The 72089-nt window shown below is 38.3% G+C and overlaps 2 long non-coding RNA genes across 3 annotated transcripts; both read left to right on the top strand.

Annotated features, from left to right (window-relative positions):
- The first annotated feature begins 32303 nt into the window (after window positions 1-32303).
- LOC118157421 lies at window positions 32304-52018 on the top strand. 2 transcript variants are annotated; one of them, XR_004746635.1, is made up of 3 exons: window positions 32304-32446; window positions 39216-39353; window positions 51644-52018. It is a non-coding gene; the product is annotated as an uncharacterized LOC118157421 (long non-coding RNA). The 2 variants fall into 2 exon arrangements; XR_004746636.1 differs by lacking the exon at window positions 32304-32446 and adding an exon at window positions 32484-32620.
- Window positions 52019-56828: 4810 nt separating this feature from the next.
- Window positions 56829-64376, top strand: LOC118157420. Its single transcript, XR_004746634.1, has 4 exons — window positions 56829-57636; window positions 58236-58318; window positions 60303-60360; window positions 62296-64376. It is a non-coding gene; the product is annotated as an uncharacterized LOC118157420 (long non-coding RNA).
- Window positions 64377-72089: the final 7713 nt, after the last annotated feature.

Genomic DNA, 72089 nt, shown 5'->3' with positions numbered 1-72089 from the left:
CACTAAAGTTATGGTCATTTCAAATGGAATTTCCTTTATGAGACCCAATTTCTACAGAATTTATACCTGCTATATATATCTTCTGCTGGTGAAAGCTTGACATTCAGTCCCAGATACTAATCAGAATAGGAAATCTGCAGAAGTTGAGATGTTTTCAGGAATTTTACAGGCACTTTGCATGAGGTTTTAGTCCCCCATCAGAACTGTCTGAGCTGGCCTGGACATTCCCCGGGAGTTCAGAATTGTCCCTTCCTGCAATAGTTATTTGATAGTGTTGTGAGGACCAAGAAGGATGACAGCAAGGGTGACAGCAGTCCCTACATTTCTGCCCATTTGGTATCATTTTGGGGTAACAATGGGTGGTTTGTAGAACCAGCCAGACTCCAGCCTAGTCTTGGCAGTAGCCCTCTCTTGCTCTGTTGCAAAATTGCCATGGGCAATATGGTACAAATTCTTCCTCAGGATGTTACTGCATTACTCAAGTGTTGTTCCATGCCACTGGCAAAAGAGCTCCCATACATCAGCAGAGTTTGATGCTCTTCATACCTTCTATGGAGCCTAGCAACCATGGTGTTCCCAAAGAGCTTTATGCGTTCATCCTACCGGTTTGATCCCAGAAGTCTTCATTCAAATGAAAAGATGTTCATAGTATTTATACAGCCTCAAAGGGGATATTGAAACCTTATTGACAATACTTCTCATAATTGATCAATAATAGGATCTTGTTTCTTTTAGTGCCTGTCCTTTTCCCTTTTAAGTGATGCTTTCCTGAAAATGACTTCATTATGTAATACACATATTTGCATGGTTGTGATAATTTAGAGAAATCCTGCTTATAGTACAAGCACCAGCTTGTACTGTATTTAGTGCAAATCCCGTGATTTCTGAGTTCACACCAACATGGTTCTACATAGGAAATACTTTCTAAAAGTCAAATTAAAGTTCTTTTCAATACTTTTGTCCAACTCCTAGAATTGACTCAGGCACTAAAACATCAAAAAAGTTATACTCTATACTTCCTCTGCTGCCTACCTCACAGTGCAACTCTGTCATGGGTTTTAATGTAACCAGGCAGCAGGGGATGCGGATGGAGTTTTAGCACAGCAGAGCAAGAGATGTATGCTTCTGTGTGGATTTCAAAAGGGAAATAATAGTTATGGCAATAGTCAAATAGTCAAACTGTTAATAGATTAGAAAGGACAATGACTTCAATTGGGCTACATTCATGGTCTGGAATTCCTATAGATTATGGACATGTACTTGTAGGAGAGCTTTAAGTGGCTGATAGAGATATCTGCAAAGACAGACATCAGTCAGAACTGCCTCATTTAGAATGAAACATCCCCAAAGGAAATTACCATTACAAAAACTATTATTTAATGTTAAAGGTAATTGTAACACAAGGGCATGACTCATATCCTTGTGTTACAATTACCTGAATATTAAATGATAGTTTTCTGAAAGGTAATGAGGGGAACTTAAACCTGACTCTCTGTCCTTAACCCTTGCTACTGTGCCTCAGTGTTAATATTTCCAGGAGCATGCCTGTACCTACTTATTTCCCCCATTAGTCATGACAGGGTGTGGAAGGTAATGTAGGTAGATGTATAATATCAGCTTTTGCAGTAAATTGGACAATGCTCATGTTGTGTTCTGTTATACAGGATAACTGACCTTTACAATCATCAGAGTATGGAACTGATGCATTATACTGATACCAAAAGAGCTTCAGTATGTTAGGCCATGACAGACATACAAAATATTCATATCCTTACCTTTCTGTGCTTCATGCTGTCTTAATATGTTTTTATTTTTTATTTATTTTTTAAATCAAGATGCAATTGCTGCACAGCTCTAGCTTATCCTAATAGTGTGTTCGCAGGAAAACACAAACCTGATTGAACCTAAAATCTTTTAACATTGGATTTTCTATTCTGCAGAGAGTTGCCTGAATAGTTCCCAACACAGAAGCGGGGCCTTAGTTTAGAAACAGCCTTAGCATCACCTGAACATGACAGTTATGTTCTTGCTTAACTGTATGTGGTGTGGCTACTGATACTGCAAAGACATCGTTTGTATATACCTGGTACCTACATAGAATTAACCAGTTAGCAGTAAGATGGAGTGTGTGACTTAAGAATAATAATAATAGAAATATCTGACATGCTTAGTCAGAATGAATCATTTTGTGTTTGGTTATGCTGTGCTGGGTCATCTTAACGGTTACATCATGTCATGTTTCATTATGTCACAACCTATGATAGAATATGACCGGAGAATTGCTGCATGCTGTTTATTAAAAATAAAAAAAATTACTGTTTGCTTATCTATTTCAAGCTGTGATTTCAGCTAGAGAACTCCTATTGTGAATTCAGGTTATTAATTATCAGGTTGGGGTAGTTGCAAAAAGCAGATAATTCTGCAGATAAATACCAGCACATAGTGCATTAAAGCAGATATCTCAGGATGAACTCAACTCTAAGAATGGGGTCTATATTTGAAAACAAGATAAAATCGGGAAGTAGGATTGAATATACCATCCTGCTCTGTGATGGACACTGTTGCCAGGGTGTAGTACTACTGCTTTAATGTTTTCCCTTATTAAGGGAAGAGGAATTTTGTTCTCTCCATTTCAAAAACCAGACTAGAGCACATGAACTTGGCTACAACGATGTAGTCTGCTCGCTAACACAAAAGCAAAGGGGTTTCCACAGGATGGTAAAGAACCTCACTAAGAAGTCCAAATGCCTGTTAAAATCTAGTGAAGGTGGGGAAATCCTTGTAACTTGTTGTCTTTTATAACTGGTGGAAGGAAAACGGTGCAGCAACAAGATACCTTTCTGTCTGTTTGCTGTTAGTAGTAGCAGAAGTAGGTTGGAAGAGAAAAGCATGTGTGTTTCGCTGCTGGACTTGCAGCGAGGTGACTAACTCAGAGTTAAAACAGCGCTTTGTCAGCCCTTGATGGCCAGCCAGGTCTGGCTGCTGTGCATGGGTGCTAAGGGAGTTTTGTTTGTTTGTTTGTTTTTCTGCAGCAGGCAAACAATGCCAGTCAAAAGCAAAAGGTATTTTCCGGGAGATGCAGTAGTCTTTTCTCCTAAGCAAAGGTCCTTCTGCATCAGGAAGGAACCTCGTCCTGTTTATAAACCTGCATCATTCGTAAGGCTTGGTGTGGTTATGCTTGAGCCAAGGGAAAGGGAAAATGCACAGAAGCCATAGCGATAATGAGATATAGTGTAACAGCTCAGGTCAATGCTCTGTTTTTTAAAGTCTTTAAATATATATTCAGATGATAGTGAGCTGTCTGTACAGCAGCGATCCCAGCTCTGAAAACCCCATAAATACATATTTACATGACAGATTTACATGATTTACTCTGGAGATGTTGCACAGTTTTCAGGTGGGGTCTTCCACTGCCTGCAATATAGTGCAGAGAAATGGCATTTCCACTGCACATCATGTTCATCCTTCAGGCCAACAAAGAAGCTGTTCTAGGTCAGGCAGACGCAAGTGTGGACAGCTTCGCTGGGATTTCTGGTAATATACTAGTAGCTGGAGATGATAGAGAAACTCAACAGAAGGCCTTTAGAGTGCTGAATATAGTTTCAGCAGATCATAGCCTGCCCACAGAAATGTTCCTGGGGATTTTGAAATAGTTTGGTTGTGACATTCAGGATATAATAAACTATTTTTAGGTTACCAATGCTCTCAAACTGGCTGAAATACTCTTGCAACTTGACTGGTGATACACTTACACCTAGATTAAGCAGCTTAATGAGTTACATGTTAATAAGGTCATACCACATACAGGAACAATGTTAATGTAACATGGGTTACCCCAAAAATAGCTCTGCACAGAAAAAAAAAGTCATAACTGAAAGTTTATTTCATCTTGCTTTTTACAGGGTATTGCTCACCTGTCAAAGAATCCAGCTGCACATCTTACATCTGTATGACAATGCACAAAGTCAGAAAGGAACATCCCTTTATTCATTCCTTATTTAATCTTTATTCAGCCCCTCAGAGGGTTCAGGGGCTTGTAGATGATGTGCATTAGGTACCCCAGAAAGATGCACTACTGAGTTGAAGGCAGAAGCCAGGTTTCCACAATACCTTGGTTAGCAGTTGCTGTATCTACATGTCAGGAGGGATAATCACACCAGACCAGCAAAATACTTCAGGATCTGCTTACCTTTGAGCATGCAGGCAGCCTAATTGACTTAACTGAGATTACATACAGGCTTAAAGTTAGTCATATGCTTTGCTAGATTTGGGCATTAATCCTCTGGCCTGAAATCTATGGAAACTTTGAAGTTAGCTTGAAGGCCTCTGAAATGAACTTCCTTGGAAGACTACTTCTGCAGCAAGGGCTTTTTATTTTTTATTTTTTGTTTTTATTTTTTTATTTTATAAAATAAAACTTCCTGCTCCAGTTCCTGAGGGGCTGGATCTCCTGATGGAGGAATGGCTGACCTGCAATTTTAACTGGCCCTGGCCAACTTGATCCTGAGCATTTCCCACCTTGTCCAGCTGATCCCAGGTGGCTTCTTGAATTTGCTCAGCATCAAACTTCAGGATTATATTAATCAATTTAATTGGGATTGGTTCTCTATCAATGATGCTTATTCAGAAGCTGAAATGTTGTGATTTAATACCAGTTTACAGCTTGAAAGAGGAGTAGATCATTGTCAGTATAAGGTTTGCAATTTGATTGCTGAAGCATTATTCTAACAGATAGCAAAAAAGTAAGGTAGGGAAACAATGAGAAATTAAATCTTTTCATTTTTAGACACCATTGTGAAATTGAAATTAATTATAATTATTATTTTTTAGGACTAAAAGCAGTTTCAGGTATTCCACCTGCTTGAGTCCATTGCCAACATTTGTTGCATAATGATCTCATCTTCCTATTTGTAAAGCAGAACTATTTCTTCCATTTTGCATATTTCTGAGGTTTGTTGCATACGTTCTTTTTTCATTGAATATTTTACATTGTCATCTTATGCTACATTGCTGGCTCAGAAAACATATCTTGCTTTTCCCTTTAGGGGAAAAAAAAAGTAAAGAAAAAGTGAATGAAACAATTACACCTAAATTTTTAAAGTTGTGGAAGTTGTGATGGCATTATTCCTAGAAGGAACATAAACATAAAGTTTGTTATTAGTTCAGCATTGCTTCTACATCCCTTAGTATAGTATTCTGTTTTTGCTGATATGCCCACAGTGAACCAGCATTAAATAGAAGCAGTGGGATTTTGGGGATCCATACAAATATAAGATAATTGGGCCATGAGATACCTAAAACCACAGCTCATCCGAGCAATTGCACTTGAGGTAGTGATCATGGCTGACTCTCATATAAATAATGCTTAATTTGCTTTGGCAATATGTAGGATGTTGCTCCAAATTATGAATGTTTAATTTGGTTTTGAGAAACAAGTCTAAAAATTTTGGCTCTTCATTCTTTACCAGGATGCTGAAATAGTGCAGCTTCCCTCAAGATTCCACCTTATCTCACTCTGCTAATTCACCTGTCACTACTTTCAGGATCTCTACTCCTTATTTTCCAAAAGTTTTCCCATAAGGACATCCAGAAATCTACATGGCTTGAAAACCAAACAAATTTTGATGTATTTCTGCTCTTTGGTTAGGAGCAGATCTATGACAAAATAAATGGAGGAGGGAACGAACCTTCTGCTACAGAAATTGTGCTGTTTCTTAGGTCAGGTCCACACCTTTCAGGAAATCACACACCATCATTTGATGTCTTAAGGAAAACCTACCTAGATTGTGTTCATTTTAGAGACTGTTTTAAAACAAAATCTGTTCCTTCCTTTTCCCTTTCCTTCTTTTTCCTTTTTTCTTCCCTTTCCTGGTAAGGCAGCTCACCAGTTTGCCCAGTTCTGGACTGTTCTGCAGACAGTTTACTCTTAATTGGAAAGGTATAATTAGAGCAATTACTTGGAGGACACTTGAATTCTTAGTTAGGCTGTTTTTATCATCTCAGAAGAGAATGAAAGGCCCATGTTTTTCTTCTTCGGTTGATGGTTTAGCCAACCCAGTGTACAAGAAATTGTGGGTAGCTTTTCAATTGATACTACATTGAAACTGATACTGAATAAGCTCCATATTTTGAAGTTTATAGCACAGTCATGTGAGATTATGTGAAGAATTAAAAAATATAGACCAGTGTGTTAAGAAGTCAATAGTTACGGTTAAGAGTCCCATTTTTCTTTCTAGTGGACTGACACACAGCGAGTATCTCGGTGGCAGTGTTCTGCTTCATCCGCTACCTAGCAATATCCCTCTTGCTGGAGTTCCCATTTATTTGAGTGCTTCCTTTTTGCCTTCCACCTGGTGGTATCCAAGCAACTGGGGCAGTGCCAGAGCAGGTCCTGTTAGGAATGCAGTCTGCAACTTCATTTGTGTCATTCATAGAGGTTTACTGGAAAATATAATCTAACTGCAAATTAAGTATTTCTGCTTACTTTAGAGCAATCCTTACTGCGGCAGGCTGGGAAAGTGTTGAGATGGATGCAAGCCAATAAGACTGTAGCAGTTCTCTCATAGTTGGTTTAATTTGATCAATATAAGATGTTCCGTTTTTAGTTAAATAATTATAAAACCAAAAATAAACCCCAAACATACCCTACATCATTTATACATTGGTCAATGAGACAAGGTAACTGATGTAATCGCTGCACATTCTTGCCACTTCTTTGTGTGTCTCGTGGAAGGCTCTCTGGGTACGAGTTGAGCATGTCTGGATGGTTGCAGTTCCCATTCACGGCAATTGCCACGCTATAAATGCTGCTGCCATCTGTGGGTGACCTGTCTGACCTCTGAGAAACTTTGTTTGCATTTGAGGTTTAGTCATTTGTGCCAACAGCAGTGCAAAGCCAGCATGGAGATGGGGAAAAAAAAAATGTAAGTTGCCGTTGTCTCTCTGAAGCCAGTAGTATTTTATTTATTTATTTATTTATTTGTTTTTCTCTGAGGAAAGGTATGTCACTACATAAATGGTAAAGTGTCCAGCCTTCAGCTCCTGCTGCTTTCTGACATGCTCCTGAGTATGATATTATTAAGGCATATAGACATGCAAGAGTACAACCCTTAATGTAATGCTGGCTTTTTACAGAGGCTGTGGCTCTGGTCTAACATCAGCACACAGAGCACGGTTTAACTGGATGGGTACAGCAGGCTGTCTGCAAGCTGTGCCGTGGCTCCAATCAGGGCAAAGCTGCTGGATCTTTGGGGTGAGGGGGAGTGCTGGGGGTCTCGAGTGCTCCTTGCCTTTGCCTGCTTGTTCCCTGCCCACCGCAAGACAGGGAGAGTGGGTGCATAAGCTCCTGCAATACTGGCAACTAATGCAATATACATCTGCTGTCTAGGGTGAGGGAGCAGAACAGCTCTCCATAAAGCCGAATGAGGCTGTGCGATCGCTGGTATCTGCCAGTGTAAACATTTAAAAGACCTCTAAGTTACAGCACCACTCCAGGCAGCCAACAATATGGAAACATTAGTGACCATCGCTCTCACCAGTAGCTGGTGGAAGGAAAGATTTGTCCTTCTGCGTTACCACAGAAAGCTTCTCCTCTTAGCTAGCTTGCTCATTTATAACCGGGGTTGGAAAGTACAAGCCAAAATGAAACCTGTATTAAAAGAATTTTGTGGGCTGTACAAATCATAAGGGTAACTACTTCACAAAATACTGTCAACTGAGGCATATATTTAAAAGGTTAGATAAAATATCTCCTAGCCATTTTTTTCCAGTTCTTTTCTTTTTATAGTCCACTGCAAAACAACAATAGATAAAAAGGCCGTATATAATGCATGTATTTTTTTTTTTTTTTTTTTTTTTACCTTTCCCAAAGGAGTCTCTGTGCTTCCCACACTAATTGTAGGTTTTTCTGAAAATGCAGCATGAATCATTTATAAATAAAGAGACTTTAAAATCCCTAAAAGACTCCCTGAGGTATTCAGTATTTCAGCATAAAATAACTGTTAAATGGAGTTATTCTGAATTAGCTTTTACTGGAAAGTGGTGAAAATAAAGTTTTCTTTTCACTGTGAATGTGCAATAATTCTTTTACACAGCTACCCAGGGTAATTGACAAGCGATTTTCATAATTCAGGTTTTAGCAAAGAAATCATCTGAAGTGGCTAACATTAAATGAACGGAGCTGCTATTAAAACATAGCTTTCAAGAAAAACTGCGTGAGATGTCAGAACCAGGGGCTCTGTGTTGAGACCTTAAAACATAATTCGGGCTATAAAATAAAAACACAGACATTCAAGCTCCACAACAAATTTATACATACACCCTCCACATGCATGCACATACTTAAAAGTAATAAAGAAGGGTTTTTTCATCTTTCTCTTGAAATCTGGTGATTATTTTAGCATACAAATAACCCTGGAAAGACAAGGCACTCAGAAGAGGTAACCGATTTGCGTGACTCCTTTGGACTTCATAACCTTGAGTGTCCATACCCACTGTACAATCAGAGGTCACATTTGATCTGTGTGTGTAAAATTATGCAGAGGAAGCTTCCTCAACACTTTGTGGTTGATTGACAAATTGGTCTGTCACTCAAATGCTCCTTCAACTTATCGTGAACAGTAAAGAAAATTATCTGTTCTGTGCATATGTGAGAAAAAGCCTGTTCATTAACCTCTAGACTTCTGAAGCTGTGGAACATATAATGCTTCAAGGAATAAGTACTCTATATGAAAAGTATGCAAAAGATACAGGTATATACATATTTATGTACATACATTTGTGTGTAACATATATAGAAATGTACATCCATAGGAGACCAGCCGGTATGATACATATATATTTCTGTATATATTACACTAGTTTGTACAGCAAACTTGAGGCACCCTTTTGTAGGAGTTTTGTATGTGTGCAACAGCTACTGATAGGTAAACACCTCTAAGAAGCTTCCTACAAACATTTGGTGCAGCTTGCTTCATAATCTAAGATGCCTCTGACTGCTATCCCTCAGCTATTCTGCCTATGGTGTTTCTCTCGGGTGCTAGGTTATTTATTTAGCTAAATATTGATGTATCACAAGTGCAAGGATGTAAGAACAGCTGACGATAAAGGTAGGGCCTAATTCACTTCAAGTGTTGAGCAGAGGCAGCGTGGATAGGTTCTGTGGAGCTGCACCTGCTTATGTCAGCAGCAAATTTAGTTTTACGTGCCATGGGATACTCACCCAGCATCCATTTGATTCAGCTTGGAGAAATTTTTGCAAGTTCTGTATATGTATGAGTCTTTTTGTCCCCCTTGCTAACTGCCAGCCTGTGTACTGTTATTTATCTATCTAATCTGGGTGAGACTTAATCTCTCTGGGTGTTTCTCTCCAAATGCTCCACATGTAGCTGAACCTTAACTATGAGATCTATGTAAAAATCTGAAGCTACAGGATGATGACACTCGTGTGTTGTTTGTTGATCATATTTTTTATTTTTTTTTCCCCTAAGCCCTGCATGCTGGTACCAGAGCAGTGCCAAAGCAAGTTTTCCAATTTCCAACGCGTGGAAGTTCTTGCTACCCCAACTTGCTGGCTTCTGACCCAGCCCTGGCAATCAGGTATCATGCGAGACCAGACCTGGAGAGCATCTGCTCCCTTGACAGGATCTGAGAACCTCTGGTTTTATGTAATATGTTTCTTCAAATCTAGATTGTTAAGTGGCATAGGCTTGGGGGTGGGGGTAGGGGCAGAAGGCAATTGGTCTCAACGTAATTTTTTATTCCAATATAAAACTTTTTGCTTTTACTATTTTAGATTTTTCTTTGCCAGTGGCTGACTAGCTTGAAGTCTTTGAAACACTGAGCTTTCTATAAAATCCAAATAATTCTCTGTAAATCAAAGTACTTGGCATGCTTGCTGCAAAGCCTGAAGGTTTTTTTTTTTTTTTTTTTTTTTTTTTTTTTAAGGTAATCTCTAGAAAGTAGTTTGTACTCATGTTTTCACAGTGATTAAATATGCAAAGTAATTTTCATGATTATCACCCCGTTCTGAACCAAATCAGATGCGGCTATGCTTCTCTTTGTACAAAGCCAGTTATTGGATCAGATTCCAAAACAAATCCCCTGAATTTGGCGGATCATCATTTTAAAAGGGGGCTTGTTAAGGTAATGATTAAATTAAACCACCCCTTTAAGAATATTTAGATCTGGTCCGCCAAGCGGAACGGTCTAATGGTTTTTAAATTAGAAGCTGCGAATGCTAGTGAATTTCTTTTGTGGGTCAAGTGGGTATTAACAAATGCTAAGACTGTTCTCTCTTTTGTCATCACCTTGAAATCTGCAAAGAAAAGCAAAGAGTGAGAAAGACACAAGGAGAGAAGCAGTGTTAGTATTTAACATCAGTGCTTTTTAACCAAGGGCAGCTTCAGATTTACAAGGTTGGATAGGAGAAGGTATGAGGTGCTGCTGCTAGTAATCTCTTTATACCTCACTCTTGAGAGAGAGACTGAAGCTCGAATATTCAAGGAAGTGGAGAACCCAAGTGCATTCGATTCTGGCAGTCTTAAGCTATTGCAGAGGTGTAATAGCCTGCTAACCACAGAAGCGTGGATAACAACCCATACCTGTGGCTTCCAGATTTCTTAACCCTGTCAATTGTAAACGTGCTTTAGCTTCAGATGCTGCTGGGAGTTTGTGGTGGGGAGAGAGACAGTTGTTTGCTTTTGTGGAGAGGATGGCTGGGTTCCTTCCAACACAAAGATTTCAGTTTCTCTTTTGGATACCCTAGGCAAACTGTATTTGTCACTAGTATTTTTCATCCCACAGTCCTAGTTGATACTGGAGTTCTGTGAATATTGGATTTATGGGGCATAACAATCTCCCTGGTGGGAGGAAATTCACATTAAAATATAAATCTGTCAAGTCAGGTCAAGTCACAGATAACAAAATACCAACACTGTTCTTCTGTTTTTAGTCCCTGTTCCTTTTTAGTCATACATAAGTTTCTGAAATGGCACCTCTTGGGCCAAATTTTTTCTGTACTAAGATGGTTTAAAAACAACATCAAAAAAAAAAAAAAACCAAAAAATAAAAAAAAAAACTGTTGCAGAGGGAGTCAGAGGTAAAATCTGAGCTACTCTGAGGAAAGTAGGGAGAGAAATAGAATTCTGCTTATTGAAACAAAAATCCTTGTGACCATTTTGTATATGAATAGCCTTCTAAGCAAAGCGGTTAAGCGTGGAAAGCTGGCTCAGGCTACAGAAATAACCACAACTGGCAAAGTGCATTTCTGCAGGTGAAAATGTCAGTTTTCAGTTGACTGAACCATGACCCTTTAGAAATTGCATGCTTTGGACACACGGTTCTGTACAGTTTGTGTAGGGCTTTTTGCTAAGCTTGTAAAACTTAAGGAGAGGCATGCTCTGTGTGCGTGTGTGCACGTGGAGGGAGGGAGAAAGGCTAGGCTAACTTCGCTGTGAAATTAATATTTTCTAACCTGACAAATGGGTTAGGGAAGATGGCTTACTGTGCTGAGCCCTTGTTTTACTCATTGCAGAAAATTAAGTAAAGTGATCTGGCAGAGATAGGTTTGCATCATGTAAGATTTACAGAAACAGCATCACTCTGATGCTCCTAACATACTGGCTTCATTTTGGTGCCTGTGCTCATCTTACCAACCCTAAAAATGTTCAGTAAGATGCTGCTAAAAACTTTTGAATTATGAAAAAAAAAAAAAAAATCATTAGGGGAATATTACTGTTTAACACCTGAGAATCAATAATAATAATAATAATAATAATAATAATTCAGGCTCAATAAAGAACCTTAACTTTGTTCCTTTGTACTTAGACATGGTAATACAATATCTTCTATTCACCATGCTGGTTTTAGATTTGATTACATTCTTGTGGACAGTTCTATATGACCTTCCATACCCTGTGCAATAATAGTATGCAACAAAGCAAACCAAAAGTTTTGATGTGTGTGGCACTCTTTCTCCCAACAAACAAAGAAAAAGTAGTAATTTCAAAAAAAAAAAATAATTTACATTACACAAAACTGAAAACTAAAGACTAGTTTAGAAAGGAACAAAAGGGTGATTCTGATAGAACTACATGAACAAGAGCTACATATGTTAAACTTGTTTCTCTTTGTTACCCTTTATAATAAAGGGTAAGCAACCAGTAAGACTGATCAGATTCTGGTTTGCATATGAGATTGTATAATACACAGTAAAATAATACACAGTAAGCATCTGGTTCACGTTGCCATATGATTTTGGTCAAGAAATCATGACACCACAAAATATTAGATGGAAATACTTGTTGTTAAACATGTTAAATTCCCCATACTTTTTTTGGAAGTGAGAAAGTTCTTTCCCTTTCACTGTTTTTTTTTTTTTTTTTTTTTTTTTTAATTTATTTTTTTTATTATTGCTTTTTTTTTTTTTTTTTTTTTTTCTTTGCTATTATCTCCTCAAAATTGTACTTGGGAAGAATACCCTCAATAACAATAGAAAGGCTGTAATAACAGCACAGTGACCAGGTTATAAAATTTCTCCACAAGCAGGCCCAATTCATAATTAATGCGTAATCACAGCAGGTTTTTTGTTCTTTCCTTGAAAGCACAGTATGTTTGTGATTTTCTGGTCTCTTGGACCATTCACATATTCCCAACTATATTTTTCCTAAAATAAGAGTTATATCAAAATAATCTCTCAATATGTTTGGTGTGTAAAACCCTGAAGCAGTTCTGCTTTCTACAAGATCATCATGGGCTCAGTTAATTGGAGGGAGAATCTGCAGCAAAGTTCATTTTCAGATAACTTCTTCCAGAGTCTGTGTCCACCTTGATCCCTTCTCCTTTTCAACATGTAGTTTATTGTAGAGACTATCTGTGAGCAATCACCAAGCCTGTGTCCTCATCCCTGCCTTCACCAAGGATGTGATTGAATCCTGGATTTTGGCTGGGGCTGACAGTTTAAAATTAACTCATCAGCAGGTCTCCATTTTCTAACGGCAGAGAAGACAGTGCATTTCTTTACTACGTCTTGCAAATTCCCTGGGACAAAGGCCGTATGTTCTGTCAGGTGGAACTGAGTACTTTCTACCCTGAGTCTTAGATCACTAGCATAAGATGGAAACTAGGTTGGTAGCCTGTTTTAAATTCACCTAGTTTATATCTTTAACAGGTTTTAGTAGGAAATTAAAATTTGCATGATAGCACAAGGAAATAAAATGAATATAAACCCTGTGTAAGGTGTTGTTAGTTTTTTTTTTTTTTTTTTTTTTTTTAATTCTATATTTCAAACGTTTGTGGTCTGAAGGTGAATATTTTTAGGCCACCTATATCTCACCTGTCATCTTACTTTCTCTGCTGAGTTGTAAGGTCAAAACCCTGCTTTTGGGTTATCTGAAGGGGAGATCTTGACTGCACAGTGTGCCCTTGATCCTTGCACAAAACAGCCATTGACGTCAGTATGTTTCATGTGCAGATTAGAGCTGTGTAAGCTCTTCACAACAAAATCTGAAGTTATGCAAAAACCTCTAGTAGTTTGGAGTTTCAATGTGGAAATAAACCCAGAAGAGTTTTTATGTAGAATTTGCATAACAAACTTTGCAAAGAAAAACCTAAATTATTTCTCCAAAGTGGCAAGATTTTTTTTTATTGCTCAGTGCCATGCTTGTGTCATCTGGTTTTATCTGGTATCATGGAAAGCACGTGGATTAAATAACTCTTGGTCAATCAGAAGCAAAGCCTATGATTTTGAACTTCACAAGTAAATCTTTAGATGTGCAATAGATATAACCTGAATGTTTTGGATCCAAACTTTGAACCCCAGAAAACTGAGGGAGTAGAAGAAAAAGAAAGGACAGGGACGTAACGATCAGTTTGAGTCGTGGATTGCAAGCATCTTCCACCTCCAACATAACTAGCTGGAGTCGATGTGTGTGTGTGCGTGTGTCCCCTGAGCAGCCCCCTACACAGAGAAGAACCTGGGGAGTAGAAAGCATATGATTATAAATTGCAAATTAGTCTAAGAACTGAAACCAGTAGGAGTTGCAGTGCTGAGTCAAAGAATTAAAGCTAAAGGTACAGATATGTTGTGACAGATGAGAAAAGGAGCTTTCCTCCTAAATCTTTACAGATTAGGGGCTCTATGTGTGGAACATTTTTAGTGACTCTTGGGATGTGTACATTTTACATAAAGTGACAAATTCCTGATATCTGTGGGTGAATTCTGTGAGCAAGAGAGGCAAAGGCGAGACTGTGGTCTCCTATCAGAAGAGCTGTTCTTCACCATCACTGAAATAACATGACTTAATTAAAATTTGTAGAGGCATATTTACCTGCTCAGACAGAAGTGGATATCTTTAGAACAGTTTTAGTCTTTTAGTAAATATTGTACATTTAAAAAAGTTTTATAAATATGTATCTAACCAAAGCAGTCATTCTGGTCTCTTAGATAATTAATATGCATTGGAGAACTTTCCATTAAAGACTTTTGACTCTCTTTTTTCACTTTAAAAAGCAAAGGAGTTGAAAAAAAAAAAAAAAAAAAGGAATTCAGCCCCCTTAATAATGATAGGCTTGGGACATAAACCATAAAAAAACAGGACATAGAAACTTCATTAAAACTTAAGGCTGGAGAACTTGTTCTGTGAAGCTGATTTACTTTTTTCTTCTTCTTCTCCTTGACAGCTGGAATTAAAGGACAAAGTGTCAGTTTAATTTTAAACTTCCTGGCTTTGGTCCATTTGTGTTGCAGCCTTAATCAGGAAGAAATAGTTCTGCTAAGGGTCATATTATTTTTGGCCCATGGGAGGGATCCTGAAGGTGAACGAAAGGTCACAAAGCTTTAGGCAGTAAGGTACCAGGAACGAGCTGGGGACCACGTCTGTCCCCTCAAAAAGGTTATCAGCACAGGGATAGGGTCACTGAATGGAGCCACGGCTCTTCTAGGAGCTGCTGTTAGTGGCACCTGTGCTTCTATGAGGGCAACTCAGCTTACTGTTTGCCACCAGTCAATTTCTAACTCTCCTTTTAGCCCCAAATATCTGCTTTGCTTTGCTGCAGGTCAGCATTTTCTTAGTGAGCATCGGAAGGTAAGGCGTTGTGCTCTTGGGCAGAGAACCAACAGTGCAAAGGAGCTCTGGTCCTGAGCAGCACTTAATTCCATAACAGTACTTAATTCTTAAACTTAATTCTTAAACTTAATTCTTAAACTTAATTCTTAAACTTAATTCTGTAAGCAGTACTCCACAAATGAATGTTTAGTGACTGTACTTCTTGATGGAGGTGGTACTTTAAAGTCTGGCAAGGGCTTTGGATGAGATATTTCTCAAACACTTGGCTTGAAACAGACATGTTTATGCTTATAGTAAAGAAAAAATGGGGAAAATAGATAATACAATGAAAAGAGATTTGGTTGCGGCTATAAATACTAGCATATGTCTTGTTTTTCTGTTCTGTCCTGGATCAGATCTATCCAATTTGTTGAGTAAATTATGGAGAGATTTGGAGCAATGCTAAGTCCATCACAACCATCCAGAGGTTTATAAACTCCATAGGCTTCCTGGCAGACTTTGCTCTGCAAAGTCTGTTGCTGGGGCAGAACTGCAAATGTTGCAGGAACTGGAAAATCACACAACTACAGTGATTCATACAGCTTGTGGCTTCCCTGGTTGGAGGCTAAGACCCAGTGTCTTCTCTACATCTGTGGTGTATACCTGCTTCACTGGAGGGTAGGAACAAGAGTGGAAAGAACTTATACATTCATCATCTATTCTGATAAGATAGTTCAAAATTATTTTTTCTCAAAAAAAAAAAAAGTATAAAAAAGAGGCATTTCAATGATATTTTTCCTTAAGTTTTCCAGACTTCTGTAGCTTCAGAGATTGGGAATTGTTAGAAAATTGGAATTTAAAAACTCTTTGGCAACTTTCCATATGAAGTGTTTCAGTGTTTGATAACAAACTCAGGACAATGCTTCACAGACATCTTCATACCACAGGGCGTGTTTGAAAGCTTTCTGAAATCTGTAGAAAGGATCTCACTGATTTCAACAGATTTTGCATTGTGCTCTTGCTAAATAGTAAAATTCACTCAGAATTTAACCTGCTTACTGAAAAAAGAGATGCCTTTTTTATTTCCCTAGGCAGAGAATGGTGATATGATTTTATTCTGTTATACTACTGAGAGAGTGATACACTCACTGAAAGATGAATTCTGATCTCCTAAAGTAGCATTAAGCCAGGATGTCTCTCACATTTTCAGACTGATGTGTGGGGAAGTACTTTCTGCTTCATAGGAAATGTTAGCATGATGGCACTGAAATTTGGAATGAATATAATTCCTGTTGTACCAAGGCCCTTATGAAAACAAGATTGTTTATCTTTTGAGGGTGTCCTGGCAAACCAAGGCTTAAATATGAGAAATAAATGCTCTTCAGTTTTATGAGAGCACTGTGCCTCTGAGCTTTGCATTTTTGTATAACCCAGGATAGTGTGAAAGGAACTAGTAACAGGGAGGTAAGCTTTCATAGCATTATATCAGAGAACAAATGCACTCAGCTTTTAATAAAGGGCAAGGACGTTCTGTTGACTTTTTAGTTTGTTTTATTATAGGGATGCCATTCATGCTTCTATAATTAAACTTGTTTCAGCGCCTCCATTAGGAACTCTTTTTTTTTTTTTTTTTTTTTTTTTCCCACTGAAGTAAATGATGGCATGCTCCATCTGTTTCTGTGTCCTGGAGTGCCTTGTTTTCATTTTCATTTTTGTTTTGTTTGGTTTTCCAGGGGAGCTGCTTGATTGGGGTTTCTTTCTTCATTTTGGAGGAATTTAGGCTTAACTCTAAGCATTAAAACTGTGTATACTGCTTGTTGTCTCCTAAACTCTGTCTGGTCTTGAGGAATTTTAGCTGAATCTTTGGGGATGTCACCATACATCATTATTCTTCCCATTCGTGTACTGAAAGGTGAGGATTTCTGATAGGATCCTTGATTTGCAATTAGAAAACCGAGCATCTGTTCTTAGTTCTGCCAGAGTTTGTCTAGGTGCTCTTTGCCCCTGTTGAGCACTTCAGGTATTTCTTCAGTGACTTATTTCTGTGCCTTGATGTACCATTGAGCTCTGATGGTATCTGCTGGGGGCCTGACGATGTCCCCAGAGCTGTATCAGACCAACGGAATGGGCAGTGTACCTACTCCACAACCACCATAGCTCCTGGTCTGGTGTACTCATCTAAAGCAGTTTGTGAGGCTCCATGAAACAGTGAGAATAGATGAAGAATAGATGCTTTACCTGGTGTACTGGGTCTGGCTGGGATGTTACCTTTCCCCGCAGCAGCCCATACAGTGCTGCGCTCTGCACTTGTAGCTAGAACAGCAGTGATATCACACCAGTGCTGTGTCTGCTGCTGAGAAGTGCTGGCACAGCATCAGGACTCTCTCTAACCCTCTTAGGGGGTGGGCAAAAAAAATGAGAAAGAAACACCACCAGGGCAGCAGACCTAAACCAACCAAAGGGATATTCCATACCATATGATGTCACACTCAGCAATAGAAGGTGGAAAAAGGAAGAAGAGGGGAGGGGTGGGCTCTCGTTGTGAGAACGTCTGTCCTCCTCCTGAACACCGGCTACGTGTGTTGAGGCCCTGCTTCAAGGACGTGGTCAAGCATTGCTCATTTGTGGGAAGTAGAGAGTAATTTCTTCCCTCTGCACTTTCACATAACCTTTACTTGTTTTGTTTTGTTATTCCCTTTCCCCCTCCCTCTTCCCCTTTCCCTTTTTTCCCTTTAGTTGATTTGTTTAATTAATAATTCCTTAATAATATTTTTTTTTTCTCTTTAATTAAATTATCCTTATCTCAACCCGTGAGTTGTTCTTTCCTTTACTTCTTCCCCTCCTCATCTGAGGAGGGGGAGTGAGAGAGCGGTTGTGGTGTTCAGCTGCCTAGCACTGTAAAACCACCACACCTGGTGAGGACAGTAGGCAGTTGGGAATCATAACTTCTTTGGCTCTTGGCATGTATTACCAGAGCTTGTCAGGCAGTGCCCTTAGTATACTAGCCTGTAAAATGCTGTTTGCAACATTTCTTTTTGGCACATTTCTTTTTGTTCATCCTTTCTCCCTAGATGTATTTTTGTTTAAGGCAGAAACCTGGATTATGCACGTGTGTGAATGAGTGGAGAAGGGATGTCTTTGGTTTACCTTGTGTCTCTTACCAAAGGAAAAGAAGACTGTCAAGCTTAGAGAGACTACATCCTTTCTACGAGTTGTTTACCTGAGCCACAAACATTTAGCATGGAAGTCTGGCCCTAAGGCTTTTCATGTATGTAAACCCTGTTCTTAACTATATAAACACTTTTGAGCTCCTTTTCCCAAGCCTGAAAATTAGTCCTTGGACTACACCAATATATTTTCTTTGTGTCACTCCCCTGAGTCTTGAAGGCTTGTAGGCCTGGTGTACAGATGCAGGCAGGCACTCCATGTGCATTGGGGAGGATCAATAGACAGACAGTGCCTATTCAGGCATGCACACCCACCTCAGGTCCATGTCTAGGAGTCAAATTGTACTGTTACATTACTGTGTTCAGAAGTGTGTGTTTAATATTTTTAAAATGAGAGAAGAGCAAGGAATAAGATGCAGAGACTGATGATTCATTTGTATGGATCCCAGAGCTTTTACCTACTCAAACATGTTTAGAAAAAGAAGATTCAGAGTCATTCTAATATGCCATTTTATCATAAAACTAGAATATTTTAAGAATTTTTTCTTGCATTTGATGGTTTGGAGGAATGACAATACATGGTGTTACTGTGCTGTTAAAACTTACATTGAATAAATGTCTTTACCAAAAAACATATTGCAACTTCTGCTGCAGAAACAAACCACAATGAACCTTTTGTATAGCAGTGCTTTGTGATACCGTGTTTTAGATATGATGAAAATTTCAGATTATCTTGTACTGAGTAAGCAGACTGTGCCACTAACAGTCTAGGCTAGTTTTCTCTCTAGCATGTTTTTTATCATTTCATCGGATGCTATTTTTATAGATTTCCCTCTTCGATAAAAGTCCTTGCTTTCACTAATATAACATTAATTTGTGATTGATCTTTTCCGAGGTGGAGGAATAAGGTCAAAGCATATATTGGCATCCTGATGGCTTGAGCTGGTCAGTGCCAGCTCTTGATCAGCAGCCAACTTTTCAATTAGGAGGTGAGAGCGAGTGATCTGTGCTGTTTTTGCCATTTATCTCATCTCTAAGGAGAGACACATTTTGCCTTTCTGAAAACAGCTTGGAAGACTCTGCAGTTTGAGTGCATTTTGATCAGTGGCTGATCTCCGCCTCACATCTGAAAAGTTCACTGGGGTTCTCAGCACCATTCAAAATGCTTGGAGGTGAAGGTATGAAATGCAGAAAATGATCAGAGTAGTGATGATGATAATACCAGAAAAAAGAGACTGATGAAGCAGCTAAGATATTATAATCCAAAAAAATGTTATGGGTAATTTTCTTCTCATAACCTGAGGACAAAAACTTTATTACTCTTTATACTCCAATATTGCACCAATTAAATTCCAGCTTAAGAACTAAGGTTTCCAGTCCACTTTTCATTTGAAAATGTATCTCTTATTCTTGTTCCCAGACGTCCCATAAGAACAACTTTTTATTCTTCTGTTTTTTCATCTTCATATTTCCTATAATTAAAAAGCATGAAGGAATATTAAATTACAGAAACTTTGGCAATGTGCTTTCAGTTTTGCAAAAGTGCATTCTTGAAATAATGCTATTTTCTCATACAAGAAATAATATATATTAAAAAAAGAAAGAAAAGAAACTTCAAGCTCTTTTTCTTTTTTCCTGCTGCATTAAACTTTTCTACCTCACAGCTCAGATTGCTTTTTTTAATCAAAGCAGTAATGGAAGAACAGTCCTTACACTCAAATGCAATCACATTTAATCATATTTAATATCCTTATTTCTCAGCTGATCAGACTCTAAAAATTTGATTGCTTTAGTTTGATTTAAAACTTAAGGTAAGTCAAACCCAATGAAGAAGTGTATTTTTGTTGTTAGTGTGCTCCAATTATATGGTTTCTTAAGTTGCTTTTGAGCTTTTGTATACTGCATTGTGGAACAAAATTCTTCTGAAAAATATCTTCCCATACATCTCCCTCTCAGTGGAGATGGGCATATATTAAAATGGCATAATTTTAGCCAAATATATATACTTATATATATTTGCATAAGAAAAAAATAATTGATTTGATGATTCATTAGTCTTTCTTTACAAGAGCCAGCGTCTGATTTGATGTGAATGTATTGTATTGTTGAATTATGCTTTTCTGTTGTTTTCCCTGGAGTTTTTTCCCAGTGATGTTCAGTGGGACCATATTCTGAGTTCTTTTACTCCCTGATAAATCCAAAGTAATTCCATTTGACACTGAAGTCTCCCATCTCTGTCTGTAGTCGTCATTTTCAGGCTGTAAACAAAGGGCTGTAGCTGTAGTGATGACACTTATCAGGTCTTTTGACTACATTAAAGTCCATTATAATTGCTGTAATTACCTTCTAAGTTCCAGAACATAATCTCTTTATAACATACAAAATGCTTGCTTCCTGCTTGTATTAATGTAAAGGAACTATGTGTTCAACACATCAGACTTTCTTTTGATGAACAGTGTGTGGGTTCCTTCATTCTCAAACTGGATTATGCACTTTATATGGGAACACAGTAGTTAAAAGTCTAAAGCATGATTAGCACGGCTGATGATGGTGAAATGTGCCCGAAGAACAAAACTTCAGAGGCCCATTTGCTCAGTGGTGAGCTGGCTGTAGGTAAGCACTTCCTTGAAATCTCCTGTGTGCCTATATTACTTGCATCCTTACCACTTTGTGCCAAAGTTCAGGGTCGAGGCACTATGGAGTCTTAGGGAAATCTCAGAGATTGATCTTTGGATTTCTGGAGCTGTTTGACCATGAGGGTTTGACAGGCGTATGTAAACTGTAGGAAAGTTCCTTTAGAGATATAGCTTAACACCAATGAGAGGTAGTCATTTTGACTGCATGTTGTCTGTGTTGGCATCATGGATCAGGGTCATGTATGGAAAGATGATAATTTCATTAAATTAGCATGAAGGAGAATTTATAAAATGGTGGACACTGCTGGATAATCTGGTATGCCTCAGACTTGTTAATGTGGCCTTGAAACTATATAGCTTTCTGGTTACTTTCTCGAATGCAGACTTGTCTTCTGGAGATCAGCTGTTACCTTCTGTGAAATTCATTACACATGCACCATCAATAAACAACAAAAAAGAGGGAGTGTAGCTCCAGCTGGCAGGGTATATCATCTTTATAATGTATTCCTGGTTGCTGCTGGTATATGTCTACCCAGTCATGTCACAACAATTGTGAGACCAGGAAGAAAATGTACAGTGCAAGAGAGAAGAAATGTACTGTTAGCTTGTAACATGGCTGTCCTGTACTGACTTTCCTTAAGTCCTCTCTGTTCATAGTTTGGCAGTTGGGGGGCATTACAGATAGTGTAATTTTAAAAAAATGTTTTAGGGGAAAAACAATACTAATACATAAGCTCATGTCTTGGTTATATTCCAGTTGGCTAGCGGTACTCTGCCTTCCATTGTTCAGCCTGTTGTTTCACTCTGATCTGGTGTTTTAGTTCATTTTAGTAGCCAAAATTATTGTGCTAGGCTGCTGCATAGTCACTGTATTTCTCTCAAGAGGTGGATGAGTTTTGAAGGTAATGTAAAATAATTCTCTCATAGCTTGCAATGTAGTTTGGGACAGAAGGCCCTGCATTGATATAAGATGATGATTTAAGGTTTGGCAGACGTTGTGTAACAGTTACCATGCATTTTTCCTCCAAATTCTCCTAATTCAACTTAATAGGCAAATCATGTTTTCTCTCTGCTTTCCTGATCATCCTCCATTAACCTGCAGTCTTTGATAAATATGCATTGCCTCATAATATTGCATAAACATTTTTTAGATGGCAAATAGAGAGTAAACAAAACCCAAGTTAAAATGATATTAAAGACTTTGATGGCTTATTAATCATTTATACAAAGCTTATTAATCAAATGGATACTTTAAAACAAAATGCTTCCAAAATCAGAAAACAGAGGCGATGCTGGCCTTATCTCTCTTTGGATGTGAAAGCTGGTGGGAGCCAGTTCTCCATCATTCTTAATTTGCTTTTAAAAGTTCAGACACCAAGAACAGGCAAAACCCTTGAGTCAAAGACCCATGTCTAGACAGAGCCAGTGAGTCAGTACTGGGATGTATTCCTGTTCTTGGAGTAAAAGGTTACTCTACACAAAAGTCTACCTGTCTACTGCATCACAGTTTTCTTCCATTTTCCTTGCTCCATCATTTACTGTTAAGTGAATGGTTTTCCCATCCCTCTGTTCAAAGCCCAGTGAATAAATGTGTGCTGTTTACTTAGCTTTGTATGACCAAGAACTAATAGATTTGGGAAACACAACCAACCTCCTCCCTCTCAGATTAGCTCTCCTCTGCTAGAGGCTTCAGCACTCCAAGTGTGAGCATGGAATACTCATGGCAGCTGAGGAAATGCCAGGCTGGGATGCAAAAATGAGCTCTGGAGGCTGGGGAGTAGCAGGAACCACTGACAGTAGGACTACTGGTGGAGAAAACTACAAAACTGAATGGAAATCTATGGAGAAAGGTAGAAATAAGCAGCCAGGAGTATAAGGAGAATAAATTAGTAGACCTTCTGCAATTAATCTTAAAGGGTAATTTGGCTACCAGCTGTGAACCAATGTTTGCTAGGCAGGTTATTGTTTTGCTTCTGATCTTCTGTACCCAGAAGTTCTGATTCAAAAGTGCTGGGCAGTTGGGTCACCATGGTAAAGGAGTTGGGCCCCCACAAGATATGGAGACCCAGCGTAATTTTTCCTAGATCCTAAATCACAGCTGTAGTAAGAAGTCAGCTCTCTTACTCAACTTGTTCTGATTAATGTATTCTTAAAGTTACGGGGGAAATTCTGGGTCACTTGAAGTCAATAGCAAATTTATGTTGAATTTGTATGGGCCAAGATTTTGCTTGTAATTTAAACGAGAAAGAACATCTTTTGGCACATTCTAAACTTGTCATGCTGAAGCATAATTTCTTCCTAAGTGTTCAACTTGCCTGGTTGAACATGAGTTAAAGGATACATGGCCTGGTCCACATTTAACATGTTAGCTGGACCATATTAAAATTCACCCTTTAATTCCTAGTCTAGACAAAGTCACACTACATAAGACAGGAGAGAAGCTGTCTACAGTCTGGGTGATTAATGGGCTGAAAGCAGATGTGAGATATAAAAGAGTATGTAAGCCTTCTTTACTACCTGGAGGTAAAGTTTGGCTGTCACAGGCAAGAGAAAAGGGATAAATTTCAAAGGAGGCTGAAACTGCAGCCAAAATGCATTAAATGATTACACGGTCAGGACTTACTTTGATCACACCTCAAAAGTAAAACAAACACAAGCATAAAGCGGAAAGTTTTTTTTTTTTTTTTTTCTCCTTTTTCCCCCAATATATCCTACAAGAATGAATTCATTAAGGAACAAGCATTCTAGGGCACTCTAACACCAAACATGACTTGGTGTTTTAAATCCTTCATCCCCATTGTAATGGGGATGGCCTCAAGACTGAGGCCTTGAATGGGACTCTGCTTAGGACACTGGTGTAACCCTGCAGTTTCACATCATCCCCAGGGAGAGAAGGGGGCTGCTGTCAACCTTTGCATACCTGTAATGTATCTGGAAGCAACTGGGGTCTAGCTAGTGCACTTTGTGCAGTCCTATGCATGTAACGTAACACAGAAGTCATCAAATAGCTGGAGATCAACACCAGTGGAAAAAAAGAGCCAGTGTACCAAAAACAGAAAATGAAATAATACCAACTTGTGTGGAGAATGTCTGTGGATTGCAGAACTGCAGAACTGGTGTTGTCAGTTCCATTTTAGACAGGGAACAGGAGAAGGGAGATATGAAATGGCTTATCCCAGCTATCCAGGCTGTGAAAGGTAAAAATCCCAGATCTCTGTTTCAATCTAGTGCTGTCTTATGAACACCTACTGGGAAAGAAAGAGGGCAAGTATATTCATATATGTTCTGGTTTGGACTCAGAGAAGCAGGCAGCTTGATGAACACAGTATGTTCTCTCTGTGTGACTGGAGTTTAGTCAAGATAATTTTGTGATTCAGGAAGGCAAAACAGCGTGGCAGCTTGTTTAAGTAGTTTAATTCCTCAGAGTAGAGAATGGCCTGTCCAGAAACCAGGTCAGATCTGAACTTCACTTCAGTTTTAAAATTGTGCCGTGCATACTTTGCTATATGAAGCAGTCAAACTTCTTGGGTATATAGTTTAGAACTGATGTTTTTGTTCAACCCCACATCTGATAATATTTGGAACTTAACTATTTCAAACCTTTGCAGGTGTTAAGTAACTCTATAATACAATTTTGAGACACACAGAAGACTGCAGATCCACTTCTCTGCCACGTTTTCCTGAGTGTGTGGGAAAGAATCCAATTAAAGCTTAGGGGCAGCATCACTGTGTTTTCTGATAGCCTGCATATGAGAGACTGAGGCCTTGAATTTGTAGTTTTTTGTCCTGTGTAATTTTACACACCTACCTGTAAGTTGAACAAATGTCTACCAAGAGAGAACGTGGGATATCCAGGTTGTTTTATGCTTTTCTTTGTTGTCTGTAGATTATTTGGTGTATCATGTACAGTTTTGGGGCCTCAATTTACTGATGTTCAAAAAGGTGGGGTGATGTATTTGCTCTTTCTAAAATTCTTTGAAAATTAAGTCTGCAAAGATTTATTATTATTATTATTATTTTAAGATGCCCAGTATTACGTATGTCTGGTTTACAATTTATAGTAGGTATCCTCAGGTGACAGAGGTCCTCTGAAATCTTAGGAAAAGTATAAACATGTCTATGCCAGTGATTTCCTGGAAAGCTGTGGTAGTTAAGATTATTATTTATTTATTTGGTTGTTTCTAATATTTCTAGCAAAAGCTCTAACAAAAAAAATGCACCAGTAAAATAAATTCTATCTGGATATTTCACTGAACATACAACAATTTTTCTACTGCAGACTAGGTCTACAAACACATTTCAAGCAATTCCAAGCAATTCCAACAGCTGTAAGTGTATCTAATTTGAAAAAGATTGCTCTGATAATGTTAACAAATAAACATAAATCAAACTGAACCTGGAAAAGTAGAAACATTTTCTTTTTTTGTTACTTAAAAATTCTTATAACAAAAATAACAGTAGAGAATGGCTTCAAGAAACAATGCAAACATTACTTTTTTTTTTTTTTTTTTTTTTTTCATTTTTACATTTTAAGTCTTTACACGGTTCTTAAGAGGAAAAATACCATATAGTTAGTATCACGCTTTTACAAGTGCCTTGTGCAACTTTGATGGTAATAACTAATACAATAGCCTCAGTTCCTCTGACAAGGGAAAGGGTGAAGTCTTCATTTACTTCTACTATAATAGATTAGACTGGAGAATCCATTTTAGTCAGGGAAGAGTGGATGTTGGTGAAGTTATGAGCTTACTGCACCTTTTAAAATGAAATATTTAAACAAGTGGAACCTTACATTGTTGATGCATTAAGCTGACATAGGATGTAAATCAAACAACACCTAAATGTCCTTTAACTAAGTCAATTACATTATATAAGCATAACAGAGATGGAACTCCTTTATCCCATGCATCTGCCATTTTTTTTCTGTTGAGATAAAAACCTTTCCATAGATGAAGAATATCATTTATAACTGCTCAGCATTGTGCTATAAACTTAAAAGAAATTAAACAAAAACGTATTCTTTATTAATGTTGTTGAAAAATGGTGTTCCACAGTCTAAACATCTACTGGAAACATCTACTCAGTTCCTGAAATCATCTCTATTAGATTATGTAGATACCATCTATGAAAATACTTCTAAACTTAATCTGTCAAGACTTCAAAGAGTCTATAAGCAAATACTTAGATTTGCATTAGATTTTTGACTTTGAAATCCATTATTGTAAGTTTCTTGCTGACTTTGATGTGCTGCCTTTACACCTCCTCTCTGAGAAAGGAGGTGTAAAGGCAGCACATTAGTTTATAGATGTTCACAGACTGTTTTTCGGATAAGGCCATTTAAATCTCTTTTGAAGGTCAATCCCAGCTCTTATCATTCAAGAAGTAATAATAACAGAGAGAGTCTGCCTAGAGTAAGGACTGCTTTAAAACACAAAATAGCAGGGGTGGAATGAACTTACTTAACTCTTGACCTAGCACAATATCAGCATTCTAGTGTTTTGCTGTGACAATGCCCTGCTAAGGCATACTGTGAAATTTCAATATAGATGTATGGAATTAAATGATTAGGAAGAACAAGAGGTTGTAGCTGTTTACAGCTGGCTTTTTTTTTTTTTTTTTTCTTTTGTTTTTTTTTTTTTTTGGTACAATTAATAATGTATTGATGAACCATTAAAATACTGCTTGAAACACGCAGTAAGGCAGCCCGTGTTCAAACACAGGACAAGAATTTCCTTTGTGCATGTGCCAACATTTTCAAACCTGGCTGATTAAAGTGAGACTTTGAAAATAATCTGGAAGCAACTTTCTTGCTTTTTCTGGGCCTGATTTTTCTCTTTACTAGACCCCTCTAATTACTATGGAAGTAGATGCTGGAGTTTTGGATGTTTTTGACCTTCTGGTATGAGAGTTAGGTCATTATAAATCATAAAATTAATTTTGAATGATTTTGGAATGTTATTGCCTTATTTATCACTCTCCTCCCCAATCAAGAAAAATGAGAAATACCTATTTTTGTTCTTCTAAGAAGGAGTATGTGTCCAAAGTCTGTTTCTAGTCACTTAGCCTTGGATCATTTTGATTTCAGTGATTATTTGTTATATGTCGCAGTCTTGCATAGAAAAAAGATTTTGGAAGCTGTTGGAAGTGTTCTTATTCTCTGAGGATGGTTCCTTACTTTTGAATGAGAAGTTTGGCAAAGAAAGCAATAGAGAACAAAAAGATTATTACATTTATTAGGGACCAATATTAGGGACTAATGCTTGGCTTTTTTTTTTTTTTTTTTTTTTCTTTTTTTGGGGGGGAGGGGGATTGGATAAAGTTTGCTAGTGATTGTGGTGTCACATGTTCTGCTACCTGAGTGCTAACAACTTTTCAATAACTAGATTATTTACATTTGTTTTATGAGTAGCATTAATTAGTTTTTGAAACTAATCTTGACCAGACGGAGTTCTGTGTGGTTTCAGTAGCATTTTCTGTCCCATTAATAGGTAGAGAGGAGCTACAAAATATCAATGCAGTGCAGTCATTTTTTAAGAAACCTTGTCTCTGCTATTTAAACAGGGCATAAAACTAATTCTCTGAAGAAAACAGTAGCATCATACGTAATGCCATCCAAGAAACAACAGAAACGACCAATATCCAAGAGTTGTAATATGGAAATCTACAGGGATCCAGAAAAGGACCTCTAAAAAGAACAGGACCAGACTGATTTCAGAAATTTTATACTGGCGTGTTTGCTATTGCATTTTGAGATGTTATGCATGCTTCTGAGTCAGTTTTCCCAGTGATCAGGAAAGTACAACTAACATTTTGTGCTTTACAAGTTATTTGGGGAAAGTAACTAGAAGTGGTCTTATTTGAAAAGAGATCTTCTTGCCCAAATTATTTGCAAAATATCACAAAGTTTTCTGAGAAAACTGGACATTTAAAAGGTTATGTTTAAACAAAGAATAACGAGAAAAAAGTCAGATATGTCTTCCATTAACCTACTTAAATGCAAGCAGCACCTAAAAGTGCTGTTTCAGCATTTGTGCTACAATCCCATATATGTTTTCTCACATAAACAGTCTCAGACCACAGCTTTGCTTCTGCTGATTTTAGGTGCTTATGAAGTCCACATTTTGAATGATTTTTGTGCTTCTCCCCAGATCAGCAGAGGCATGGAATATTTGTCACTCACTTTTCTGCAGATGGGAAGTGATGCATAGAGATAAAATGATTTAGTGTTTCACACTCTGTCAGAGCAAGTACTTGTGCTCACCATTCCTAAGGTCTAGGCAAGTTTGGATCACTGAAGAAGCCTTAACTTCTGGATCTAGAGCCTGCTTCATGGTTTTTGCAGCAAGAGGAGGAAAAATCACATGTATGAGCCACTCTTCAGCATGTAGATGTAAGGAGTGTTGAACAATTTAACACCAGCTATGGACTGCGTTGAAAGAATGTTCTTTAGAGGTAGTGCTCTTGTGATTTTTTTGTCGGTACAATAAGCGTATTGCTCTGACTGCTCTAACTTCACAGGCAGGTTGGAGCATTTGTGCCACAATCTGTACTGTGGAAGGCTGGAGGAAAGCAACAGCTTGTGGGTAGAAAGGCTACTAAGCCCTCTGCACACCGGGAAACTGTTTTTTATCCTGAACTTTCCAATCTGGCCTAGAAATAAAAGCTATCCTAATGTAGGTCAGGAGGAAAAGAAGTCGTTTAGGCCTCTTACCCTAAGCTTACATACTGTACCAGGGATCATTCACGTCATTGATGTCAAACACTAGATTTAGATAGCTAAAACTTTAACTCCTGTAGCGATGGTGAGGAATATCCAGGATCTCCTTAGATAAATGTAAGCTTATATTTCTTAAATGCAAATGAAAAGGAAGTATGCCTCAAATTCTTAAGATACTAGTCGAATCTTACTCAGGAACATCAGTGTGTATATATAGGAGGATCAAAGTGAAACTTCTTTTCTAAATACTTTTCTAACGCTTCATAATTTTATGACCTCAGGTTATTTCTTTAAAACCTTCACATGTATCATATTCCTTCTTTTGTTAGTTAAAACAAATTAACAAACAAGACAAACACCACCACTACCATCACCACCAAAAAAAAACCAAACAACAACAATAAAAGAAAACAAAAACAAAACCCTGCCCAGCAGAATCATTGCAGGGTATTTCAAATTTCAACTACACTATGTGTAGTTCTGCTTGGGGTCCAGCTTTCCCCTTTTCCTGCTGACTTGAGAACAGCAATGTATTTCCTGTCTGACTGCAGATCACTGGAGAAGTGCCAGTCATAATCTTTCCCTTATTGATTCTGGTCAGCAGCTATTGACAGCTTTAAAAAGATTATGTTTTAATTGGGGATCAGATAGATGACATTTTAAGGTATTTAATTTCACTTTGTAACTCACTATAGATTATCTGAGTGGTTGCACAACTCAAGGAGGATAAAGATAAATGTGTTGTCCTTTTCTTTAGGTGACCCTGAGTGCAAATGTAGCTCAGGCTAAAGTGACTGAAAATCTTTTTCTATCACTGGGCTGAAAAGGTTGAATGTGAATTCATTAAAGTTATCTTTGTTTAAGGCATAATATCTACACCTCACCAAGCCTGCATCTTCAATGGTCACACTTGTTCTTCATGTGGTTTAAGAGAGAAATAGATTGGTAACATAAGTGAAAAATCAAGACAAAGAATTAGAATTCTCATTGTCTTTAAAATTCTATGTTCACTTACAGCTCTACAAAGTGGGTGTGCAGAAGTACCATCAAAAAGATTGGATGGAGGTCCTTAATTTGACAGTGATTTCTTCTTGCAAAAAAGATTGAAGGCCATGCTGGAAAAGCATGTTTCTTAAGCCTTTTCCTGCATTTTCAAAGGAATAAGATCCTCCTACAATGAAAAGCAATTCAAGAGACAAGCAGTTCAAAAAAAAACACACCCCCATGTAACTCAGCCTGAACAACCAAAGTCCAATCATTCTACCTTTAGGACTCAAAACTGTCTGGTGAACTGTCTGACAGTGCCTTCAAGAAAGCTAGTTTCATCTCACTGAGATTCTTAGTAACACATACCGACGAAGTTAGGAACATAGTGTCCTGTGTATACCAGCTGCATCAAGGATTATAATTTCAAATTTATTGTGCATTAAGTTTTGAGGCCATATTTTCTGTCTATTTTTCTTTCTTTTATCTTTTCTATTTTTCTTTCTTTTATCTTAGTTAAGATAAAAGGTTGAAAGATCCTCTGGTCCTTAGTTTTGTCATTGAAGAACGTTGCTACTGTTGTGCATAGCAAACTGGAGAGCACTGAAGGACTGCAGGAGAAAGCTTGTTTGTTCTCCATAATAGTTGTAAGACACATTTTTATGCAGCTATCACATAGAGTTAGTATTCCTGATAGATGAGTAGATAAATGAAACACAGCTTATATGATAGAAGAGGGATCTTAAATATCCCTCATAAAGTCTGAGGTGAGTGATTGGAAAACAGAGATGAAAGAAATACTTGTTCTCTTGATATTCTTTATATATTTTCAAAATGTGTTCGGTAGATGCTATTACATGCTGTTTGTATTTTGTCATCCCACTTACTCCAAGGAACTAAGTACAAGATAAGTCTAATTTTCCTGACCTTTCAAGCCAACAGACTCCCTGAGATGTAAGTGGAGAGAAATAGATGTGAAGTAGATGTCTCAAAGAGGCCAGGTGAATTGCACATGGAAAATCGCTAGTTCTTTCCTCTGGCTATGGGATCGCCTCAGTTCTAGATATACAAAATTGTCAGATGAATCCCACCTTTTTTAAATTTTATTTTATTATTATCTGAGGGTGCCTACCATAGTTAAACTTTGATTGCAGTAGTGTGAGGTACTGAAGGCATTTATTCTCCCTGTAGTACTTCCACATGCCCTGTTTCCTTTCTCTTTTCTGCCATTAGGAGGACCTCATAGTAGTGAATGTGTTCTTCCTCATACAATACCTGTGAGGCTGGGAAGCACTGTTATCCCTTTAATACTGCTGGAGACTTGAAGCATGGAAGCATGGGCTGATTGACAATATGTCCGAGATTATAGTGGAAGTCAGCAGAACAGGAGGGAATTGAGAGCTAGGATAGCATCTGGACAGGAATATCATTTATTCTGCTCTCTGTAAGTCAACTAACAGTAAACTTGAGAGAAAATGGGATAAGTAGGAATTCCACAGACTATACAGAAGTAATGAGCCCTTAGAGGAAGGAAAAAATAAGGTGTCCTTTACACTGGGTTCAAGATTTTCTGGTTTTGGCTGCGTATCAAGTCCTAATTTTCCTTGTCTCAAGGAGCTGGTTGAATCATTATGACCTTAGAAATCCTTATAGAGATATAGAGAAAATATGTTTCAGTTCTGTGCCCCCCTGTTTGTCTCCCTACTCCCTCTTTCTTCATTTTTTTTACATACAAATTTTCCTTATTCTTGTTGGAACAATAGTCAGTTGTCCTTCAGAAAGTCTGTAGACTCTCAGAAGAGAAACAGAACACATTATCTGAGCAAAGATAGAAGAGAAGAGCCTAGAGGAGCAGGACAAAAATAAGACATGAGGTGATGGATTGATGGGAACTGATTGAGAGATCTGAACAGGCCATCTATTTGGCAGCAGTGTTTGGTGGGCCTGCAGGAGGGTGACATGGATATCAGGAGGGAGAGGGAGGCTGTAATCAAAGGGAGAGATGAATGCACTGCAGAACTTTAACTACCCACTGAGGACAGCCGCTCAGAAATACCAAGAAATACAGTGTACTTTTGTACAGAGGATTTAATTGAAATAACCTCTAAGCCCATGTTGAGAAGGCAGTATTAATTGGCTCTGCCAAGCTTAAATGTTGAACAGCAATTTATATTTCATGCACTGACTCTCATATGGGCCAAGAACCAAAGAAAACAGGCTTTCCTGTGGCTAGGGATGAAGATGGTGCCTTTTCTCTTTACATCAGATATTACATATCCCAGAGCTATTTCCTTACATTTGAAAAGACTTTATTTGTGGCTGAGCTCAGACTGACAGACTCCAGGCAAACAGCATCAAACAGTCCCCATAAAGTTTATTCTGAGAAAGTGAGTGACTCCATTTCAGAATGGTTTGGCTGGTGCTTTTATTGTTGTCAGCCCAGAATAATAATTATAAATATCATAATACAATGATTGAATTTTCATCATTGCCGATGGTTTCTGTTCACACAAAATGGCTCTGAGGATGAACGCCTTCATCCGGTACATCCTGAACCATTTCTTCAACCTAGGCTGAATTCAGCACAGTCCTTTTCATCTCCACGTGGAAGTCAACCCTTTGGTCTTTCCCAGCCTCAGGTTATACTCATTTGCTTTAAGTGGTCAGCAAACTCATCGAAAATCTATGCTCAGCTGCTCCCTGCTGTTTAATGGGCTGATTCAACATCAGAGAGAGAGAGAGGTCTCCTGCATTTTCCTCAATTTTATCCTTCATGCTCCTGATTCACTCATTCAACTATGCTAGTGATAGGAACTGTGGGACTCCACATATATAGATGCAATCCCAGCAGACACTGATATTTGAAGCACTGTGTTCTATAGACCTGCTTTGAGCAAGGTTAGTCAACTCAGCGCTTAAAAAGCTGGCAGCCATCTGGAGCCCAGCCTACGCCAGAGTTCAAAATTGTTTCCTTCCCTGTTAGTAGCAACAACTGGGGGGCTGGGGAGGTTAAAGCTTGCTTAGAAGCAGATTTGTAGAAGAGGAGAATTCACTGCAGGCTGAAGTCACAAGGTAACCCCAGAACCTAGAGGTTCATGGACGTTGTGCCCTGTAGTACAACCTCTGCTTAGAGGCATCATTAAACTCCTGATAATTAGCAAGTCATTAGGTTTCAACTACACTTAAAGGTTAAAAGGAGCATCTCTGGTGTTGGATATTTTGTAATTTTCTTTCTATTGTGTTCTTATGTATTCTCTTTGTGTGAAGCAGTTCTGGTGCTCACCTCTTTACCCACAAGCTGAAATCAGTGCATACTGAAACTATTCTTTGACAACAAAGCAAAAGTTATGTCAGTTTTTCTTAAATTTAGGCCACAGTAAAGAAAATGGTGGTGTAGGAAAGGTTTAACACTGGTGACTCTTTAGTTTTTGATCAGACCCTTGGGGATGAGAGTTTGATAGCAAGCTCAAGCTGTACAATTGTAGTACAACACAGCACAGCAAAATGGCAAGATAATCATCCATGCCTTGATGAAATAATATTGGACATGTCATTTCCCCTGGTCAATATTTCCTGTAATGACTCCTTCGGTATGATCTTACTTGATGAAGTGTTGTTTAACCACGTCTGTTATGTCTGTCTTTCAATCTACAGAATAATCAAAGCCGTCTTGTTGCATTTGGAAGAAATCTTAAACAATCCATTTCAGGCTCAAGAAGAAGACAAAGTGTGTCATCCCTAGAATTCCAAAGGAATTGTGCTAGTATTCCTGGTAAACTTTTCCTAACAGGTAAAGCACTGTGCCAATATAAACCCACAAATTATTCGCAACAATTGCAGATTAGTTTTCATGGCTGTAGTTTTCTCACAGGTTGATGCAGGTTTTTTTGTCTCTTCCTGACTTTTAAATTCGGGGAAGTTAAGTAATGATACTCCTCTTTTCACTGCAATGGAATGAACTGAAACTAAATAAAAAAAGAAAAAAGAAGACAAAATCTGCTACCATACAATAAAATAGAGTGAGTGGAGTAGAGGAGTTTGAGAGCTGATCTTTATGATGGCTGTCTCTTTACCCATGCTGTGCGAACAAAGGGCCAAAATCACAACTTTTCCGTAACCCTTCTGCATTGTCTTTCCTGATTTCAGTATTCCTGAAAGTTTTGGCATTTGTGAAATCAGCTCGATGTCTCATTGATTTTGCAGCCTGTCACAGCTCAGGGGACATCTAAGGACTACTGAGCATTAAGAGGACACTCTTATGTTCCAGGAGTTCCTTGCTTCTTCAGTAGCTAGGAAGTGTCAGTTGCCCTACGTGGCTGTGTGAAAACTTGATTCTGCCTCAGTTAACAGCAGATGTTGGCAGCAAAACATGCTGAGTGGTGTGACTGCAGTTTGTCATATTAGATGGAAGAAAACATTTCTCTCAGCCCCATGTGAGGGATCTGTACTTTCATTCATCTTGCCTAGACCTGTGGAATTCCATTTTATATGGAACTGTGTGAAGCTGCAATTAAAAAAACAGAAGCTAAATGCTTGGCTTGCTTTACACATTTTTACTCAGTAATAGAATATTTTACCTGCAGATAGCAGCAAACTCCTATGCATGTGCAGAATGATATCTTAGCTTTGGGGAAGTACCTATTTATTTTCTTCTAATATTTTTTTTTTTTTAAAGAAAATAAAAGTAAGATTTCTCCACCTAATTGATGGATCATGGCACATCTAATTTGTTAGCAGGTTTTGTTAGATCATGTGATATCCCATAACCTGACAGCGTGCCATGCACTCACCGCAATAGTTGCTTCTACTATGTTATGTACAGGTAAAAATGAGTAGGAGGAAAGGGCACAAATATTTGTGACTTGCACTTCACTCGTACCAAGTCAGAAATAAGAGAATAACCTACAAAAAAATGTAGTTTCCATTTTGTCAGGGAGTATAAATTGGTATCTTAAATGGTTCCAGAAGAAACATTTGAAATGGGGACCATCTGCAGGTTGAGTCCCTTAGGTATCAGTAGAGAATAGTATCCAGAATCCAAGATGCTGTTGTAGCAAGGGGCTATAAAGAGGGCTGAGTGGGATGACAAAACCTCATGTCTGTTATTGTAACTTCCCCCCAAAGCCCAGACATCTTTTTCTTTGCTTGCTGCTTTGTTGCTTTTAATCATATTTTATTTTATTTTACCTTTTATTTCATTTTTCTGACAGGAATTACGTTGTTAATATTATACAAAGTGAACCCATTCATGCATATTATGAATTTACTTTGATCTGACTTACTTGATACCGAAAGAGTTTTCTGCACCCTTGAAGAAATTGAATGGAAGATGAGGGTGAGGGAACTGAGCACAGCTGTGTAGCCATGCAGTGCTTCGGTCCATGAGGTCTGGGCTCTGAAATGTGGTACGTTTATGGTACAGATTTTTGCCTTTCAATTCTTGACATCCAGTTGCTTAATAACAACCACCTTGGGCAGTAGTTCACAGTGACTCATGCTTTATGGCATGGTATAGTATTCTCATTCTTACTGGATGCCAATATTTAGATTGCAGTCACTCTAGAAAATATGTAAGCAGGTGCCACACAATGACATTCCTTCATGTCCTGACATTAGCTTGAATTAGAAGGAGCTGGATGATCATAGAAAGCCCTTTATCTTCTCTGGTAATTGTTCTTTTAAGCATCAGTGGCATAGAGTGGTACATTTTCAGAGGGCTGTTCAGAGGCAAAGACTAGTGTGGGCATCTGATTTTAACTTTAATATAAGACAAGAGAATTTTCAGAGCTAAAGGTGGGTAGGGCTCTGACTAAAGTTGTGCTGTAAGTCTGGAGTGCTCAAAGGCTTGGGCAGACAGTGAGTTGATGAAAGCTTCAGTGAGACTGTGACCTTGGATGAGGTTTGTTTTCTGTAAGTATTCTGCTCCCCAATTTATATTATAGATGCACTTTACACTTGTCAGAAAAAAAAAAAAAGTTCAGTTTGAAACAGAACTTTGCAAGCTTACACATTTGTACTCTTCCTGCTTTTTGAATTATTGTATATTAGAAAATCCCGTATGTGAGAAAAGTGACCAAATGAAAGAGCTTTCGTGGTTGCATTTCCTGATGTCCTTTTTTTTTTTTTTTTTTTTTTTTTTTTTTTTTTTCAGAGCTTGCCACTGCATTAACAAATTATCTGGGGGCGCAGATCTACAGATCTTCCGTTGCTAAATTGTCATAGCTCCAGTGAAGTCAGTGGGGCTGAGGACCTGCCTGACTTTGCAATCAAGCAAGCATTTCCTGTTGTGGATAATCTACTCAGTAAATATGGAGGGTTTCACCTTACCAGAAATAGTTTCATCCTTTCTCTTTGAATTTTTGTACTTAATACTATATGGCTAATCAATAAATTGCTTGATCAGCTGCCCACCCACACAGACATGTCCTTAATGCTTTCTATAAGCTTCTAACTACCCTTTGGCACCAGATGTGGAAGTTCTGGGAACCATCTTAGCTGAAAAGACTGAAAATGCTGTCCTAATGATAAATGCACTGCTTCTAAGTGAAACGAACTTGGACCAGTGCACATTGTCAGGTCATGCTTTAAAATCTAGCATCGGCAAAGGTGCCTCTTTAGCAAATTTTCTGATTTCATCAATTGTTATTATTTGACATCTTTTTTCTAGAGCTGCTGATATGCCAAATGATCTTGATATCTAGGAATCCTTCTTTTAAAAGTACATTTAAAAAAAAAAAAAAAGAGAGAGAGAGGAAAAAAAGTAGATTGCTACATCTGTTCCTGGTCATCAGACACTTTGAACTTGTGGTCAGAGCACGGCTAGAGTAGATGCTCTCAAAACATATTACTTTACTATGTTGTTGAAAGATTGTGCCCCCTAATAGAATCATTCTTGCCTTTTGTCTGCTTCCCTTATTTTTTACCTCAAATACCTTCTTACATATCTTTTGTTAACATTATGTTCTGTGTCTAAAAATGAGAAGAAGCTTAATGTAAGCCGCTCTTATACTTCCCCCCATTTATTGCAGGTTTTTGGTATTCTTTCTGTCCTTCAACTATCATTTCCCAAAGACCAGACTCTACTGTGAGAAGCTGTTGCTCTCATTTATTCATTCATGAAAAACCCTAGGCTTCCCACAAAAAAACACAACAACAAAGAAAACAAAACAAACAAACAAAAACAACCAATACATAAGCAACAACAACAAAAATGCAGTAGATAATATCACAGGAGACTTCTACAAATGAATATAGTTCTATTTTGAAATATTTTTCAGAATACATTTTTTTTGTCTTTCTGCATGTGTGGGAAATAGATTCCTGGGCTTATTTATTTTGCTGCTTCATTTGTGCTTCTGTGAGCTACTTGAGCCTGGTTTCTTTATGCATTTCTTCTGTCATTTTCAAGGCCCTGCACAGCTTCTTCCAGTCCATACCTACCTCTTTCCCTGTTTGTTACAGCCCCACTAAGCTGTCCTGGTCGTCACTCGCGCTATGAGCAAGCAAATAGTTGACACAATGTCTCCTCTTGCTGTGAGAGTCCAACAACTTCATTGTTGGATCAAGCTTATTGCCTGGTCCACCACTGAGTCTGAACTGTAAACAGCTGTGGATCTTTGTAGTCATTAACAGACTCCTCTTGAGTGGTGCATAAGCCTGAATACACCAGGGAAATAGAACTGGCAAAGTGCCTAATGGTGATTCTTGCAAGTTTTAGAATGGGGGATCTGAAAAGGGGCCAGCAACCCTGTTAAGCTTAATTTCATTATTTATTTTCCTCTTAATGCTGTGTATTTCCTGGTTCAGTGAGTACTGCTGGAAAACCAAAGAATTCTAGGTTGTGCCCATCAAAAGTTAAAATCTGCGGTGAGACTGTACGAGTGCTGCCAGCCCTACCTGAGCTATATTTTCCGCCTGTTTCCTCCTTGCAGGTTTTATGAACTTCAAACACCTGTAGGGTGCAGGGAGGTGAATCCCTTTGTCCGGTGATTCTTCTGTTGCCAGGATTGAACTAACGAATGGCAAATGGTTTGATTTTACACTGTTAGATGAGATAAGGTGGAAATGGCTTCACTGGAGACACTGAGCTCTCAGTAGCATGAGCTTGGGACCACTCAGAATTTTCACAGGAAAGGGGTGTGGGATGAGCAGAGAGGCAGGGGAGTAAGAGTGGAGTGACTCAGTAATCCAGAATTACCAATGTGGCCTCATCGAGAGTTTTGCAGAGACACATACGTGGATTCCTTTTGTTCACAGGCCAACCTGACTGCTGACCTACTTGTTAGTCTACGTGTTCTCGCTCTCTTTTATACATGAAATACCATCCCTGAACAGAGGATTCCCACAAAACGTGACAAGTTGACAAGCAAACACTTTTTTTCAACCAAAACTTTTCATCAGAAAATTCCCAATAAACTTGAGAGTCAGTGGGTATGAATCTGACCTTGGATTCCTTAAGGGACATACCTGGGATTTAATTTGCTGGAATTTAGAGGGGGAATTTATCTATAAAATGACTCAATCCATAAACTTACACTACAGGATCAATGGTCACAATGGATTTGTTTTTGTTTTTTTTTTTTTTTTGGCTGCGTCTATTTTAAATACACTGCTTGCAGGGATTAATAAGTATGCCCATTTTCACTGCTGAACACAAGCTCTCTTATCAGAAGGAGATTTACATTATAGCTCATAATACATCATAGGCAATGTAATATAGTTATTTAAAAACAGACAAACAAAACCCACCATTAACACAAACTCTGGTCTTTGTTTCCTTCACTTGTTTCTCCTGCTTCTAACCTTTTTTATTCAACAAAAACAAACAAACAAAACAACCCAGACCAACACATGAAAATATTATCAATACAGTATATTAAAAAAATTCTGGAACTATCTATAAACACCCTTTCATGAGGTCAAGTTACCAAAACCCAAGAGATAATCATGTGGTAGCTGCAACATGGCTTAATAACGTGTTGGCTGATGTTATAGGGTAGCTGTTTTCTCCATTAATATATTACTGTCTCCTCCAGAGCTGTCTGCATGTTGAATTCCAACACTCCTTGCATCTGTCTTAAATGATCATGTTTAAAGGGCTAAAAAGTATTCCAGAAAGATGCACTGAAACTGGAGGACCTGCCCTAGAGCTCTTATCGGTGAGGTGCAATGCAATGCTGATATACATTTTAGGTAATATCATCACTCTTCTGAATTGTTATTCTTTTAAAGAATGTTGACAATTTAGTCAGGCTTTGTGCATTGTGTTTGTACAAAGACTATCAAATAATCAAGGACAGTGAAAAGTGCATCCATTATTTGCATTCTTTTCTGTTCTTAGAGCTGCTCCAAGCATATTTGCATTAAATATTTTATTTATTTTATTGTATTGTATTTTATTTGGAAGTGAGGTGATCTTCAAGGATGTTACTTATCAGGTGAAGAAGGGTTAGAGGCAGCTTTGGATGATGCATTTTGGATTTGATTGAGGCTCAGTTATATAGTTTAAGGAACATAATGTTTTTTCCTGGGTCTCTGATTTGCTAAAACTGACTATTTGCTTTCTAGGGGTCAAGAGGATCTGCTCTGAGTCATCCTTTCCCAAGGAAAGCATCTAACTTTGCCTGCTCTTCCCTTCTGTTCTTTACAAAAGTCCTTTATTTTTCAGGCTTTTGAAACCTCAGTTTCCCACAGCAAGAAGTCTCAGAGGCCTTTGCTGGTGCGTTTCCAAATCAGATGCCTGTTGAACAAGGAATTGCAGCAGGGGATGCCTGTTTGCTACTCTCAGCTACTGAGGAAGAAAGAGGTGAGGGTCCTTGAGAGTAGTTTTCATTCTGAGTGCTGGGCAATGAGCCATCCTGCAGGGTGTGGTGCGCAGACATAATGCATTGGAGGAGATCGTGGAGAATGTTAGCAAACCAATAGACCTTTTCTTCCACAAACTGGGTAACTGCAGTTTGATTTGTTCCAGCTGTGGCAAAGGCACCCAGTGGTTTCAATAGTGGGGCCATCAACCCTTTGAGATGGTTATTTCAAATGCAAAGTTTGTGAAAATTGTATTAGTATTTTTTTTTTTCCTTGTGGTAGTATCTGGAGGTCTGTGTAAAGAACACAGCGGTGTTGTCTGAACTTCAGCAATCTGAGACACTGGCCTTTCCTTTTCTTGCTCAGGAAAACTTCTGTTGAGGGTGAATTTCTGGCGTGCTCTCTCTTTGGCATAAAGCACCTCTGTATTTCTCCAAAGTAAAATGGAGACAGAGCTGCTTGCACAGGGAAATAAAATAGTTTTCTCTGCACTTTTTTCTTGGGAGTATGCAAAAATCCCATGTGCATTTTTTTATGAATTGGACCCTTCTGTTTTATAGCTGGTAGTATTCATGCTTATTACAATGCCATATTATGGCCTTAGACACTTTTTATGTCCCTATAACATAGCACCCTAGAGAAAGATGCTTCACTAAGCAAGAACCAGTAAACTTGCTACAGAATCAGCGGAATACTTTTCACAAAAGTGCATAAACTTCTGTTCTTAAACATTGTCATCCTTCACCTTAACAAGCACAGAGAAAGGTTCCACTGGTTTCTATGCCTTGTTAGGTCTATCATCTTTTTAATTAATAGTGTTTTTACGAAGCCGTCTGAACTGTGTCATTTCCATTATCAGAAAACCATTGCCATTAATGAATAATTTTCATTTCTGATCCTTGATATCATGCTAGTTGATCTCCTGTTTCCATGCCGCCGAATGATAGCATCGTTTTCTGCCCACGATCAAATTTAATTTGGACTCTGATTATATTATGCTGTTGCGACTGAAGTGTCAATTTTTGTCAGGCAATTAGGAGCTATAACCTGTGAAGTTAAGTTTGATAGGCATTGTAATTGGATTGTTACAGTAATAGCTTGGAACATTCCCTTTTTTTCTTGCTTCTTTGATTCTTGATGCATACTTTAGTTGTGAGAACAAAGGCATTTTGTTATTATGCAACCATAGGATGTTCAAGACAACAAGATGGAGTTCAGGTTTTTCCACTTTCCCCAGATGGACCTAATTGGGATTTAGTTTTGACCACAAATTGGGCCAGGATTTTAAAAGAATTCTGGTGGAGCTGGGGGAGGGGGGTCAAGCAAACCTTGAAAAGGAGAGCAATGGAGCCAGAGATACTAGGATTATAATATGGAGGTATACTTTAAATTAGAAGGTTAAAAGGAAAAGAAAAATCAGACTGGAAGTGTGCCAGATTATCTTGGCTACTCTCATTCCTTTTACTGGCCTTTGTGGTTTATGTTCTTTGCAAGTATGGAGGACTATAACTTCAGATCATGCTATGGCCCAAATTTTCTGTTAGTGCAGATCAGTGCAGTGTATTCAGATGAATCAGCAGAGAAGTAGGCCCCATATAAAATAATCACAACACAAGAGCTAACGCATAATGGAGAACACTTTTATTCTTATTGGATCTTTGCTGACAGACTGAAAGTTATTTTATTATTATTATTAATATTTTTCCTCTGCAGACACAGTACTTCATAGCCTGGCTATTTGTCAAGAGTTTTGTTCTGAATGTCTTTAGGATGTGCTCATACCCTCCCCTAGCTTTGTCTCCTGATCCTTTCTAATCAAAGGTGCAATGAAGATAATTTTTAAAAAAGGACAACGGAGAGGATAGTTTTTCCAGTGCTCATTTCATTAGACACTTTTCATAAGTGCTGCTATGTGACAAGAAAAAGGTGGAGGAAAACAAGAAACTCCAGCTGCTATTGAATGCAAGGAAAAAGCTCACCTGCAACTTTTTTTTTTTTTTTTTTTTTTTTTCTGGAGAAAATTGCTGTTAGTGAAATGCTAAAAAGAAATTAAACCTTTAAAAGCAACTGTAGGAGGATTTCAAAAGTTTTGTATATTGGGCATAAGGTAATTGTGTCCTCAGAGTTAGCAAATATTGACCAGGGTTCCACACCTCATCCAGTAGGCATGAAACCTAGCCAAGTCGTATCACCCTGCCTCTGATAAATTCGTGATACCCATTCATTTCACAGTGTGGCTGGCTAGGTCTGTTGCTTCCTACTTCAGGCATGTGTTTATGTTTCTATTTTGATATTCTCAGCTTGTGGTCAGTACTTCATCAAGGAGTAATCTGGTGAGTTTGCAGCGTTCTTTGTTATTTGCACCTACTGGACCTGTGCCTTGCCCACCTCCAAACAATGTTCCTCCTCTTTCTGTCCTCTTCCCAAAACTGTGCCAGAGATTTTTTGTCAAGGGATATGGATTGAATTCTCGCATCCCCTTATTTCAGTAATGTGCTCCCTCAGCAGCTGTTCTGCTGTATAATCCCACCTTCCTGAGGTGTAAACTTCCTAAATTCATTTAATAGTTATATTGCTATAATGCTCTGCAAAATTTCACAATGTCCAGTTTGGTCTTCTCAGTTTCTGCAGGTCTCAGGCAGACCATATGTTCTCGAGGCTGTCCTCTCCTCTGAGCTTGCTTAGGATGCCAGGAATTGGGGACAGCAGGAAACTGCAAAGCAGCAGTTACCAGACTCTGTATCACCCAGTGGGGCTCTACTAGAGGGACCATTTCATTTTGTTGGTACTTTGCACTGTAGCTTAGATGCTAAAACCTAGACTTCCTTTTTTTTTTTTTTTTTTTTTTTTTTTTTTTTCCAACATAACTTTTTTCATTTTCTTTCTTTCTGCCTTGTTTCCAGTTACACCATATTTTCTTGCCAGTCTTATCTATTTGAACAGATAGAGCCTAAATACGGGGGCTAAGCTTCATGACGCTGACCCCTATAGTCTCACAGTGATGAAAACTAATACCAAGAAAGTGAGAGGATGCACCAAGACTGAGGGAGTGGATTGCTGATGTGACAGAAACAGCTGCATATGAAAAGGTGATATATGGAATAGAAAGTAAGTTAGATGAATTTGAAGGTATTTGTAATCTATTCTTCTGCTGCATCAGAAGAGATGTCCTGAAATATGATAGAAGATAGTGGCAAGAGGTTGAAGGGTGAATCAAAGCTTTTGTTTCAAAAGATAATAATAATAACTTATCTCCCTGCTTTTCTGTTGTCTTACTTTTCTTTTTCCTTTGTTTTTCTTCCTCCCTGAGAGATAAGGATGGGCTGCAATTATACCTGAAAAAAGAGTGAAAATCATATAAATTTTTCTGTACATATGTTCTGTTTGCAAAAAGACAGACTTAGAACCTGATGAAAAAGAGCACTAGGAAGACAAATAGACATGTGAAAATCCATCCCAGGCAGTAGATGTATGCAACTTTCTAGAATGTAATGGTGATAGGAGCGTGCATTAAATTTCTTCTTTTCAGTTGATCTGATACAGGTGTAGCAATTACCACAGACCGATGTCATTAATTGTAATGTTCTGTAGGAGTAATCAATGAACTCTGTTTCCTGAAAACAGTTTCACCTTTCTGCTATTAGTACTATAATGAAGAGGGTGCAGTATATACTTATATAAAGAACTTAGAATCTATTAGCACCTGTGCTGAACAGTAAAGCTGCTGATACTTTGCATGCAAATTGTAGTCATCATCTGAGAAGAAGCAGAGTTCATAGGTTCAATATTCTCTCCCTTTCAGTTTCCTATGTCAGCTATGTCTTAACCAGCTGGGGGCAGAATTACATTCTGGAAATTAGGGAGAAAAAAGGTTAAAATTGAAAATCTACTTATTCTGCATCTAGCCTCACCATTTGTATAAAACAACATGAAAAATCCTAGCAAGTATAAATGATGTCTGATTTCACATTATATTTTTAAAGTGTCAGTGCTTGAGTAGGCTTACATTTGACAGGTGATTTAAATACTTCAATACATTTCTATAGCCATAAGAAAAAGTCTTTATCAGGATAAAAACTTGACAAAACTATTCATTTTTGTACTAATGCAAAAAATATTACTACTCTTTTTGACACTCAGATATATGAGGCACTATATTCATCTTCATAATTTATCTAAATATTTCATTATTTGAGACTATTTCAGTGACTGCTCATTTATGTTGTTTTTACTATATTTATCTTTTTTACTGATTCTTGAACATTAGGCTCTGAGTTCATACCTGATTATTAGTGGTACAATCTTACCATTATGCTAAGATAAACGTATCTTTATTTCTCTTCTGATGAATTTCCATTTGGCAAAAAGTGTGGTGTGTTTTTTGTTTTCTCATATCAAGATAATATTAGTGCCTTATATCTGTGAAATAAATATGTCTCAAGCCATCTCCCAAACTTCACCATCTTCCCCCTCACATCTGTCTCAAAGGAAGCAGTTGTGGAGGTCTCTGGGTTCAGTTTTTGAGCATCATGAAATGTTCACAAACTCTCTGTGCAGTCCTGTGTGAAATAATATTAAGATAGGCCTGTTGTGAACATTGTGACACAGGAGGCATAGAAAAATTACAGCTGTAGACCAGTAGAGTCTAACAATGTACTGAATTAATGAACCAGAACTGAGAAAAGCACACAGAGGAAAAAATAATATTATAGCACTCCTATGGACAACAAATATTTTGCTTCCCTGGCTCACTTTGGCAGCATGTCCATGATGGTTTAGGAATGAGTCCAGGAGTGTTTCACACATTAGATCAGTTTCATCCCTGGCTGTGCAGACCAACCAGGTGAAAAATATGGGAGAAAATTCACCCTCAAGTACAGTGAGATATAACGATACTGAAATGAGACATTCAGTAGAGTACTGAGACTATAGTAAAGTGCTGACTAGATTTTTCTTGTTACTTTGTGTATGAGCATGGACTGCCATATTAAAATCTTCATGTGGGATTTCCCAAAATATGAGGATTTGGGCTTTTGTTTTAGATCTGTGAAGATAAGAGAGATCCACAGAAATTGGATTAGCTTTTTCTTTAGATCTGTGAAGATAACAGTGATTTGGATTGTGTTCAATCTTTCTCAAAATCGAGCAATTTTCAAATATTTCTGAAAATTTAGGAATTCTGGTCTGAGCTTATATTTAATTTAAAGTATATCTCAAACATATACAGTAAACATAAAATGGAGAAGAATTCATCACAGATAACTATGATTTGTTGTCTCAAGCAATTTTCTCTCCTTGAAATTTGCAAATCAAAGGTAGACAATGGCACTATGACTGAACCACAGAATTTCTTAGCATCAGAGTAAATTGGCTTTACAGCATAAGGAAGGTTTTCCTGTAATGACATTAGTCTAGGGAATAAACAAAGGATTAATATTCTGGGCTCTGATTTTCAAAATTGCTCTCAACATTGACCTGTTTCTTCCTCAGCCTATGCTGACGTAGACGATCATGAGCACTTCTGGATAGTTCATTTTCCACCAGCTATTATCACTGCATTCAGCCAAAAGAAAAGTCAAAATAGTGTCAATTGTATTAGTAATCAGATAAACAGAAAACCACGGAAATCATTCATCTTCATTGTAGTCGTGGCCATGTGTTTCCTAATGGCTGTTTGTTTTTTTTTTTTTGAGCCTGTAGCATGGGCAGAGTTTATCTGGACTGACCCAGGAGATGGTGATGATCTGATGCTGGCCTCAGGCTGGCAAATTGTCTGTTGATTTGACCGTGAAAGGAAATGGGGTCCATGAAATCTAAAGGAGTCAACCTGTTCTGCAGCTCAGGATTTACAAGTAGTATAATCTCACACCAAGTTTTCACTTCTGTAACTTTCTCTGTTTTCCTTTAGAGGAAACTGGGGCACTGATTTAGGTCTTTCTTATCTCATCAGCTGTCTTCATGAAACCAGTAGGAATATCATTTCTGAGATTTTTAGCCCTCAAGTTCAAATTGGCTAATGGTTCAGTCTTTTGTTGGAGTGAAAGGAAAGGGGAGAGGGAAAAAAAATGGAGAGACAGACAAAACAGTTACATAAAGCTTATTTCCATATAAAGCCAAGTTAAACTGTCTTTATCTGTAGGAATTGCAAGGCCTAGTTATGTAACTCTTCAGCTTATTTGAAGAGGTGATAAACTGTTCCCAATTAAGCATTCAGCTACAGTCCCATTATAAGATTTTTTTTCCTTCCCTCCAACAGCTCAATAATAAGTAAAAATTAAAATATTAAAACTGAAAAAACCCACTGACAAACCCATAAAAATCCCTGTGCATTCACATTTCTAGGGTTAAGAATTAGTGACAACTAGAGTACTTTGTGAAAATTGTGATTAAATTGAGTAAGTGCTTTTTAAGATTAGAAGACTTAAAATAGCATAATTTAAGAAAAAAAAATTAAAAAAATGCAAAGTCTATTTTTCCTTTTTATCTGTCTCTCTGTCCAACAAAATCATATAATACCAGAGTCTGAAACATAAGTAGATTTCAATATTGTCAGTGCAAGAGTCACTTTTAGGGAGAAGGAGTACTGAAACGTTTAAGAAATATCTCTATTTGGGGGAAAAAAAAAAAAAAAAAAAAGACAGAGTTCTCTATCTGTGAATATGTCCCAGGAAACAAAATACTTTCATCACCAAGCTCTGAATTGCACTGGGGTGTTTCTGAAACCTTTCTCTAAAGGTCTTGTCTCTCATCAACCCTCTCTCCCCCCCAAAAAAGCCGTTTTCCAGGCAGAATCTAGAGGAATTAGAGGGCATTCATTTCCTGATGAGGTGGCAGGGCAGGGTAGGGAACCCAGATCTGTATGTCCTTCTCACTTGGCTGCTTCTGTTGGCACCAGCAAAGGAAGCTGAATTGCCCGTATGATTTTCTGCAGACTGTGTGCACTGCAATAGCCAAACTTGTGCATGTTCTTACTTTTCAGTGTATTGCTATGCCTTGTGAAAGACGTGGTGAATGGGTACTCGTTAGTAATAGGGGAACCTGGGTTTCGTTTTGTAGCAGTCATCACCTGTGACTTCCACCTAGGCGAGATACTGATTTCCATGTGGTACAGTGCTGCTGTGATTTATTAGCTTTCACCTAGTCTTGCCTTAGTAATGGGAAAATTAAGCCCTTACGTATTCTCACATGATATTTTCTTCTGTTCACATTATGCCTTTTCCACTATCTCAATTTAATTTGCCTTGACTTATATTAAGGTTTTCTTCCAAAAGCCCTTTCCTATAGACCACAGCAATGAATTCAGTGTGAGGAAGGCTAGACATCATCTTTTCACTCAGATAAATAGATCACAGAAAAGGAAGCCTTTAAAATGCTACTATCCATCTCTTCACCTGATTAGTATATAAAGAACAGTACAAGAGTAAGGGCTGAAGAGTTAATCTCTTACATTAATCTCCCCCATTACATTTTATTAAGTAATCTCCTCCTCAAATGACTATACAAAGCAGCGCTACTAGTAAAATTAAATTTCACATTGGGATTTTTTAAGTATTGTAACCCTTAAATAATTTTCTTCATTTAACTCCATCACGAAATTGCAACACTATACAGACATCTGCTCTGAAACTTCCTCAAACTGGTGGGGTTGGTGGCTCTCGTTACAGCCAAAACATTCAACAAAAAGATTCCTCAGTTTTCTCTCATCACACACAATTATGAGTTTTGACTTCAAATACTTATACTCACATAATTACAGTATTCTGTAAAGATGTCCTAAATATATATGATTCCCAGCTTGACTGAGACTTCAAGCAAATTCTCTTGTCTGGGGTGCTTGGTAAAGGAAAACTAAATTAGTGAGAGTACAATACAGCAAGTTACAGTGTTTAGATACAATAACCAAAAATAAAGTCAATTTAATCTTCCAAAGTAGGACAGCTTTTCAGTGTATTCATCACTATGGAGATTTAACAGTTGATTCCAACTTGCATTTTAATAGCAGACTTACATAATTGTGAGTCCTGGTGTGGTACTGCTGAGTGCATTCAGGCTGGAATTACTAGTTAGACAGATCCTGCTTAGCCTTCTAGTTAAAGCATGCTAGTAGTTTACACGTGTGCGTGACAGTTGTTAATAACTGTCTTTATAATCACCTTTGGATTTCTCTTTTCTTCCTCACTCAACACTATCTAAAACAGAAAATTAATGTTAGTGGTCAAGGCTGGGGATTAAAAATCAACATTCCTGATTTTTATTTTTATCTTTTAGCTAGTTTTGCCAATGAGGATGAGCAAATATTTTTGCACCGTGTTCAAAAAGTGTTAAATAAACATTCATTATTTATTAGTTTGTTTGCCTATTTATTTATTGGTAGAAAATGTATTTTACTTGATGTCTTTAGAGATATTTGTAAAGGAAAAGATTCTTAGAAGTCTGTAAGAGATTGCTGAGTGCTTGAAACTGGGAAAGTATGAAGGACATTTTTGTTTTGACTGAAAAAATATTTAGTTTTGGTAGTATTTTTTGCAAATGCCCTCTTCATTCCTAGATGCTTGCTTTGTCACCAATTTTAGTTGTTGCATAACTTGACTCAAATTCTTTGCTTTAAATTGCCTGTGCCTTAGTTTCCCCAGTTGGTGAATGATTCAGAAAAATTCAGCTACTCCCAGGGTGTTTGGAGTTTTAATTAAGTTTCTAAAGTACTTTAAGACTTTTGCCTGAAAAGCATTATGGATGTGTAATATAGCATTATTATTAATATATATTGCAAATTATTTTTATCTTTGGCAATTTTCCATTACTTTAGAAAATTAGTCTAATCTAAAATATTGGCCAAATAGACAGAATTGCTGCAATTCCTTTAGTAAAAGTTCAGTGATGGAGTCACGTTGACTTTTATCTTCAAAAATCTTCCCTTAGAGTCTCCCAGAGACACAGAACTTGAGCTGTGCTTCTAATTGTTGGCTTCAGGCTAAAACTTTTGATCACTTTATTTCTGCTACTTTCTGTTAAACTCACTGAATGAAAAGGCTTGATAACATTTTATAATGTCTAGTTCTTTATTTTGGGGAATACGAAAGATGAATTTGACCTTCTGAATTTTTAGTCTAAACTTTGGTAACAGGGAGCATCCTCATTCTTGTTTTCATTCATATTAATACTGCATCTATCTCTTTTGCCCTGTAAAAAGCTATTAATATTGTTCTATTAACCTCCTTCTAAGTAATAATGACCTTTCCCCTGAAAATGCAATTATTGGACTTTTTCCCATAATAAATCTCATTTATTAGAAAGTTTGGCCTTGTGCACTTCGGTCTCTGCCATTTCCTTAAAAAATCATGCTTTATTTTCAAATAAGTACATTATTTTTATTCAGAAAAATATTTTATAATGTATTCATTTGGTCATAATTTGAGAGGAGGTGATGGCTTCTTGGTTCAGCTGTGTCTCTGCCTTTAAAAAGAAAAAGGCAGAAATGACAGTGCTCTGTATTTCTCCACTGCTTGACTGTGGTCTGGCTGCTTGCAACTGTGACATCCTGTAGTCTGGAAAGAATTGCCAGCCAAGTCAGCCTGCCTCTTGCCAAGGTCCAGACCAAATGTTCTCTGCTTGGCTAGACAGAGCTCCTACTCCGTTTCTGCAGTGAGTGGCGAGCGGTTGCCTGACCAGTGTTCTCTATTTTGCCATTAGCTGCTGCAAGGAGGAAGGAGGAGAAATTATAGAACTATTAGCACTAGGTATCTCCTGTGATATGTGGCAATGGGAACAGCAAACTTCTGGGGAGACAGAAGGGGAGGTAAGGGAAAAGCTCTTCTTTCATTCCTGCTCATCGAGCTAGTGGCTCTGTCAAGGGAGATGACAAAGAAACTTTCCTGTATTCTAAAGGGAAAGAAAGCATCTCTCCACATCCTCAGTGAAGCAATAGCTGTAGCAGAGGGGTGTTTCTTTACTCTAGTAAAACAATACTTAAAAACTGTGTATAAGAGCAACATTATTGTTCTGGTTCTCCTCCTCTCCCCTCCCCTCCCCTCCCTTTCCTTCTTGGAGGAGTTTCCAGTAGCTTGAGGTCAGAGAGAGAAGGAAGGTTGTGGCAGTCTCCTTTTCTTGGCCATTTTCTTTCCCAGTTATAAAGAATACTTAAAGAAGAAATGTGAAAATCCATACTAGTTTTCCTTCCTATGTAGGTAGGCAAAACATTTATAACTGCTTGTAGGGAAGGATAGTTTTGTATAGACTAGACTACAGTCTAGACTGCAAATGGGAAGAACTGGATTCAGAGACTCAGTGTCTCTCTCTTTTTTACTTTTTTTTTTTTCCTTCTTTTTTTTTTTTGGTGAGCACAGGCCAAAAAAAAAAAAAAAAAGACTATTATTATTATTTTTCTTTCACTGGACCCATCAAATTAGATATCAGTTTCTTAAACTGTGGACTGAAATAGAGGCAGCAGTTACAGACTGTACATTAGAAATTAGAAAGTAAGGCTCGTTTTTTTGAGGATTCTTTAAGAGTGATGGAACCTGTGTGTCAAATTTGTAACATGAACAAAGACAATGTCCCTTCATGTATTCTCTCCACCCATCTCCCAGCTTAACCAGACATGCTACCAGGAATGTTAACACTAATAACTTCAAGCAATACAAACGGGACTTTTACTATGTAGGTAGGAAGACAGGAGCTATCCATATGCACAATTTTAAGATGAAGAATTATTTTTAAACTTTGTTTTTCTAACATTTTCTTGAACTGCACACTTCAGAAAACCACATCTTCTTTACATTTCCTGTCTCTGTGACTCATCAAAATGAGTTGTGTTAGTCACATCAAATGATGTGTTTCATAGAATAAGACAGGAAAAGCAGCACATTGAGTCATTGTCATAGGGAGAGTGGCTGCCAAGCCACTATCAGACAACATAGGGAAAAGCAAGCATATTAAATGACCAGGGTCACAGAAACACAGCCCAGTGACAGGAAATCATTTACAATCAGGTGAACGTGAGCCTTCTCATCTTCTCAGCCTGTTTTTCAAGGAAGTGAGACATGTGCTATCATGATGTTTACCTGTCAGCTTCTGTTCCCCACTAACTTTGTAAGCCACTGGACTCTCTCAATCAAATTTGTCAAAGTGCTAGGGGGGTCTTAAAAATATGAAGTTCTTATGCATTTTGTAGGGGTTGTTTCTTTTATCAGGCAGGGCTATGTCTTTTACTCCCTCACTGGCTGCCCCAGCAGTGTCTTTGTGGCTCAGCCCAGCACAGGGCACCATGCTTGCTCTCCGGTCCCAGATGGAGCTGGAGCTGCCACAAGGCTGGGTAGTCCTAAAGGATGTGGGAGAGGTTGTGGAAGAATGAGGTGGCAATAAAGACCTGCAGAGTGACATAGAAGACCCTGTGATAACACATGCTGGCAGAAAGGGTTGTGGATATAGAGGATTACTATATATATATAACAATATAAGGAAGTGTACATACATTATACACTATACATACAATATATACATTTGTATCACTATAAAACAGGATTCACTTTTGCTGCTGTGCACAGAGTAAATTGTATGTATGACAGGACTCTTTGCTAGTTATTTTTTAGCCAGCTTTATTCTTAGTAAAACTCTTTCAGTTCCTCCTGGTTTCAATAAATTACTGTAGTTTAACTTACAACCTAATTTCTGCATGCTCAGGTCATGCTCCCCTCCTCTTTATCTAATGAGTATGTAACAAGCTGTAGCCCAATATGTAGTACTGAATTTGTAATACTAGAGATACTTCAATTTTTACTTCAGTTCCCTTGGGAATGAAGGTTGATGCAACCGTACTATCTGTCTGTCATCCCCAAAGTCAATTGAAAACAAGGCCCAATCTTGACAAAAAACTTGATTGAAGAGTCAAAGTCCCTATTTAAATTCCTGTAAATTTACTGAAAATGAGCATGTGTCTAGAACAAACAGTGTATGCTAATTATCCCTCAGTAACCAATTAACAGACATGTACTGGGTAGCCAAACAGCTTGCTTACAGTTCCAGACTCACTATAGCAAGAATTGTCTTCGCTTGTTGGGGGTTACACAGGGTGGGGGGAGAATAGGGCTGATAGGTGAACTGGAGTTATTGCGACAGGGGAAAAAAGGAAATAGGATAATCGCTTATAAGACATTGGGGGTTCTTCTGATGAAACAACCTTTTTAAAAATCTTTAACAATATTTTTTAATGAATATTTTAAAATTTGTAAAGGATAAAAACTATGACAAAAGTTATCACAGCGCTGTTCTCTTATGCTCTATTTTTCTTTACAGGCTGACTCTTCGTACCTGAAATGTGAAGCCTACCCTGGGAACCTCGATGAGAAAGGATAGCTCACCTCCTTTGATGGCTATAAGGAATAATATTGAGTACAAATGGCTTAAAGATTCTGTAGAAGCATGTGAGGAGGGGAAAAAGTAATGAGAACTCATATGTTCCCTGAAGAAAGGTTGTACCCATGTTTGTTTTGTGAATGAGCTCATGGATTGGGAGGACCCTGGTTATCTGAGTGTGAAAGTGGTGAGAAGTATCCATTACATAGTCCAAAGGTGCTTTTCCACTAACCTAACTGGGGGTGTCAGGTACCCTGAATAAGTGAGAGAGGAAACATCCTTTATCTTAGGCTAGTATGCTTCTTCCATAATTCATTTATTAAAAACAAACAAACAAACAAACAAACAAAAAAACACTTAAAAACACACAGAAGAAAACATACAAGATCTCTGTGACTCTCAGCCTCTCTCTCTCTCTCTTTTTTTTTTTTTTTTAATTTATTCATTTTGGGGGAAGAAGAAGAGACTATTAATTCATGCTTTTTAAATACTTGGAGTTGACAGTACTGTGACTGGGTTCTCTTGCCTTTTCTTTGGATTCTGCTATGTGTCAGTGGGATTAGCAATGCAGTCTTTGGAACAGTGGTGTTCTCTGAAACACTTTCAGCTGGTACAGCTGGCTGGTTTTTCTCCTGGGTCTAATTTCGATTGAGGTTTTGGTTGTCTCTGGTTTTGGAAAGTCAGCCTGTGATTCCAGGAAGACTCTGATTTTCAGTAATTTTCAAGAGAGCAGGCTTAATCAGGTTTGGTATTGCCCCATTCTGACACACACGTGTGTGCATACACATCTGCAGCACTGATTTCAGAATGCTTCCCAAACTGCTCACTGTGTCTGCAAACCCTACAAATGGTGCTCCCTGTGAATTTTTGTATCCAATTTGTATAAAAATAAATGATAGTTACTCCAAATACTTCTGTGTTACAACTTTTCTTCTGATGTGCGGTTGCTGCAGTAATATAATTTAGTAAGAGCTTTGGAGGAAAACTCCTCCCAACAAATTTTTGATTGTCATCTAGTATTGAGCAATTCCACACAGAACTCTGGCCATCCACTTTAAATATAATTCTTATTTTCAGCAGAACAGGTCTGCACCACGTCTTTCTTACTGTACATCCTAGCACACTTGCTGCCCTCAGTTGGAAAAGATCACTTCAATAACTGTGGATATGTGCAGGGTGATAAACCTCCTTACACTTACTCCTGCTTGGGCTGAAGACTGTGGTCTGAGTATTTCTCTGGCAACCTCAGACTCAGAGAGTTATAGCAGTGAACAGAGAATGTCTTTCAGTGCTTAAAAGAAAAAAAATGAGTTGACAGAGCCACTGTTACAGGCTGAGAATCAGCTCTTCACGGCTCAGAAGTGAAAGAGAGAGATGAAACCAAAGCCTCCTGCAGCATATCTCATCCTAACTCTCTTCTCCCTTCTCAGTACCAAACTGTATTGTCTTAATCTGGAAATGTGATTTATATGTGAAATATCTTGTGGGTGGCAGAGGTGGGGAGCAGAGCTCTACAAAGCTCCCCAGAGCTGCTGACCGAGGTAAATAGTGTGTCATAACACATTTATCAAATAAGAGTGGAAACCGTATAAAACATATAGGAGAGGGAGGGGGGAAACCCGTTCCCCTTTGGGAAGTTACTGAATATTTCAGCCAGTTTATAAAAGTATGTGTGCATGTGTTTGGAAGGGGGGAGATTTTCCTAGCTTCACCTCTGCAAATAAATCATTGGCCTAGGATGTCTGAACAGACAAGGGAAATAGATGAGCGCATTATGGATCAAGGAGGTGTTATTTCTTCCTTGGTTAGTTTGAGGGAGACCACCCAAGCACTGTGGGACTACGATGAGACTGTAAGTTGTGCCTGTAGAGTTCTGAAAGGCTAGGGCTGCAGCCTTTGACATGGTAAGAGGGTGGGGAGTAAAATAAAAGAAACAAAATATTTCTCAAATAGCAGGCATGACTAGTCATTTATCTGAACTTTTGTTGCTAAGACTGTTTTTATTTATTTATTTATTTATTTATTTTTGGCTTTGACAAGGTTGCCAGTATAGATAAAAAGACAAAAAGAAAAGAAAAAAAAATGACAAGGCTGTAATAATGATGCCTATTTTGGAAACACATTGATGTTTAGATGCAATTCCAAATAAATATTAATAATATATTATGTATTTTTTTCACTGTTTGCCACTACAGACTTTGAGAAGTCAAAGTCTGATGGTCTCATTGACATTGAGCAGCATCTTGTATCACAAATTGCCCATTGAAATCAGTGGGAACTACTTATGGAAAGAGGAAACCACTCCGCGTGACAAGCTCACCTTTTAACACCAGTCAGGGGACCTGTGACCACAGAGGGGTGATGCTGGTGTTTTGTAAATGCTCTGCCTTCCATAACCCACGTCTCAGCAGGGTGTTGGCTATGTTCCTGGCGATGGTCTTTGGGGTAATGTGGGAGGCTGGGATGCTGAGCACGTGCCATCATTAAAATGCCTGTATCACATTTCTCAGGAATGGAGCTGTTAACTCCCATATTCAGTCCAGGTTTCATTTTCAGTATTTATCCTGTGCCTACATAAATCTCCCCTGAAGTTTAGATTTGATACAGTGCTGTTCATTTTGTGCCTTAAACTATACCGTGCAGTGCTGCTGCCTGCCCTGCTGAACACCTGCTCTGCTTCACCTCAAAAGTCACCGAGTTTGGCTTGTGAGACAAGAGATATTTTTATTTCTATCTTTTCCCAGTGGTAAGGGGAACCAACCCAAGCAGAGCTGTAACTCTCCCTGGGCAGGTGCAGAACAATTGGTGCTTGTGCTGGAGAACAAGGCTGCAAGAGACTGGGAAGAATCCTTCTCCACCCAAGGGCTTAGGGCACCCAAGGAATGCATCCACAGCTTGTGCTATAAAGTGTGGGCTGTAGTTGCAGCTGTGATTTCTGCATGAGATTTGCAGCCAATGGATCTGCCCCTGCTGTGTTTCCAGCCTGCTTAAAGCAACCCGCTATGTTCCCAGCATGGCCCTGTAGGAAGTGTTGCACATCAGTCAGGCTGGAGGTTATCTGGGGGCTGCTCCATGGCTTTATCCATTTGTGTAGACTACCCACAGACTGGCCGCTAGTGGAGAGGCACTTCCTTGTCTCAAGTCCATTCTTGAAGGTAAATGTTGTATTGTATGTGACTCTAGGTGCACAGCAACTGCTGTGATTCATGCTCCATGAAAAAGTTGCCAATAAAGAGCTAAATAAATGCCAGATATTACCACTAAAGTATAAGGAAAAATTTGGTGTCAGAAATTTCATATAGGGACTTATTATTACTGGATGCATATGAATGGTACCATAAGATTTCTACTGCTGGTATCTGTACTCTGGGGCCAATTACGCCCATTCCTTTATGGGCTGGGAGAGAGGACAGCAAGGATTGCTGCCCTGAAAGGCAGCCTGCAAAGCAGCTGGGTGGCACGTATGTGTAGCGCAGAGCTGAGGAGGGTCTGTGACTCTGTGAATACTTTTAACCTCTCTGGCCCCTCGTGGACAGGTTTTTCCAGCAAGGGTCCTTAGGGGAGCCTTCTTGCTATATTTTTCCTTGCACTTTGCAATTCCTCAGCCCTCTGTGGTATAAGGCAATCTCAGTGCATGAAATGCATGCCTGACAATTCTGCACTTAAATTAATACGTAAGAAACGTAGTACTAAAAAAGGGCCAGAAAAGACTGATCTGTTGTTGAAAGTGTTGTTTAATGCATAATCATTGAAAAGACTCTTCTACACAGAGAAGAAGACAGGTTTCCTTGACATAAAGAATAGGCCTCGATCCCATAATTATTTTGGCAGGTGCTTAATTCCCAAAGTGTGAGTTATCCTATGAAATTCAATGCACACAGTGAGACAAAGGAGTGGGAAGGGAGGAGGAAGGGATTACAGATGTTGAGAGAAAGGCAAGAGGAGCCTTCTGAACAAATGGGACTGAAAGAGGGATTGAAGGAGGAGAGGAAGGGCGATTGGCGGATAAGAATAGGAAGGCAATTCAGATCTGATGTTGAATCAGCATTTGCTGACATGAATGTGACACTAATGGAAAGGATTTGGGAGAAGAACCGTTATAAGCTAATAGATTTGTTCTCTTCAAAACATTCTGCATGCAGGTAATAACATGTACAGACTTTGTTTGTAATAACTTAAAGTGACATCTTTTGGTTTCAAAGAGAATTCACGGTCAGAAACAAGGAATGCCACACTCACCTGTTTTCCTTCGTTTTTTCTTCCTTCTTAAAATTTATTTCTGGAAGTCATTAAAATTCAGATCCCATCATTTGTAACAAATGATGTGAAGTGTTAGGTACAGTACTTGGAGTATATGTTTGTTGAAATGAAGGAAGAGATTCTTCCAACACTTTGGGATTTTATGAATGATTTACATCTGGTGCTAAAGTTCATAAATGAAACGTGGGAGAACCAGATGCTTCATTTCTTGACTGCATCGTGTCTGCACATACTGATGGTGAATTGAAAACAGGAATGTCTCATAAATCAAGAAAATCTATTTTTGTACTCTTGATTTCTATTCCGAACATCCATATAACACCCAAACAAATGTGGTAAAATTGGTTCCTTGAGAAACCCTTTATGTTTAGTAACAGTGTGGACATGTTAATAAAAAAAAAAAAAAAAAAAGAAAAAGAAAAAAGAGAGGGGGGGAAAAAAAGCAACGGAACCAATCTTCAGACTAAAAAAACGCCCAGAATGAGGAACTGCTCTTAGATATCAGCAAAGAAGGCAGTAAACAGAAAGACTGAATGGGACGATTAGGCAAATTCTGGCATTTGTACAAAGAACTGAAGTGTGTAAAATGGAAAGAATAGGGTGACATTTCACAAATTTTAGGGGGAGGGAGGGGAAGAAATTAAAAACTAAAGTTCCTTTTTTTACTGGCATGATAGCTGAAGGCAGAATCTGGCCCATAGTTTGAACAGGGAGACTGATGCTCACTAGCAGAGATTTGCAGAGGGCTGAGTGAAATTCAGATTAAAAAAAATAATAATAATTCATCATCATTTTGGAATGATGCTCTTTGTCTGCCTTCCTTTTTCACTGACATTCATTGGCCTAAGAACTGTACATAGTTTGTTATTGTACTTTGATGTTTCCAGATTTTTTTTCAAAAAGGCTTTTAAGTATCATTTATTGAATTATAACAAAAGAATGAGCAAAAGTCTATGTGCCGATTAGCTTTGTAATAGAACTAATAGATTCAAGTTAGCCCTACCTTACCCACTTCCAAAAAAATAATTTAAAAAAAATTCCTTGGTTTCATAATATGTATTTATTGACACATTTCAATTGATTATTCTACAGTTCCAAAAGTACCTGTGAGAAATGGCAGGGTATCAGTAATAAATTTGACTGAGCACGTTGATCAGGAAAAGGTTACCATGTAGCAGCTGACGCATGGTAGCTGCCCCTGTGCATCCTCTCAGCCTCTAACAAGCAGCTGGCAGTTGGAGTGGGCTCAGCCCCCCGTGCAGGTGGGTGAGGGGAGATTGCCTCACCTTGTGTTTGCTGTGGGGAGATATTGAGCATGCAGGCAGTTCCTGCAGCTCAGAAGAAACTTGATATCTTGTGGTATCTTGTTTGTGTGTATAAGCCATGGATGTGCATGCCTTGCTAGTTCTGTTAACAATTGAAAACAAATGTTTATTTAAATTTATTTACACATCCCACACACAGATTGAGTGTAGGTGTGCTGGCAGGAGTGAGACTTTAGGAAGGCTTTCATAAAGGTGAAGGAAATGGCTTAGCAGCTAGGTTTCAAGGAGACTCCCCAAATGCAAGGAGCAACGTGAGACTGTGGAGGCATTTGTGATGGTATCGAGGTAGGCACTGCTGGCAGAGCAGGTGCAGTTTGTGAGGCAGGGGAGCTGACCTCAGTTTCGGAGGTAGGTAGACATTGTATAAACATGCACTAGTCTGTGTATCTGTTTCTCTCATGGAAGTCAGTGGAAGTTTTGCCTTTTATTTCAATAAGAACAAGAGCAAACCTTCGGGGGTGGTGGTGGTGGTGGTGGTGGTGGTGGGGAGGGAAATATTCCTCCACGATACGCTGGGCATTGCACCCCCTTGCAGACAGAGATGAAGCTACTAAAAGTGGCAGATCTGTTCTGTACTCCTCTTGGTTACCTTCCTGCTCAAAATATGTCCCTAACTAATACAATTTGCTATATGTCATAAAACAGAAAGGAAAGCACTTTTCACACCAAATATCAGAAAAGTGCTCTCTTTTCTCAACTGTGGAAGTAACAGAAATGATGTGTTCATTTTAAATTCCATTCATGTAGGCCCTAATAAAAGCTATTATAAAATACAATTGTGTGGAGACAAAAAGAGAGATAATATCACTATAGCTCAATATAAAATTTAAGTAATTAAGACATGAAAACTATTACACAATTTACTATGAATGCAACATGAATAATAAAATGTTTAACTATTTCACTTCTGTTTTTTTTTTTTTGTTTGTTTGTTTTTTATGTTTGAGGTTGGAATATTGCTGAAGATCTAAATTCCACATTACTTCAGAACATGAGCACGACTGAAAAGTAAGCTAGCTGTGTTTTCCAAGTAAGTTATGTATTTTTAGATGTTGATATAAATATGGAACTTTGTGACACAATGGATTCTACATGAAAAATGTCATTTTCAGGTGATTTTGATGGTAGCTGTAAATAAAACAGGACTTATTGAATGAGCTGTGGAAGTATTTCAGCAGTGCAAGCTAAGCAGCTGCATAATAGTTATGAAATTGTGTAGACAGACTGACAGATCTCAAGATTAAAATAAAAGCATCCATAAGAGTACTGGAAATAAAATTTTTTAAAGTAGGAGTTGTTTAAGCTCTACGTTTTGCTTTTACATGATCCAACACTGCATCCTCTTCTCTGGTGGGCTTCAGCAACCCTACTGGTAAATGGTTGAGAGAAAAGCTCAGTCTAGTCTTTCTCTAGTTGAGTGAATATCACAAATCAGTATATTTAGTACACACTTTATTTTCTTGCACACTGACATACGCATGACAGTCACAGGCGTGTTCCGGCACTGCCTAGTAACACTTAGCAACATCTGCTCTATGATCCAGCACATTTTTTTTTCACTTCATTCCAATCTGATTGTGTATGTTTGTTTTCCTGCTCAAATTTGTGGCAAACAATTTGCTTCATACTGTGTCCAGGCTCTCAATAGAATAGAGTTCTCCTGAATTGAAGGCGCTGATAGCTCGTGTGGGTGGTTCAGTAGGTGGCACTCTTCCCCTTAGATCAGTCCAAGCCGGTGTCCCAGGTGTTACACGGTACACAAAGCAGTAGGCCTGCAGGAAACTAGACTACAGACCCACAACTCACACTGCTGGGGTGTCAGGGATTAACATTTGCCATCGCTCAGATTGGACTGTGTCATCCACTGGATGCAGTTTGTGTAGCATCCTTGGCTGCCATAGCAGGATCCTGCACACCTGCCTCATGCAAAGGTCAGCAGTGTGGACTGTCCTCTTCATCTGGGCAACACTGACCTTCAGGCTACAGTTCCACCCAAAGACAGAAAATGAAGATATAATGGTATGGAAACAAAGCCGAGAGGTCAGTGAGACACAGCTCTGATGTCCAGCATGATTTTTAGGCTAATGCTTTCAAAGAAAAGCTTACCAATCTTGCTTGGTAAATTTGAGAGGAGCTTGTTTGCTTGTTAGGCCTTCAGAAGGTGACATTTGCAGTTCCATTTAAAGTAATTTTGTAATTTTGTAGTTCAAAGAGCTTCAGCAGCCAGGTTCCAAATGTCTCAAACTGGGCACCTTTGTTTATGAAGTGCTCATCTTCACTTCTCTGTGCCTTAATGTTTTGTCTGTAAAATGGAATGGTGAAGGTCTTCATGTCTTACTATATGCCTATAAGCCACAATATGTAAATGGTTGTGATGTGCTTGATAAAAAAAATGAATGAATTGAGCATTGTGTTCATATTTGTTTTTATGATGAAGAAGCTCATTATGAAGACTACCTCCTGGACGCTTTGGGCGTGTGTGTATATATACACACACATATATAGTACATTATGGTCATTAAAAATGCCATAAGTGGGCTGGAATGGAGAAACAAAGTCATCACAATCTGTAAGTGAAGCAGTGACAAATTACAGGCTCCAATTTTGGCCTACAAGGTTTTTATTTTCTTTGTATTTATTTTGTACATCACCATTTCTTCTTAAAATTGATAAATAATTTAATAACTTTTTATAAATTGCTTAGCTATTTACACACATTAAGATCAATCATTAAAAGAACTAAGAAGTAGATACACAGGTTAAAGCTCAGCATAGATTTTATAGAGAAGAAGAGTTGTAGGTTTATGGTTCCTTACTCTCCCCAGTAACTCATCCCATATGTAGTTTAATTTTTGAGATATAAATTATTCATGAATAGTTTTTAGCAATCAGTGAATTAGCCACTTGCAATTAAAAAAAAAAAAAAGAATTGACCTCCTCTTCTTGCATTTAATCTGACTAAAGTCAGTGCCATTGCTGTGTGATTGCATCTCATCTATTTTTATCTGCTGCAGGAACTGTTTGATCCAAAGTGGGCAAAACCATCTTAGAAACATGAGAAAAAAAGAAAAGGTAATTCATGTATATAGATGATAAGACCAAGACTTGACCCACTGTGTGAACTACATTAATTCCACACACTCTTTGCTGGCTAAAAAAAAATAAGAAAAGCTTGCATTCCTGGCAAGCTTTAGAGAACTCTGTGTAGGAAGAGAGTACAGGTCATCCAAAATACAAGCAATACTTTTGAAAAGCTATGAGAACAATCTGGAAAGCCAGATCATACTGACCAAGTGGTCTGATGCCTCCTTTTTGGAAAAACAATGTCATTTTACAGTAGACAACTCTTTTGCCCCTTTACCAAATAAGGTCTGAAAGAAAGAGTTTACTTCTAGCCTTTGACTTAAATTAAAAACACTCTTTGAAGATGTTTGTAAGGAATTAACATTAGATCCTGCCAAATATCATGCTCTCCATTTTGCCAAGACTGCTTTGCCTCACTGCCTCATCGTCTTTTTCATCAGGCCCAAACTGCTGACAGAATATCACTCTAATAGGAAAAGACATCAGTTGGAACAGTTATTAATATAGAAAAGACCATGTTAGAAAAGGGTTAGCCATCTAAATGACCAAGTTCAACAAGACTCTATTAGGGTTGCATTATCTTCCTCCCTGGAGCACATGTGAATTTATGAAGCTTATGCATAAGGCTAAATTAGCCTCCTTATACTTTTTTTCACTCGCTCATTCAATTTTTTATTTTTATTTTTAAAGGCAGCTTTAACATCTTTATCTACTATAGCTTTGACTTCTTCTTATCTTCATAGCTACTACATAATAAATACTTACTTACTCACACATATCACATTGTGGAAAAGACATGTTAGTAAAAAAAGGCAGCTTTAGATGGGGGTGGGAGGTCACCCCAGACAGTAGTGAATAGTGATTAGGAATGTCTCACTCAGTGAGACATCAAAAGGTGTTATTTAGATAGCAAGGAGAACGCAAGAATTTAGAATAACATAAGGTGCTGAGGACAAGATTTCATAGAGAAAAGATGGCTGGTTATATGGAAAGCTGTTGAGATGTCCCAGAGAGATGTAAGAAGATTCAGACCCTGAAACTTGTCTAGTAGAAAAATAGAAAACCCTTGTGAAGTTTCAGTGCAGTAAAGACTAAAAATATGATTGAATAGGTTCAAGGAGTAGGCTACAAGAAACTAATTCAGCAGGAAATTGTAGATGATGTAGACAGATAGAAATTCGATAAGCTTGGCAAGAGAGGGAGAGGAAGACTGGATCATAATGGCAGAGGTATATAGGACAATACATATACATGTTAAAGGTTAAAAAGACTTCTTGCCATATACTTCATTGTTATTGCCATAAATCAGTGCAGGAGATTCTAGAAAGAGCTGAGTGCATTGTAGTAAAAAGTTCTCATCTCGGGTCTTATTTATGCTCTGGTCTCTTCCTTAAAATTTCTGTTCTGGAAATTCTGTAACAAAGTTTATCTTCATTTCCTCTTAACTTTGTAACATAAGACAATAAGTTTGACGATCTTATTGGTGGTTAAAATAAAATTTTATTTTCCATCTATAATCATGAATTCATGAAATGAAAGGAAAATATTTTGTTAAATTTTATTATTTTATACTAAGATGATAAAAGCAAAACTTTCCCCCCATTCATCATATTTAAATGGTAAGAAACACAGAACTTAATGTATTTAGAAGACAAAATGAAATTCAAATAAACAACAGCATACAACATTCATCTCATATGTTATTCTCAAGCATGCACATCTCAGTTGTTTAAAGAGAACATTTTTACTAATATTTTTGTAACCATCCTTTGCCTATCTTTGTCCTGTTGTGCTGGGATGGGAATATTGATGCTAATCTCTGGAAGAGTTTGAAACAAAATGACATATTGTGTTTTGGATCTTAAAATTTGAGTACAGCTTGCTTAAAATTTGAGTACAGGATCTCATTGCTTGTGTTTATAGGATAATGGGCCAGTGTTCAAGACATGAATCCACATTATGCATTCCACAATGTGATGTGTCAGAGCAAAAAGTCCTAAGCTGGTTTATCCTCTAATTGTTCTGGGTTTGTGCAAAAGTCAGTCCCAGAAGTGAAACTTGTGCAGACAACCCCTTCCTCACTTACTTTGCTCAGTCTCATAAATGACACTAACTATCAGCTTTGCTTCCAGAGGTTTTCCAGACCTCTGCTGTTTCTTTTTGGTCTGCCTGTATTTGTCTGCTATTTTTCTCTAGGTCGACATACTCAAAGCAGAGCCTAAGAATGTGAAGATTATCCACTTCCAGTATCTTCTCTTCATGGACAGACTCGTATAGTATCTGCTGATGAATGACAGCTTATTGTTCTTTCTCATTATAGTAACATGTAAATCTACTGACTGTGACTAGGGAAACTGGGAGCTTGTTTGCCCTATAAACTTTCTCAAGTGCCTGCTGGAGGCACAGTGTGTTTCCCCAATCACTGTGCTTCACCAGCAATTTCTGAGAATGCAAAACAAACAAATAATCCTAATGTGCATAGCACGTTACAGGCAGGAAGGATATGTTTTAATGTAAATTGACTTAAAAGTTCTCAGGCTGAATTGCCTGAAGTGGTTAGGAGTTAGCTGATGGTGTATAATAGCTGCTCAGGTTTTTTCTTGCTTCTTGGTGCAGACAGCATTGATTGGCTGGACTGATTATAGCCCTACACGTCAAAAAGGTGCAAGTTGTTCTTAACGCTAGAAAATCGGCTCTTGTGTGAGCAGGCTTAATGCATGATAAGCTATATGGTGTAGACATAAATTTTGTGTGCTTGAAACTGACGTGAACTTTGCTTGTATAACATAGCCATGTAGATATGGCCAATAGCTGTTAGTTTTTGTTGCAGCTCATATTTATTGCTTGTATTTAAAGTAAAAATCAGTACCATGCAATTTTATACAATTCGGGGGAAAAAAAAAAAAAAAAAAAAAAAATGAATTGTCCTTCTGCCAAAGTTTAAGTGCTACATTTTTTCATTAGAATTTAGCAAATGTTCATCTTAAAATAGACTGACAATGGGTCAAACTGCTCCACTTTATCTGTTATGAACTTAAAATTTATCAAAGCTAGTACTCACTCTTCCCAGAACAATTTGTATTTTTGATCCTGGATTTAACTATCAAATTCTCCTTTGAAACTACTGTTTATTAGACATAATATCCTAAAATATTTGAAAAAGATGACTGCAAGTCTTCCGTTTTCACCTCTTTCACCTCTTGCATACGACATGTTATGTATTTGTTTTGGGGTGTTATTATTTTTTGTAAAACTTTATCTCTAATGCAGAAGTAGTGTAGTTTATTCATTGGATATTCTTGAAAAAGGTAGCTGCTTCCTTGTCTGAGCTCTGACATTCCTCTTTATCTTGGCCAGCAATGACCATTCCATGAATGCTGTGAATCAAAGTTTGGAGTATAAACTAATTCTTCCTTCTCCCTTATATTTGTATTCCACTTCATCGTTTGCAGGCCCTCATCTTGAACAGGGACTCTTCTTGATGTCATAATATAACTAATACTAATACTTGAGGGATTAGTGTGATCCAGTATGAGGAAGGGTATCTTCATCTTGCCCTCTTGTGGTAAAGTATATTAAATCCAGGATTTAAAAAGTAGACTAAGCATTGATGGGATTAAACATACTACATATCTTTAAGGAAGGCACATTCATTCTTTAGAGTTTAGTACTAAGTCCCACATTGAACTAAATCCAAAAATGAAATGTAGATTCTGGCATATCTAAAAACGTTGAGCTGGATCTCTTGGTTCTTGCTTTGATGCGGCAATATTCTTCTAGTGCCTGAACAACATCTTGGGTAGAGATGAAAATATAACACAGAGCTTTTTAATTTCATTGTGTTATTTATAACAATTGTCTAAGTCAAATTAGAAGTAAATGGCTACTAATCTTTGTGTGTATGTGTATGTGTGCCCAACGGTTCCTAAATGCCACTAAGAAATTAGAGTAATTTTGATATTAAAATGATTACTACCACTTTTGCAATAAAATGATGCGACTTTAGAAGTCTGTCCCTGATATCTTTCATGATTTAGACATCACACAAGCTATAATTGTGCTATTAAAGGAAAGAGAGCTAATCTTTTTGCATTTGAAGTAAGCCCTCATCATCAGACCCGACAAAGCCAGACAGATCAAAAAAGAGTAAAAAAGAGCATTTAAGGAAATTAGTACAAGTGTCAGTTAAAAGGTAAAAATTAATGCACTTATTATTGAAATACAGTTGAAACCTACGTTCTTTTCATTTCTTTGATATTGCTAAAGCATAAAACATTCAATTAACTTTCCATTGTGTTTGGGGGTAGTGGGGAAAGGCAAGCATTGTCAGTGAAGTGTTAGGTGTGTAGGTGGTGTGTGCAAGGCAAAAATGATTAGATATGAGAAGAGGGTATAGCAAAGGCTTTTACTTTGAAGTCGACAAAGCCAGTCAACTCCTTTAGTATGTTCCAGGACAGTGTTCTTGTATGTACACAGCTTTTCCTGAAGATATAGTATTGAGTCTCTGAGAAGGTAGCATACCTTTCATCCTCACCAGGGAGTATTTCTTTTCCTGATTATTATTATCTATCATTGAAACCTACATGGTTATGCACCTCTTTCCTAATAAAAAGTGAATACAAATAAATTGATAATATTTTAGACCATTGAATAATAGTACTTTGCAACATAAGTGAAATAGATACATTTAATTCCTACTTACCCTCAGCCATAAATATGAATTCCCATGGCTGTATTCTTCTATTATTTGAAAGCTGTTGCTACAAGACCTGATTTGTAAAAACTGATTTAGGATATTTCAAAATATATTCTTGATTTACAACTGTTCTATGTTGACAACATCAAAGCTGCAAAAAATTTCTGGTAATGCAGTAGTTTTGCCATCGTCTGTGCTGTTTAAAGGGAAAGCAGCTTTATATATATATATATATGAAAGCACTGCAATGGTATAAAATGTATAGATGGAAGATATTAAAAATCATACAAAATGGGAATCTTTCTGAACCAATTCAGCTGGTTTGTTAACAAAACACTTCTAATATATCAGTGAAGATTTCCCCCCCCTAATTCCACCATCCTTACATTTTATTTGAATTTCAGTAATATTAAGATGATGCTGTAATGTTTAACATGCTTTAATTAAAAGTATTTACTAATTGGCATAAAATATCTGTGTGATTATTTTTCCATATATTTATGATTTTGCAATAAGAGAACAGCTGCTAAATATTTTCTTACATGCTGATTCCACTTAATCAACATTCTTCTTAATGGAAGTGACAAAAGTTAGAAATTGTGTTTTACAAATGTGTTCCATGAAAACATCAGCATGATGACAAAGTCATGCCCTCTGAGGTACAAATGATCAGGTTTACCACAAAACACTTCTATATGGATAGCAGATAAATCTTAGTTTTAAAATTCTTTGCAATATTGAGCACCTTCCAAGCCAAACGTGTACTAGCACTTAAAGAAAATATTACCAGTTTTAACACCCAAACTCATTTGATGTTTTGATTATTATTCCTATTAATATGCACATGATAGAAGTTAATGCCATACTGACAGATTTAATGCTTTGTAAATGTGCTGAATTAAACTAGAAAGGTAAAAGCAGCCATTACCCTAAGACCTAAAAGAGAGACACTAATCAGCTGGCTTTTTTCCTCCTATCCTTTTTACAGATGGTTGGGAATACAGGTTTTATTTAAGATGCAAGGCTAGAAAAAGCTTAACCACAGGAAAAAGAAAAGGGCTTGACCCTTAAATATTGATTCCATTCTATTGATTACAAGAGATGGGGGTGGAGAGACTTTTTAAAATGTAAGTCTAAAAAAGGCACAAAGCAGAATTAGGTGAAAATCAGCCTGAGCTTTGTTATTTAAAGGACTAAAGAGTTGCTAGATAAAAGGCAAAGTAGAGGGAGATCTGGGCATGCATAGAGTCCAGAGCTGATATCAGGCCTCACAGACTAAGCAGACAAAAGCTCTCTCCGTTCCTGGCAGGACTGCTGTGTCTGTAGACTGCACTGTCAGTGAAAGCTGGGATATCCAGCAAGGGCAGGAACTACATTTGCTGTTAAACTGCTTATTGTGAGCAAAGGGGAGTGTTGCTGAAGCTTCTTTTCAGCCATACTGAATGGTAAAGCAAGAACAAATACAGCCCTCCTGCACTCTGACAAGTGAGGAGAAAAGGTACAAAGTCTGTAACCTTGCACATTGAACTAAATTTTGGGAGTGAAGTGGAAAACTCAGGATTTTAGGGACAAACAGAATGAAAGACTGTTTTACATGATATTAGCCAAGAGAGGCTCTACTAAAGGCCATCAAAATCATATGGCAAGAGGTTGAGCCTATGTAGTCCAGCTTCTTTAAGAAGCTCTACATCTACATGAATCCTGATGTGCCCGATTTACTTGAGTAAAAGGCTCTGTAATTCTCATTGTCAAAGAACTAAAGTAATTCTGTAGATTAGTGGGATGAAGAACTGCTCCCTTGAAATGTGCCAAAGCCACAAAGAATTTGGTGTAGATACGTTGACAAATGGAAACATAAACACAGAAAAGTGTGTAATCTAAGGCAGCAATTTATATTTTAACCCAAACCACTGCTGTACTCTCAGCATGTCTACTGAGCCTTTCCACACTGAAGAGCCCACAATGCTGACAGGACTTTCCCCATTCATTTGCCAAGAAAGCACAAAATGTGCTAGATTGTTTCTTTGTATAACTTTCTTAGAGAACTGTGGAATTCTGCAGAGAGATACCCTCAAAGGCATTTAAACTATATGATATTTGCTGAAAATTTTCTGACTAACAAATTCAGATTTCTAAAATGGGCAGGATCCTGTCAGGGGATCTGCTGATCTCCTTGTCTGCATGTAAAACTCCCATTACTGTTAGTGACGTTTCTACACAGGTATGTTCTCCTCACTATTGTTGGGTTTACATGGCAATGTTTTGGTAGCGGGGGGGCTGCAGGGGTGACCTCTTTAAGAAAAGCCCAGAAGTTGCCCCTTGTCAGATGACAGCCAGCTCAAGCAGGCTCCAAAAGGGACCCACCGCTGGCCAGAGCAGAGCCAATAAGCAGCGTTGGTTGGACCTCTGTTAGAGCAGATTTAAGAAAGGAAAAAAAAAAACAAACCCTGCTGTGCAACAGCAGCTGCGAGAGTGAGGAATAAGAAGCAGGTCAGTGCAGAAAGAGGGCAGGAGGCATGCAGCAGCAGTTCCCCTGCAGCCTGTGGAGAGGCCCCTGGTGGGGCAGGCTGTCCCCCTGCAGCCCATGGGTCCCACCTGGAGCAGATCTCTACGCTGCAGCCTGTGGAGGAGCCCCCGGTGGAGCAGGTGGATGTGGCCTGGAGGAGGCTGCGGCCCATGGAGAGCCCCCGCAGGAGCAGGGGGGTTGGGGGGAGCTGCCACCCGTGGGGACCTGTGCTGGAGCAGTTTGCTCATGGGGGATGGACCCCGTGGTGCAGAGCCATGTGGGAGCAGTTCTTTAAGAGCTGCTGCCTGTGGGAAGTCCATGCAGGATCAGTTCAGGAAGGACAGCATCCTGTGGGTGGAACCCCACGTGGTGCAGTGGCAGAGAGTGACTGTGAAGGAGAAGCAGAGATGAAGCATTAGGGACTGACCACAGCCCCCATTCCCTGTTCCCCTGTGCCACTTGGGGAGGACGTAGAAGAGGGTGGATGGGGGAGGAGGGCAAGGTGTTTCTAGTTTGTTTTTAGTTTCTCACTATTCTAGTCCACTAGTGATAGGTGATAAATTATATTAATCTCCCTATGTTGAGTCTGTTTTGCCTGTGATGATCTCCTGCTCGTATGTCAATCCCCGAGCCCTTTCCATCCTATTTTCTCTCTTTTTCCCTTTGAGGAGGGGGAGTGAGAGAGAGCAGTTCTGGTGGAGCTCAGCTGCCCAGCCGGGTAAAACCACCACAACTACACAAGCAAACCGTCCGTTCACTGACGTCTGTGTTATATGAAATTGCTCCAAAGAGGAGGCCACAAGGTGCATAGAATCAGGAAAGTAAGGGTCAAACAATTTATTCTGGTGAGAAAGGGTTAAAAATTGTGCATGTAAAGTATATTTCTGTTTTATCATTATATAGTGACCTTCAGAAGCAATCACAAATCTGATATAGAGGATACATCCACAATGGAGCTAGGCAGCAGCAAACTGGGACAGTGTGGTGCTTTGCCTAGTCTGATTAAGTCCTGCTAAAACAAAAGGGGGTGTTGGTGGGGTAAATTAATCTCCATAGGTAGTCTCCATAGCGTTCTATGGTATAACATTATATACCATTGCCCAAATTGTCTTAGATATCACCACATTGCCATATAGAAAATACTATAAATTATTTTTCTGAGTAATCTGTTTTCATTATGGTGTGCCTTCACAACTGCTCTTACTTTATTTTTGCTGTCTAAAGACAACTCTGGATAATATTTTATCAAATAAGTATTTGATTAAGTATGGTCACTAAATTTTAAAAGCCACATTTATTTTTAAGTTATTTTCTTCTAAAGTTTTTGTTAGTTGCAGTATCATCAGCTAATTCTGCAATGTTCCAGTTCTGCAGTTACAGCTCAGCTTTAGTGCTAATAAACATGCTGAAAAATCTTGGTATAGAATCAACAGTGAAATCAAATTATTTAGAAATCATTTTTTACCAACATTTAACTTCTGCCTTCTTCCCCATCCAAATAAATCTATGAAGTTTTAAAAGACATAATTTCCTTCATATAGCAATTTTGAAATAGTTTTTTTTTTTTTTTTTTTTTTTTTTTCATGTCTGCTAAATCAGAACTGGGACAGTTGATTTCATTAGTGATATACTTCCTTTGCAGCAGTTAGTGACAAAAAATGTTTCTCAAGGGAGGGAAATAAAGTTTTCTTACATATTTGTAAACTTTCTCAATGCTTTTTCTGAAACTCCTCAGGAGCTCAAGCAAAATAAAGTGCTGGGTTAGAAGATGTACTGTGCCATAATGGATCTTTCTCTGTTTCACCTTTTAAGGAATTTATATCAGAAAAGCATAAAAGTCATAATGTGAATTTAGGAGCTTCAGAACTCTTATGGACCTTGTTTGTTGAGTTTTGGCTGCTATTGCCTTACTCACATGCAGCCTGGTCTCTGCAGTGTACTGGGAGTTACATTCACTTCAGCAAAGCACCCCAGCATGAATCTGGGAAGAAACTCTTTTTGCTGTGAGGGGCTGACGATCTATGTTACCATCATAGAGCATGTACAGCCACAATGAGGGGCTGCCCTGTCTGAGGATGTGCTTTGGGAGACCTGGGCTCTGCTGCCCCTTGGCCTCAGAGACCTCCTCCCCTTCCTCCCTCACTCTCCATTCGTGTCCAGTAAAATGAGACAGCTTCCTTGCTTCAGAGGGCTGTTGTAAGGATGAAATGCATTAAAGACAGCAAGATGCTCAGACATTACAGTTTTAGAGGGAGACCATGGGATCATTTAAGCACCTTAGGAAGAGAAGTTGATTAATACAGACACAGTTTCACTTTCTTTGAAGTAAACGTAAAAGGGGAAAAATGCCCTATCCTTCTAAAGAGAAAGGAGTGCAAGGTAAGAAAATGAAACGCTGCTATGACTGTGGTGGAGGATAACACAGTATCATTGTAACACCAGGGTGGGAATTAGAGGACACCCTACAGCCTAGTAGTATATTACAAACAAGAGAGGAGATCTTAAAGAAACTTTTTAATCTCCAGAGACAGTTTACAGGCTCTTCACTGCCAGGTACAGAGCACCCAGCTACCCTCTCCCCATAATCTCCCCTGAGACCTCGCCATGGCCACGGCCGCCTCCTCAAAGCCACAAGGCACCGGGTGTGGGCGTCAGTGCCAGGGCTGGGATGTGAAGGCAGCGGGCCCTCTGCCCCTATCAGTGTTGCCATCAGCCCGCACCTTCCTGCTGCCTGCCAGCCTGGGGCTGGCTCCTGCACATGTGGGAAGTCGGAGCGTGTGCCCTTGCTCAGTGTCTGCCGCGTTACGGTGTGAGGTGGGTGGCATGGCCCCAACGCCCACAAACTGCTTGGAAACCCCACAGGGCTCGACAGGGGTTTGAGGGGAAAAATTCCTCCCACTTCACAAAACAAACAAACAAAACCAAACCAGCCTCCTTCCCCCACCCTGGAAAAAAAAAAAAAAAAAAAAAGCAAGAAAAGCGGCAGGTCCCTTTTGGATACAGCTGGAGCTAGCTGGCTGTCATCTGACATGGGGCAGCTTTTGGATTCTTCTCACAGAGGCCACCCCTGCAGCCCCCCTATTACTAAAACCTTGCCACGTAAACCCTATATAACTCTGCAAAAGATCCAGGAGTTTCCCTGGTCTGAGTTATATTAATTTCCAAATGTATTCAGTGCTGTGCACCAAAAGTATTGAAAACACAAAAGGAGGAGGAACATACTACATTATGAATTTATTAGATAGTTTTCTACTAGAAAAGAATCAGTAGTTCCAGTCTTGGATTGGCAAGGGGGTGTATGTACCTTTTGTTTATATTGTGTTTGGAGGGCACTGGCCTAAGATTTCATATATCAGCCTTGGGCCTCATGCAGTTTACCTGTGAGGCCTAGAAGTTCAGGTTCTAGGTACCCATGTATTTACAGGCATGCAGCTGGATCTGTAAGGCAGACACTTGCATGCATCTTATATATCTATATGCGTCATGCATTATTTGTAAGTGCTCTACCCATGTACTGAAATTGTGTTTTCTGCGAGTTGTTGCAATTTCAGGATTACAGTACACATAATTTCAATATTTAAGATCATCCAGAGGCTGCTCAGTGTTTTCTGCTCACCCATCCTGCCCAGGTTTACAGATGCCCTAATTTATGTCCTGATCCATGCTCTGGGAATTAGTGTCATGGCACTGAATAAGATTGTAAAGAAGTAAAATCTTCATTTTTTATTTTTTTTTTTAACCTCTGTATGTTGAAGGTACTTATCTTGTTACATGAATATGGATGATAGTTTCTTATGAATATGGAAAAGACTGGGGAGGGATGGGTCAGTGTTTAACATTAACTGCTCTTAACCTTTCCACCAAGTTGACCTTACCAGAATACGATGCATAGGAGGGGTCAGGTTTAGCTGATTTTCTGTAGAATGCCATTAGTCATTTTTTGCCACATATGTTTGCCCTAAAGCCTTGTTTGCCACCTATATAATTATTAGAAGGCTCTTGTAATTGTATTTGAAATTCTAAGTTGACACTTATGTCACAGTACCATGGCACAGTATTATGTTTAATTTCTCTTTTGTTCATCTCATTTAATGTACTAAAGAATTATACTCAAAAGAAGATCCCACACACTTCTTTTCCTTACCATTACGAGCTACATGTTCCTCCCCTACCTGCTAGAACCATCAATTTAATTAAGAAAAAAAAAAAAAAGAAGAAATGAAGAAAAAAGCATGTATAGGTTTCCCTGCTTAATACATAAAATGGGTAAACACCTCATTTCGTATGTTGTTTTCTGAACCTGAAATAATAAGACATTTACATTTCTCTGATAGGTAGAACTAATATCACAATAATATTACAAGGTCCTGATACTAAATTGATAGTGACTTTGACATATTGCATAATCTAAGGTTTTTAGTCCAAATTACATTCACTTGATCTGAGCATGCTCTTTTTCAATTAGCTTCCTCATCCACCCCAGCAGGCTTGCTTGGGTGTCTCTTTTGCAGTGCT

The sequence above is a fragment of the Oxyura jamaicensis genome (genome assembly GCF_011077185.1).
Source record: "Oxyura jamaicensis isolate SHBP4307 breed ruddy duck chromosome 5 unlocalized genomic scaffold, BPBGC_Ojam_1.0 oxy5_random_OJ106697, whole genome shotgun sequence".
Lineage (NCBI taxonomy): Eukaryota > Metazoa > Chordata > Aves > Anseriformes > Anatidae > Oxyura > Oxyura jamaicensis.
This window is presented reverse-complemented; position numbering and strand designations above follow the sequence as displayed.